Genomic DNA, 72,089 nt, shown 5'->3' on the forward strand with positions numbered 1-72,089 from the left:
ATCTACCACACTTGGGTGATAGAAAGGTTATACCATTTTTCTCTTTTTATCGTTTAAGATAATGTTAGATTTATATTTATGCTAGATTATATTTAGGTTTATTTAAGTTAGATTACATTAGATTTAGGTTTATTTTGAGTATACCAAAGGATTATACTGCCTACGTGTTTGAGAGTGACCGGTGTCTCGATTACTGCTTCGGAGATTCTTAGGAGTGACTCGAACACTGCGTCGATGTCACCTAGAGGCCTGGATGATGATTCATCAGATAGGGTTGCTATAGTTCACGGGAGGGACATGCCAAAGTGATACGCCTACCTCATCAATCGTATGTCCGATGAGACCATTATGACCCCTGAGGGGAAACAAGAGTTGTGTAGATGTGAATGGGCCTCACATATACAAATTCTTCAATGCAAGAGTTTAATACTCTCACCTCTCCACCCCGTCGATCCATGACGCAGGTGATGGGACAAAATCCTCCTCGAAGCTGGCCCAGCCGCCACTCCCAGGGAGGAGAGGACGGCCAATCCAGACAGGCGATGGTAGCAAAGTGACGCAACAAGAGTTTTCATCAAGACGGGGAGTGGCGGCTGGAGTGGCGGTTGGACAAGCTTCAAGGAGGATTTTGTCCCATCAAAGCTAGTATTAAACTCTTGCATTGAAGTATTTGTATATGTGAGGCCCATTCATGCACTATCATGTAGACGTGGGTGTGTAGATTTCTTGTATCCACAAATATAGGCATTGAACAATAAAGACGAGAGTATAACCCGGTGGTTCTGATCTCGATGCACCTCTAGACCAAGGTGTACGGGGATTGGACATGACTAGAGAATGTGAGGTAGTTTACAGTGTGAACAAAGAGAGAGAGAGAGAGAGAGAGAGAGAGAGAGAGAAAAGGCGAAGAATGCCAATAGAAGATTTCGCGCATGAAGGCAAGAAGGTGATTTCGCGCATGCGCGGTCTTTGCTCTCAGGTGTTTAGACACTACATACTAAACACCTAGAGTGAAGTACCGAATGATTTTAAAGACAAAGTCATCAGCATTCTTCATGACGAGTTTCCCGTTCCAACACGGGATGAGCGCTTCAATGAAGATGTGATGAAGGTTCGAATGCGCGAATATTGCAAGCACAAGCGTTCCGAAGTGCAAAAAGCAATCAAGCATGGCTGGAACAAACCAGATTGGCTGGCCAAAGAAGATTGGAAGAATGTGAAGAAAGTAGCGCGCGAGAATCCCGACAAGTGAAAGCAACAAAAGGAGGCAGCCATAGTGTGAGTAGAGGCAGGGAGCTCGCACCACTTGGGGAGCGGCGGGTGGGCATCATTTGAGCCGATTTTGTAAGTTTTTTTGCATTGCTCTCTATGTTTGATAGTTTAGGGTTTATGGGTTTTTAAATTCTAACATAATGGATTCTTTGTATGTTTTGACAGTGGTCGATGACAGGACGTGATCCCACACCCTACGAGCGCGAGTACGCAGGCAGGAAGGGCTTAAACGCCCTGATGGACATTCTGAGTTCTCGCGGCGGCATGGTTAATATTAGGGTTTACTCTTTTCTATTTGTTGTATTGTTTTATAAACGTCGCTATATGTTTATACTTAAAAAAAGCTGTCTTATTGTTTTTTTTTTTGCAGAATTCGACAGATACACCGCTTGGACGCGATGAGACATTTGATTAGACGACGACCGTTTAGCCGTAGCTAGTTATCATTAGTTTCTTTTTGTCATAGCTTATGTATCATGAGACGACTTTTATACGTCTTTTTGAAAACCATGTATATTTTTTCAATAATGACAATGGTTTGTAACTATTACGTTTGCAAAGTTTAACAATCAAGTGATTTTGCCTATGTGTACAATTGTCATTGATTTACTTTCATCAATTCAAAAGTTCTTTGAAGAAATGCTTTCAAAAAATGGTAAGGCTTTTTCCTTTAAGCCACATGATATAGTTGTGTTGATCCATGTTGTTGCACCTATGGTAATCTTCACTATACCTCATTTGGAATTTGCATCCCATGCCGGTTCCAAAAGCTTGTTTGCCAAAGTTGATAGAGCTACGAAATGAGAAGATTATCATGGGTATTTTGGAGCCTTCTTGTGCATGGCATTCAAGCAGATGGTGAATAATGCCCCATAAGAATGGATCTTTAAGGTTCATCCAAGATTATACATCTTGTAACCAATATTTCCATCTTGAATTTGGGTACAGGACTGAGTTGTGGATGAATTTACAAAGATGTTTGTAGGAATGCAAAAATACTCAATGGGAGGATTCTAATCAAGGTGTTCAACTAGCTATTGAGAGTAGAGATTTGACAACCATGAATACTCCTTTGGGATTGGTAAGGATATGTAGCTTACCTCAAGAAGCAACTAATTCAATTCACATATGATAATGTCAAAGTTTATTCATCTCAAGTGAATGCTTAATGTGATCCTAGTTATTAATTTGTCTTTTAGGTATTTATTTTACTTATGTGACAAGATTCAAAGTAGGGAAAACTCCTTTATGTAGTATATAAGAAAGCTTGTGCCCCTATTGTATAATCTCATCTATTTCCTTGCCCAATTGGCTGGTTCAAAAAGCTCTCTCTCTCTCTCTCTCTCTCTCTCTCTCTCTCTCTCTCTCTCTCTGTGTGTGTGTGTGTGTGTGTGTGTGTGTGTGTGTGTGTGTGTGTGTGTGTGTGTGTGTGTGGAGCTAGAAGAGAGCGACATGAGACGCTCACATACACAAGGGCTTGAAACTTGATCGTAATCTTAAACTTTCTTATGATACTTAATACTTGATCAAGAGAAATTAATACAAGACTTGATACTTGATTAACGAAATTTGATACAAAACTTGGATTGCAAGAGTCGAGCACAAGGGAAGACTTGGTTACAAGAACAAGACTTGAAAATAAGAAAAGCACTGGAAGAGGACGTACCTTGCAGAGTCTTACAATTGGTGTTGAGAAGACTAAGGGGCTTGTAGCCCAAGGCCTCTTTTTATACTAAATATTAAGGAGGTTGAGAGCCTTTTAGGTTCTCCCTCAAGCTTAATGAGGTTAAGAAGCTTCTAGGTTCTTCCTCAAGCTTAAAGAGGTTAAGAACCTTCTACGTGCTTCTTCAAGCTTAAGGAGGTTAAGAACCTTCTAGGTTCTTCCTCAAGCTTCTAGAACTTTCTAGGAATTTCTAAATTCTTCTTTCAAACTTTTAGAACCTTCTAGAATCTAGTAGATGCTTGTAGATTCTTTTAAAACCTTCTAGAAATTTCTTCAATCTTCTAGAATCTTCCACAACTTTCTACCAGCGTCTTTCAAGACATTCTAGAATTTTTTTACTGCTTTCTTGTAGGAAACTCAAGAAGACTGACTCTCAAGCATCCGTGACATTACCCCCTTCTCTAGCGACAAGTTCCACGAGGATAAATTTTGCTTCTTGGCATGGAAGCAAGGCTTGATGGATGTTGTTGATGGTACTCGTGAAGTTTGGACCAATGACAAGGCTCCATCACTGAAACATGGAAGATTATATGAATGTGCATAGACTGTGGAAACTGGAAAAGATGTCTGACTGAATTCACTTGGCCAATTATCTTCAATGGCCCAATTATTTGATAGTCTAGCTTGTGCAAAGGGCGAGATGAATGTAGGTTGTTGTAGAGAAGCAACACTTGGTCCCCAATCTTGTATGGTGGATGGTGTTTGTCTCTGCAATAATGATGTACCTCTAATGAGTCTCTTTGATGTTCTTTGTCAATTCTTTATGAATGCTCTATCCATGTGTGGAAAAGTCTATGGTAGCCGGATTCTTTACTTGGTGATTCATGTGGACATCCATTTTTGGGTCCTGGTCATGATTGGCAAAGAATGGGGTATGTCGAGTAGAAATATGAATAGTGTTGATGTGGGTAAACTCAGCTAGGGCCAACAATTTTACCCAATTGGCTCGATGGATAAAGAGAGGTTAATCTTTACCACTTGAAGCTTGAACAAGCCTTTGGTGTTTGTCTACAATAATGGGATACCTCTAATGAGTCTCTTTGATGTTCTTTGTCAATTCTTTATGAATGCTCTATCCATGTGTAAAAAAGTCTACGGTAGCCGGATTCTTTACTTGGTGATTCATGTGGACATCCATTTTTGGGTCCTGGTCATGATTGTCAAAGAATGGGGTATGTCGAGTAGAAATATGAATAGTGTTGATGTGGGTAAACTCAGCTAGGGCCATCAATTTTACCCAATTTTCTTGATGGATAAAGAGATTTTAATCTTTATCACTTGAAGCTTGAACAAGCCTTTCCAAAGCTTGATGTGAATTGTGGTCCTAGATTTGAAACAACGTCATTTGGAAGCCCATGATAGTGGTAAATACCCCCAAACAAAAGCTTTTCCATTCCTTCCCCAATGAATGAAGAAGGGTGATAGCGTTGTCGTAGCTTGTGAAGCTTGGTTTCGACAACTACTTCTCCAAACTGTGTTGAGAGAACTGTGCCAATGACACTAACTTGAGAAGCACCATCTGGGTAAAGCTTTGGTTGCATGCATATAAACAACTCTACTTGTTGAAATAAGCCTCTAGACTTTGATCTTGTCCTATCATGCTTTTCAAGTGGGTTGAATTTGGGCTCCCTCCTTTGTTGTGGTGGACTAGCTAAAACCACGGATTGATTTTTTCACATATTGGCTAGGTGTTGAGGCTCTTGCACCTCTAGACTTGGCAAGCGTGGTTGTTCTACTTGCCCCATTGGACTAGCTAAAATCATGGGTGGATTTTGGAATATATTTGCCTTATGTAGTTCTTGCATTGGGGGTTGAAGCTCTTGCACCATTGGATGTAGCAAGTGTGGTTGCTCTACCTGCCCGACTAGACTAGCTGAATTCATGGGTGGATTTTGTCACATAGTGGCTTTGCATAGTTCTTGGACTCGGCATTGAAGGTCTTACACCACTAGACTTGGCAAATGTGGTTCCACTTCTTTCCATCGTACATGTAGCTCCCGAATTTTTTGTTGTAACTTTTGCAAGTTGGATGCTACACGTTCCAATATAGACTCCCTGTCTTGGCGAAATCAAGAAGTTGAGACTTGCCAAACTGTTGTGAACACATCTCGAGCTAGAGGAGAGCAAGATGAGGCGTTCACAATATATGAGAGCTTGGAACTTGATTGCAATACTTAATTTGATTACAATACTTAATACTTGATTAAGAGAACTTGACAAGAACAAGACTTGAAAACAAGACAAGAACTGGAAGAGGACGTACCTCGCAGAAGTCTCACGACTGTCACTTGAGAAGACTAAGGGGCTTGTAGCACAAGACCTCTATTTATACTAAATCTTAAGGAGGTTAAGAACCTTCTACGTGCCTCCTCATGCTTAAGGAGGCTGAGAAGCTTCTAGGTTATTCCTCAAGCTTAAGGAGGTTAAGAACCTTCCAAGTGTTTCTTCAAGCTTAAGGAGGTTAAGAATTCTAGCTTTTTCCTCAAGCTTCTAGAACTTTCTAGGAACTTCTAGATTCTTCTTCAAACTTATAGAACATTCTAGAACCTTCTAGAATCCAGCATATGCGTGTAAAATCTTTTTGAACCTTCTAGAACTTTCTTAAATCTTCTACAATCTTCCACAACTTTTTACCAGAATTTTCTAGGACTTTCTAGAATCTTCTTAGTGCTTTATTGTAGGAAAATCGAGAAGACTGTCTCTCAAGCATCCGTGAAACTCTCCATTGCTCTACTCTTCCACATCCTCCACTTTGGAAGGGTATCAGAGATTAATGCTCTTTGATCAATGGAGAGAAGATACACACATTGAAGGAGGAGCAGTCATTTCTCTAGTGTTTGTGTGTTTTGGTGCAACATTTTAAAACGCTGGGAGCAAAGCTTGTTGATCATAGGACATCTTACCACCATCAGGTGGAGAATTTTAGAATGCTATCAAAAGAAGAACTCCAAAACATTGCCAAGCACAAGGTTTTGAAACCCTAGGTGCTTATGGGGGCAATTCTTACAGGCACTAGGGGTCTCAAGCAGCAGTGCATTTTGATACGCAATGGGCAACACTAAGGATGGAGTCAGCAGTAGGAGGTGTCAAGTGACACTGCATTTTGAGATGCACATGACAGAGAGGGGCCCCAAGTCTGCGTCCAATGCAGTGTTCCAAAACAATATGGACAAATGACATGTGCATCCAGTAGTTAGCTATTGCTTGGGTGTCCATGGTAGCTTCCTCATTGGCTTCCTCACCCTACATATGTCCTTTATGATCTACAAAGAGGGTGTTAAAGTTTATGCATCTCAAGTGAATGCCCAATGTGATCATAGTTATCAATTTGTCTTTTAGGTATTTATTTTACTTATTTGACAAGATTCTAGGTAGTGAAAATTCCTTTAGGTAGTATATAAGCAACCCCATGTCCCCACTGTAAAATCTCATATATTTCATTGCCCACTTGGTGGGCTCAGCATGCTCTCTCTCTCTCTCTCTCTCTCTCTCTCTCTCTCTCTCTCTCTCTCTCTCTCTCTCTCTCTCTCTCTCTCTCTCTCTCTCTCTCTCTCTCTCTCTCTCTCTCATACATTCTCTCCATTACTCTATGTTTTCGCATTGTCAATTTTGACAGATGAATGGGATGAATAGATTCTACCACGAGATTAAGAATTCTGAGAATGTTTTGACAAGATTGAAGTCAATCTTACCCTATCAAGGAAAAAGTCTATATTTGGAGTCAAAGAACTGCTTATTGTGGGGTATGTATGTAGTAGAAAGAAGTCAAACACAAATATGGATGCAAAGAATTGAAGCTCGGAGACTTTTAGGAGCATGTGTCTTCTATCTTATTTGGATACCACATTATACACATGTAGTAGATCCTTGTTTGATAAAAGGACACCAAAAGCTATTGAAGAAGGATATTGAGTGTTGGTGTGTGATAGGAGCCTTGATATAACCAACACATTACAATAAGAAAGCTTGCAAAGAGATGGTTTGGTTCTGATGTTGTTAAGCATGTGCATGGAAATCCAACGTACACGTTGTGTGAGTTGGATGGGACAGAATGAAGATTCACGTTGCTGGATTAGATTGCTTAAAAGAAGAGGGGATGTTGATGCTTTGGGCATGGCACCGTTGGTTGTTTCTCACATTAGAGCATTTCTATTTTGAATAAAGGATATTAATACGTCAAGTATACCATGGTGGCATACTCACCTTGCCTAGAAAGCTCGATGTAGGTGATCACCTGGGTTGCATGATTCATTATTCGACATTCGTTTTATTCGTGCGTATTATTCGCTACCATGTCAGCTTTTTTCATAAAAACGTTTTATTGCTTACATATCGATCGATAAACTATCGATAGATATTTAATCAATCGATAGGCTTTCGATCGATAATATAAATCGATCTATATGTTTTCGATCGATATAGTAGTAGTATATAAAGATCAAATTTGCGTGTTTTAGCTACAATTCCCTTCACCAAAGTGTGAGGTTACCTCCATCATAGAAAGGTTGAGTTGTCAACTTAAAAAATCTTTGATTTATAAGAAAATATTATTTTTAATGTTTATAGATTAAAAATAAAATAATGATATAAATTTGAGTCACTTATAATTCTTAACAACAGAAGTTACTTTTTAACTCTATTGATAAGATTAAATAAATTACTCTAAGCAATAGAGACTATACTTTAGCTCTACTTGTTTAAGAATAGATAAATAAATAATTGTATGCTTTAGATGCTACTTTTCTAGCTATAGTGCGAATGTATAATTCTAAACATTAGAAGCTATGTTGTTAGCTCTATTTGTTTTAGAATAGATACTAAAAGTGATATTTGATGATTAAAATCTATCATAGCTATAATATGTGCACAAATAATAGTGTTAGTTCATACATTTTGGGACATATACACATACATGTAGGGTCTTTTGGTTGTCATGACAAATGTTCTTACCTCCATATGGACATAAAATAGGTCCACTTAGTGCCTCTTAGTTGTTATGAGATGATTCTCTTACTTCCAAATGAGGTTTAAGGTATGAAGTAGGATTCACTTGGTTGCATAGAATAGGTCCACTTAGTGCCTCTTGGTTATTATGAGATGATTCTCTTACTTCCAAGTGAGGTTTAAGGTATGAAGTAGGATTCACTTGGTTGTTATCGAGCTTATGCTCTTATCTCTAAGTGAATATGGTGGATTACCTATAGAATTCACTACGTTGTGATCGAGCAAAAGCTCTTGCCTCCTAGTGAATATTAGTCATGCATAGTACTTGGGAGTCACATGGATGTTATCAAGCTCATGCTCTTACCTCTATGTTGATCTAGAAATTAGAGACCTCAGTTATTTTAGGGTCGATTGGTTGTGTTTGAGCAATAGCTCCTACCTCCAAGAGACATAGATAGTGGAATGATGACTCCATCGCTCATCTAGGTTGTCTTGAGCAAACGCTTTTTACCACTTAGTAGCCAAGAATGATATATCCATTGGTGATCTTCCCTAAAATATTATCTTAACACTATTCATTCATCATTTTAATTTAGAAAATCATATCTATAACCTTTTATCTTTCTCACTGCGCTATTATGGTGAAAATTTATAATCATAGTGTATCTATTGATTGTAGGATATATTTTGTTGAAGTCTGAAAGCATGGTGCGAGGAAAAGATTGGTCGTATGTGGAGGAAAAAGAGAGAGGCAAAACAGTTTCGTTTTTGGAATGCAAACATTGTGGGCATAAGTGGCACGGCAATGCAACTCGCATCAAAGAACATTTATTTGGCACTAGTCCCAATGTGAAAGAATGTGGAGCAGCACCTAACGACATATGGGTCCATTTTGCAGGGTATGTAAAGAAATGCAAACAGACAGGACTTCTTCCTAAGAGACAGAAGGGCATGGCAGGTGTGTCATCTGTCAACATAGAAGAAGTGGGTGTGGATCAAGAAGACATACGAGCTAACCAAGGACCTTCAATGGGAACAACCCAAACACCTCAAAGTCCTTACATTTTTCCAAATGGTGCCATGGGAGGGATAGATGCTAGTTTCGGGACATCCAGCAGAGCCGGTACGTCTCGGACTCTACAGGCAACATTCACTCAACAGGACATGCTCGAATTGCATCTAAAGTGGACACAAGCCTTCATGGATTATGGAATCCCATAAAATGTCATAAGAAATCCTATTTTCAAAGATGCCCTAATGTCAACTGCAAATAAAGGATTCATCTATCCTGATTATAATAAAATGCGAACAGAGTATGTTGACAAAGTCAAGAGCAATACAGAAGCGATTCTCAGGCAAACAATGCTTGACTTTGTTCTGGCGTTTGGCTGTACCATAGCCCTCGATAGATGGACCAGCTGTCAGAAAAAAGCATTGATTAATGTCATGGTAATTTGTCCCAAAGGTGCAATGTTTTTGGAGGCCATTGATACCTCATTGAAAGAGAAGACATCTCTCTACTTTACAAAGGTATATGAGCGAGCTATTGCTCGACTGGATGGACCGAAGAATGTGACAGCTATTGTTACAGATAATGCTTCAAACTACAAAGGAGTGGATTTAGCCATTATAAAAAAGTACTCAGAAATTACATGGATTGGATGTGCAGGTCACACCCTGAATTTACTTCTAAAGTATATGGGCAGATTATCATTTATAAAACAGGTTCTTCATCACATAGTCAAGTTTATATGGGAACATCAGTTTACATATGCTTTATTTCGCTCCAAGTCTCCGAAAAAAGCACTTCAAATCTTCTATGCCACACGGTTCGCTACATCATATTATGTTTTTAATAATCTCATTGAAGTGCGAGCAGCTCTTACAGAAACTGTTGTAGATCCTCGTTGGGAGGCTTGGCTCAGCAAGTATCCAAGCCATCGCGAAGTAGCTCAAAAATGTGTGTCCTTGGTGCAATCTCCTCTCTTTTTGCGGAACATTGACAAACTTGTTGGGATTAGTAAGCCCTATGTGGAACTACTAAGGGTTGTCGACACAAATAATTTTGTCATTGGTAAGGTTTATTGAATCATGTCTGAGGCGTTGTGTCAAACCAAAGAATACAACCACTACAGTGCAAGAGAGAGATCACAAATCGTGCATCTTGTGGAAAAACGATGGACTCAAATGCACATACCATTGCATGGTGCTGCATTTGTCTTGGATCCAAAGTTTCAGGTGAACGGACAAGCCTCCAACAAAGAAGTGATGAGAGACTTTAGAAACATCTGCTCGCAGTTGTTGCTAGGCGACGATGGCATGGATGCATTCCAGCAGAGGGTGGATTATGCCAATAGGAAAGGAACTTTCGGAGATCCTTGGGTTCTTAATAGCGTTAAAAAGATTTCAGGCCCAATATGGTGGAAAGAATATGGAGGAAATGTAGTTGAGTTACAACATGTGGCGACCAGGGTGCTTTTGGTTGCGGCATCCCTGGTAGTTATGAGCGCACTTGGTCTTCTTATTACTTTGTGCACTCAAAGTGCAGAAATCGCTTAAGTCCTGCTCATGCAGTAGACCTTGTGTACGTCTTTTGTAACATGCCTCTCTTTCATGCACCCACAAAGATAGCCACACGTGCGACCAAAGTACAATTGGAGTGCTTCAAACTCATGAAACTATGGCGGAACAGAGATGTAGCAACGATGAGATGGAGTGGGAAGTGGCTACAGAATGTTCAGACAATGAAGAGGTTGATGACCTAGTGCCTGTGATAGATGGCGAAATGTAAACATCTTTTCATGATAATGTATCTCACTTTTTCTCATTGTAGCTCCCTATTGAGCTATATATCTCACTTTTTTTATTTAGTAGCAACAAAGTAAAGTATTGAAGAGAATTCGCTTAAACATAAGTATTGAGAACATTGCTTGGCAATCAAATAAAAAGACATTGCTTGACTCTCAACAAAGTCATCAATTAGCAACTCCATAACAAATTCATTACCATAAACATAGAGAGAATACAATGCGTCTCGAGAGTATGAGGTAGAGAGTGTGAACTGAGTGATAACTAGAAAGCTCCAAAATCGAAATCGATCAAAAATGTATCGAACAATGACGCGCTTTTTTCTATATAAATCTAGCGTATCGATCGATACTATACCAATCGATAGTTTATAAATTATTCGAAAATACCACGTATTTTACGATAATACGCGAATAACGACGAGTTATTTAATATAGATTGCATTATTCGATCGAATAAATGCAACACAGGTGATCACTATCCAAAGACAGTAACTAGCATGCACAATCGTGTCGAAAGACAAGTGAAAAATGGTGTTTCGTATCAAATTTGTGATCAAGAGAATTCTCCACAACTTAGTGATTTTTTCTGTGCTCAAAGTTAGTCTTTTTTATGAACATTGGCCAACCATGAAATGATGGAAAACTACTTGTTGTCATGGCTCAAAATGCAACAATCACTAGGATGCCCTGTGTGTAAGCAAAGGGGGTGCTTGCTTATGACTATATATTAACACATTCACCCTCTATAAGAAGGATACCTAAGGTTTCCCTATGGTGTACTAGTGCAATCCCACCTTGCTGCTCCTTGTTTCCGAATGTTTTACAAGTGCCAATTGAAGTTTTATCTCTTCAAATAAGAGTGAGATTTCTTACATGATATTTCTTGTGTTTGTGTAACTAGAGGCGAGGCTACATGAAATCAAGGAACACACGTGAGTTTTGAGTTGTTTTTGTGCATGTGCAAACTTCTTGACAACATCAAGGACAAAAATTTTGGGTTATGGTTAGCACAATAATCATAAGAGAAGCTCTAATGCCAATGTCAAGCACAACTTATGACAAACATGAAACAGTCCGAAAATCACACAAACCCTCATGCATCCTCATCTTCAACTGTTTGGCATCTCTTTGGTTGGTAGACACGGGCATTTTGCCATTTGCTATACAAGCTGCTCTCTCTCTCTCTCTGTCTCTCTCTCTCTCTCTCTCTCTCTCTCTCTGGGGTAACCTCACAGTCTCGATGCCATTTCTTAATATGTAGCTCATGCTTATGGGAGAGAGGTTCTCTTTGTTTTTGTGTATCTTTCTATGCGCAATCCATGGTATTCTCAAAGTGGAATTTATTGGCCAAAATACCAAAAGAGTGTGCAAAATCGCCAATGCTTACAAGTTGAAGAAGAAGAAGAAGAGATTTTTAACGTCGTAGGAAACTATCCCGAGAGACCTTAAAGATCTAGCCAATGAGGAGTTGAACTCAAGACCTGTTATTCAAGAGGGAATGGCATAACCAATCTACCACACTTGGGTGATAGAAAGGTTATACCATTTTCCTCTTTTTATTAGCACACACACACACACCCACTCACACACCCCTGAAGAAGAGAGTTGAGAAAGTTGAGTAGCACCTCAAAAGGAATAAGAAGAGGAGAAAATTTAATGTTGTAGGAACAATTCCAAGAGAGCTCAACTATCTATCTGACAAGTCTCGAACTAGAGACAAAATTTTGCTAACATAGGCAAAAGTCGACCTATAGGACCAAACAGAAACATCATTGGATACATTCCACTTTGGAAATCATGGTAGAAAATCACCATGTGCATAAATTTGTCTACATGTATAAGAGACCCATGAAGAAAGATTTTATCCTCATAGGAACAATCCCACAAGACCTCAAAGATCCATCCGACGAGTCTTGAACTGAAGTCCTGAACTCGAGAGAGAACTGGGATAGCTCACACACACGCGCGCGGGGGGGGGGGGGGGGGGGGGCTAGAGAGAGAGAGAGAGAGAGAGAGAGAGAGAGAGAGAGAGAATCAAAGACGTTGCCACATAAGCCATCAAAGCTGCACTACAGAACACAAACCCACACAAATTTATCACCTTACAATCTTTCAAAATACAAAAGAGTAGACTGAATCATGGATCAATATGACCCATACAAAGGGTACAAAGTAGCATGGTAAAAACACCAAGAACATTTGTACGTCTTCCACTATTAGAGATGTACCAACCGAGTTCTGTACAGCAGACTTTGTTAGAACATTGATGTGCTTTCATACATTTCGTCTTGAATATGGAGATTTGTTACCCAAGTCGTCTCTCTCCTATCTCTATTCCAAAAATGTGAATTGCAAACTATCAGATGCTTACATCAAGATGCGAAGCAGGCCAAGACCGACAGCAGTTAGAGAAACAATAGTCCCTGCCAAAAGCCCAAATCATGCACACAAAAACAGTCAAAGGATCATCCTTCGAAATAATAACACAAAATAAAAACTGCCCACTTCTGGGTTTTCATTTGTACCTATGCCATACTTGATCACTTCATACTTCGCAGCCTCAACTTGTGTTTTCAAAGTGTGAATTTCCTGAAAATATTGTCAAAAAAAATCATACGTACTCATCTCCTAAGCAAACCAGACCTAAGCACTCTGTCACGCAGATAAGCCTACTCTGTCAAGCTTATTGGTCAACTCAGATGTCTCCACACTTTGCTTCGCCAAATCATCTCTCGTTCGTCTGGACAGGAAACAAAACCCTTCAATCAAACATTTACTAAAATCAGCATCTCATCAAATTCAAATCTACTTCGGTTATTAGTTACCCTCTTTCTAGGTTGATATCCAGTCTCTGTGCTGCAGTAACCTTATCAATCTCATATCTGCAGCCGTAAAAAAAGGCCTTCTCAGTGAACAGCCCAAAAGCAATCCCAAATAAAGAACTTACTGCATAGCATAGCACAGACCTCAGATCACTTCGCATCTTCTCCACATCCGTCCTTATTCTTTCAACCTCACGCTGCGTCAAAGAAATCTTGTATTCCTGTTCATAAGGCATGTAAATATAATTCATGTAAGCAAGGACCTGTTTTTACCACTAAGCAGGTCAATTAACAAACTTTTCTTTTCTTTTCTTTTTGGCAGAAGGACGGGAGCCTTCCTTCTAGCTTACACCTAGAAGAGCTCTTGACACCTAGGCAGAGGCTTTTGTCACTAGCTTCACCTACTCCTTTTGGCATCCCTAACTACCTTGGGAGATAGGTCATCATCTTGGAAGACCCCAACGCTACGTGCGACTAGGGCGTGACAGTGACCAAGAATTTCTTTGAGGGACCCAGGTACTGCGGACTTTCTTTCAATCAATTAACAAACTCCAATCAAAAATTCAAGGTCAATATCAAGAAATTGCACTACATTACAGAACTGCCAAACTTCTCTCAGGGCTTTTTTTGACTTTTCAGTCTTTAATTGCATTTTGAGGGCAAAATCATACGGGTTACCTATGATTGGGCTTTCGCGTGAAAACTTTTGACGTAAACACGATTGGGGTGTATTGCTACATGAGCAATTTGCAAAGGGCTTGCTCGAAGTCCCCCCCCCCCCCCCGCTCTCATCAATGTTAACAATTACTAGTACTCTTTTTGTTGAAATCACCCAGATGCACGTGGATGGTGCAAGTGTAATACGCTTTGAGCTTTGATGTGACTTGTGATAGTTCGGTGTTGTGGACACAGCCAAGCAAGGCAAATAGGATGATATTTAGTTTTCTTAAGGCTTTGGATAGTCCATTGTATAAAATGGTTTGAGAATGTGTTAATGTTTTACATAATTTTTTAATAGCATTACTTAAATTTTCATTTTGCATTTTGCATTTTGCATTTCTTCCCAGGATCGAAATGCCGTTTCTCCTGTTTCCCGATTGTTTCCATTTCTCCATTTCCAAAACTCCTAGCAACTATACTCCTTAGTCCTACTTGAGTCGGGCCTACGACGAACCCTGCAAGCAAAGCGCCCTACATCGAGTCACGTTTTCTGGTCCTCTTGGAGGTGCAAATGTCACCAGGAGGTGTATTTTTCCTGTTGCCTTCCATAAATAAGTACTAGATATTTTTATTTTTACTTGTTTCTCCGGGACCCTTGAAAAGGTGCAAGTGAACATTGCATGGCCAGTGTGAAACGCCTGCGGCCAAATAGGTTTCTCGCATGGGGAGTCTAGGTCGGTCAGTCTGGGACTGATCGGGCCAGTTAGCATTGAATTATGATGAGTATGGAAGCCTGTGCGCGCCAAATGAAGTCTGGGCCACTCCGCAAGTCACTTATAACTTTATAAGTCAGTGGGAACTAGAGAATTAACTCAAAAGGGGCAAACTGGACACATGGCAACTCCTGGCAGTTTTGCTACTTCCAGCTGAAGAGGGGGCGCCCAATTTGAGAGAGGAGGCTGATTTTTGACTGGAAGTGACCTACAGTGTGTGTGTGAGTAGTGGGTGCAGGTCTACAGCTTTAATGGAAAGCTTGCCTTCTCCTTTGTCTCATGTAGCGCGATGATTTGCTCTCGTGCATCTCTCTCCCCCCTTTGGCACATATGGTAATGCCCCACTAGTTGGGCTACTCAGATGAACATGTACAGTTCTGGGGGTTTATGCGCGTTTGCCAAGGCAAGAGCCTTCTGAACAAGAACTGGATTAGCTAATTGCTAATCCCCCACAAGTACGCACAGTTCCATCGCGAAAGATTGCGAGTTTGGAGAGTTTTCTCGCGTGAAAACTCGTCCAATTCACAGAGGAACTGTCCCATTGTGTGCGGGAGCCCTTGGGACACGCGTAGGCGTGTTCGCTCCGCTAAAAACGATCCAAAACAGGGAATTACAGCCTGCTGTGTTTTTCTGCAGGTTTAGGGTTTCGCACCTTAACTGCAAGGGAACACTGGGGGAGCCTCATGAGAGCCTTGGCGTGCGTGTACAGGCTTTTAGGCACCCGGCAATGAAAAACAGAGAATTACAGCCCGCTGAATTTCTGTGACAGCTCACCAGAAAGCTTCCAGATAGCGAGGGAATCCGCCCTAGACAAGGTGCTTTTGACCTACAGGGGTTTTTGTGCCGTTATGCTGCCGAAATCAGGTCGAAAACCTGCGTTTCCAGCCCTCGCCAGGTTTGGACAGCTTTGTGAAAGCTTGTGCTAAGTGGTCGGATCGTCTACCTTAATTTCAATAAAGAAATACCGAAAGGAGCGCCAGTCTTTGGGGCCTACAGGGTGTCGGTCTCGTGTGCGCAGTGACATTCTAGTCGCTGGACGCAACTGTGTTCTTTTCCCTTCTCAGTGCTCTATGTAAAGTTAACAGGTAATTGAAATAGTACCGCTCTCTACGTTGTATAGGCCGGTTCTATGGTTCCATCGACGGGATAGTCACTTTTTCTTCAAAAAGTGCAGCGTGGATTGTTGTGGGTGAAAGCAACACAGAGCTTGTCGTTATGGCAGAGAAGAGAGACCAAGTACCTAAAGAGGGATCTTCCTCACGTGGCACAGAGAAAATTCCTTCAACTCTTCAAGAAGAGGACAGGTTGTTTAGAACTCAACTACGTTGCTGCATGGACGTGTTTCAGCAGTTGGCTAACAACCCAAGGATGCAGGAGTTCTTACAAGCTCCGACACAGGGTTTTCAGCCTCCTACACAGGGCATGACTGAGCCGTTGCAAGAAAAGGAGATTTCCAATGCGCAGAGGACTCATGATGCTCGAGGGAAAGCCCATGTGGTTGAGCAACTAGCGGTGTCCAATGATCCAAAGCAACTTGCTTTAGCTGGACAGGAACCGTTTGTGAATGGTCAAGGGAGTAATGAACAAGCTATGCGTCAGACCCTTCCATTACCTATTACTTATCCTGGTTATTTTGGAGGTGGTTCAGTGTTTCAAGCTATGGCTAGACCTTCCACAGGTTATATGCTAGGGAATGTGTTCAAGACAATGCAAGCAGGCATGGGTAACCCTATGTACGCGAACATGGGTGTCCAACCAGGTTTTCAGGGTGCCTATGGCCAGTTTCGAGTGTCTGGAACACAATTTGGTATGGCTGGTTTTTCGCAGCCATACATACAAAATGCAGATATGACAGGTAAAACGGTTGATGCGAGTGCTAGAATGAACAATCATGGAGCACCACTGTTACAGGCACCTGTTTATGATAATTTGGCTCCTTTGAGTCAGCTTAAGGATTACAAGGAAGGTGGGCAGGGAGTGAAGTTTGAAACTTTCAGAGGAACTGAGGACCAATTGAAGGCTTTGACCTTCATACAACAGTTCGATGCAGCTTATGCTGTAGGAAACTTCACGGAATCTTCAAAGATACGCAAGGCTGCCACTTTCTTGAAAGGGAATGCGCTTCAATGGTGGACCGCATTGTTGAACCAGGGTCAAGCCCCAACAACGTGGGTCCAATTCAAACAGCTTTTTGCGCTTGCATGGCTGACAAACACTTTTGAAGTGGATGTGATGACAGAATGGCATGAGTTGAATGCTAAACAGTGTGCAAATCTGGAAGAGTACAATAAACAGTTTGAAGACACAATATGCTGAAGATTCAGATTTTGTAAGGATTTATCGCCAGCTTGTTGATGGGCAACATCATGAGCACTATATGCTTAAGAATGACTTTCTCATGATGCATGGAAAGTTATGCGTTACTAAACAGTTACGGTCAAAGATTTTGATGGAAAGTCACGCTCAACCTTATGCTGGACATCGTGGAATTGATGCGACAGTGAAAGGGGTTGAGGCATTCTTCTATTGGCCAACTTTGCGTCAAGATGTTGACACATTTGTAAGATCATGCTTAGTTTGCCAAAATGTCAAATTTGACAGGCAAAAGCAACTAGGATTGTTGCAGCCATTGCCGATCCCTGATAGGCCATGGGAAAGCATAGCAATGGACTTTATCTTTGATCTTCCAAGGATGCAAACAGGCAATGATGGGATTTGGACTATCATTTGTAGATTCAGTAAGCAGGCCCATTTCATTCCTGTGAGGAAGAAAATAAAGCCAGAACACATGGTCAAGATATTCATGAGCAATATCTTTAAATACCACGGGATGCCTCAGTCAATTGTTAGTGACAGGGATCCACGTATGACGAGTCTTTTCTGGAAGGCATTGTTTGAGAACATGGGCACTACGCTAAAGTTCTCTTCTTCGTTTCATCCGCAAACTGATGGACAGTCAGAAGAGGCAAATTCTACTGTCCTAGATCTACTCAAATGTTATGTGTCAGAGCACAAGGCAACTTGGGAACACCATCTCCCATTGGTTGAATAAGCTTACAATAACACTGTGCATATGTCAACACATAAGGCACCATTTGAGATAGTGGAAGGAGGGAAGAACCGCCCATTTTGTAGACTAAGGACAAGATATTTGAGGCAGACAAGTATGTGCAAGATATGGATGAAACATACAGGAAGATAAAGATTGCTCTTGAGAAGACTCGGGCTAAGTAAAAGAAAGCTGTTGATCGTCACCGTCGTGAACTTGTATTTTCACTTGGTGATTGGGTGCTTTTGCGCTTTGAAAAGGCCAGGTTAAGGAAAAGGAAAGGCAAGGAACGTTTGTTTCCTAAGCTCAGTATGTGATATTATGGTCCTTTTCAGATTTCGGAAAAGATCAGCGATGTAGCTTACAGGTTGAAGCTACCAGAAGGCTGGAAAATACATAATGCTTTTCATGTCAGCCTTCTAAGGCCCTTTGTTGGTGATGTGCCAGAGAATATGCTTGATGAGGAACAACCCGAAGTGGAAGAATTGGATGAGCTCCTTATTCCTGAACAGATAGTGGCACATAAGGAAAGAAAGGTTAGAGGAAAGGCTGCAAGACGCTATTTGGTGAAGTTCAAGGACTATCCATCATTGGATGCCAAATGGATGGAAGAGTCTCAATTGGTTGATTCACCTTAGCTATTGCAATTGTATCTTGAAGCCTTTCAGATGGAACCCACAGTGACTTGATGTAGCCTTTTTGGAGCAAGGCAAGAGCATAGTTCATGATGCTCAAGAGAGTAGTTAAGCAATTGTATCTACTCTTTCCATACAGAATTTAGCTAGAGAAGTTTGTGCTTGAGAGTACACTAGAAGACTTCTATGCTTGATATATGTGTCGTAGCCAAGTTGGTGGGATTGTTTAATCGTCCAACGCTACATTTCCGGAAGCATGTATATCTTGGATTCCCATCATAGAATATGTGTGATATCAAGAGATATCGCATGTATTATTGGCATGCAAGCGAGGTCGCTTGCAGTATTTCAAGGGTTGGGTGTGTCACCAGGAGGTGTCCTGTTGCCTTCCATAAATAAGTACTAGATATTTTTATTTTTACTTGTTTCCCCGGGACCCTTGAAAAGGTGCAAGTGGACATTGCATGGCCAGTGTGAAACGGCTGCGGCCGAATAGGTTTCTCACATCGGGAGTCTAGGTCGGTCAGTCTGGGACTGATCGGGCCAGTTAGCACTGAATTCTGATAAGTATGGAAGCCTGTGCGTGCCAAATGAAGTCTGGGCCACTCGGCAAGTCACTTATAACTTTATAAGTCAGTGAGAACTAGAGAATGAACTCAAAAGGGGCAAACTGGACACATAGCGGCTCCTGGCAGTTTTGCTACTTCCAACTGAAGAGGGGCGCCCAATTTGAGAGAGGAGGCTGATTTTTGACTGGAAGTGACCTACAGTGTGTGTGTGTGAGTAGTGGGTGCAGGTCTACAGCTTTAATGGAAAGCTTGCCTTCTCCTTTGTCTCATGTAGCGCGATGATCGTGCATCTCTCTCCCCCCTTTGGCACATATGGTAATGCCCCACTAGTTGGGCTACTCAGATGAACATGTACAGTTCTGGGGGTTTATGCACGTTTGCCAAGGCAAGAGCCTTCTGAATAGGAACCGGATTAGCTCATTGCTAATCCCCCACAGGTACGCACAGTTCCATCGCGAACAATTGCGAGTTTGGAGAGTTTTCTCACGTGAAAACTCGTCCAATTCATAGGGGAACTGTCCCATTGTGTGTGGGAGCCCTTGGGACACGCGCAGGCGTGTTCGCTCCGCTAAAAACGATCCGAAACAGGGAATTACAGCCTGCTGTGTTTTTCTGCAGGTTTAGGGTTTCGCACCTAAACTGCAAGGGAACACCGGGGGAGCCTCGTGAGAGCCTTGGCATGCGTGTACAGGCTTTTGGGCACCCGGCAATGAAAAACAGAGGATTACAACCCGCTGAATTTCTGTGGCAGCTCACCAGAAAGCTTCCAGATAGCGAGGGAATCCCACCTAGACAGGTGCTTTTGACCTACAGAGGTTTTTGTGCCGTTATGCTGCCGAAATCAGGTCGAAAACCTGCGTTTCCAGCCCTCGCCAGGTTTGGACAGCTTTGTGAAAGCTTGTGCTAAGTGGTCGGATCGTCTACCTTAATCTCAATAAAGAAATACCGAAAGGGGCGCCAGTCGTTGGGGCCTACAGGGTGTCGGTCTCGTCTGCGCAGTCACATTCTAGTCGCTGGACACAACTGTGTTCTTTTCCCTTCTCAGTGCTCTGTGTAAAGTTAATAGGTAATTGAAATAGTACCGCCCTCTACGTTGTATAGGCCGTTGTATAGGCCGGTTATAGCAAAAGTTGCTCAACCGAGCGAATCTCCGATGCACGCTGATGTGCAAATCTGTTTTTCTTTTTGTTTCTTTATTTGCCTTCTGGGCTTTGGTTTGTAGGGCCTATGTGCTGTAGTTTTTTCATTTTTGCATGTTTCCACCATTGTTTTGCCCCCCCTGTACAGCTGGAAGTGTCATATAATTTGCCTCTTGGTGTCCCACACCTAGGGTATTTTTCCTAGATCCCCATCTCACTTGTTTCCACCTACAAGCTCTGTTTTTGTTTTTTCCAAAAAAAAAAAAAGGAGGTCAGGTAACCTCGCAAATCTCCTATATAGATAGGGGGCTTATCGACCCCTTAGCCATCTGTTGTATCATCAGTTTAGTGCCCAGAGGGCCACGTCTCAGAGAGCATCTAGACACGCAGTCTCGGAGAGAATTGGACCCTCAGAAGTTGTACCTCGGTGAAGTAATAATAAAGAAATACCAACAGGGGAGCCGGTCTTTGGGGCTAGTGCGTCAGGGGACAGAACTCCCCCATTGCGTGTCGACCCCCCCCCCCCCTCTCTCTCTCTCTCTCTCTCTCTCTCTCTCTCTCTCTCTCTCTCTCTCTCTCTCTCTCTCTCTCTCTCTCTCTCTCTCTCTCTCTCTCTCTCAGGAGAGTCTCCCTATGTCTAAATCTCTAGTAAGAAGCGGAGACGTGTGTGTGTGTGTGTGTGTGTGTGTGTGTGTGTGTGTGTGTTTTGTGGTGGTGGTGGTGGCTTTTGAGAGAGAGAGAGAGAGAGAGAGAGAGAGAGAGAGAGAGAGAAGAAGATACTTGTGCATTTTGGATGTCAGCCGTGATCTTTTGCAAGGCAGCTTCTTGCATCATTTCATTCTGCAAAACCCAGAGATAACCTAAAAGGTCCATAAAATTGTAATGGAGTGGAGATTGGCAGTTACGAAAACAATTGTCCTGTTCAAAATCCTCTATATCTCAGAGACACATAAGGGACCATTACTGTTTAATAATCTGCACCTTAACTACATACAACTTATATAAGTACTGCCCAAATACTAGTGCACACATATAGAAGACTAGCACTTAAATGGATACAGGAGACTATTTTCAACATAAGGAAAAGCTCCTTTACACAAAACCAATGCTGATTATACCTTCTGCATGTCAGGCTTGGATACAAAGGTTTGTGAGACATTATCCATGCTGTCATTAAGCACTTCAATAATAGCTGCCGTTACAGCTTCTGCTTGCTTTGGAGTCAAACCCTGAGACTCGAGCCTACGGACCTAATCAAGAAAGCACGGATTCTCTTAGAAAATGAAGTGAATCACAGGAATACTTGCAGAAACATATTGTTGTAACATGGAAGGACTAGCTTGAAAAGACAGTTAAAGAAATGAAATGCAATAAAATGTTTCTTTACGTTTGCAAAAGGCCTGAAGATCTAGACCAGAAAATTGCATTGTCGTTATATGATCAAAATTCAAATGTCTAGTAAAAAAAATAGAAAAGACTATTGTAACAAATACTAACATGTAAAAAAGCAAGTGAACCAGAAAGCCAGCTGCCAAAGCCTGACCTTCTCAGCTAACTGCCACAATAAGCACCATAATGTAAACTCCCTCATAGATCACTGTCTCATGGCATCAATTTTCTCCGTTTAAAAAAAACTCATGGGAGCTGCTGTATCCTCTCAATAACGGCCTGGATACGGAGATGGTAAATATATCGGGATCGAGATCTACAAATGTCTGTAGCTCTATCAAGAAAAGTCCCATGAGCTGAAAGGTGACAAGTCATGGGTTCATCTTCTAGCTCTTCCTCTTCCGACTCGAGCGAGGAGGACAGAAAGGGTAAGAAGCGAAGCAAGAATCAAAGTTAAGAGCAAGAAAAAGGCAAAGAAGATCAGATTCCGACCCGTTTCTGACAGTTCTACCAAGGAGTCATTCTCTGGCAGTTCGGACTCCGATGATCACATGTTTTATACAAAGAAGAAATACTTTTACAAAGCCAACCAGTATGATTTTCTCAAAGGCAAGAGTGAAAAGACTAAGGAATTTAAAGAGGGTGGACAGTTAGTGAAATTTGAATCCTTTTCCGGATTCCAAGATGCTCCCAAGGCTTTGGCTTTCATTCAGTAGTTTGATATAGCATTCTATGGAGGGCACTACTCAGAGCACTCCAAGATTAGGAGGGTAGCATCGTTCTTGAAGGGAAATGCACAAACATGGTGGTCCACTCTTTTTCTGTGGAGACAAGCCCCGACCAAGTGGTTGAAGTCCAAAAGGCTCTTTATTTCTTCTTGGTTGACCCAGGAGTACCAACGAGATGTGAGAATTGCTTGGAACCATCTTCGGATGTCACATGCACATGGCTCCGTGTGCCACGTGGACATACTTCATCGACTTCCAGAGCCAGTTTTCCCCTTCTTCCTAGATAGGGATGTTTAGAATCCTAGGAGGATTAATACCGATAATTTTCCGAGCATGTTCACAGGACCTACATGTCCGGACACGTCCATTAGACTAGGCTTTCCAATTTGGAACCCTCTTGCATAAATGGTTTGTATACGCGTTTTGACGGATGTTATTACACTACAGTGGGCATCTGGCATGACAAGCATGTGGTTCTAAGTTAGAGGAATCCGACGTGCCAGACCACGCGTCAATCGGATTCCCAGGTGGGCGGATGTGCGACAGTTGCACCCACATTTGGACCCCCCTAGACCTATTTTTAAAATAAATCATTTTATGATTTATTTGTTGGAAAATCCGGTGGACACTTGCCCTACCTGAAACCTAAGAATTATTTAACCAGTGATATGCACCCATAAAGGGATCCATCCGAAGACAAGTTGCCGAAGACTTTTGCTAGCGCCTGAAGCAAGAAGAAGCCAACGTTTTCAGCAGCCAGAGGCCAGCGTTTTCAGCAGCAGTAGCAACCAGCATTTTTTTTGGGAATTCAGCCAGCCCTAGCGTTAGCAGTTTTCCCAGCTTGGCGTTTCCTTTCAGCAAAACAGCAGATCAGCCCAAGCGTTTTCAGTTTTCAGCCCTTCCCCTCGCCGGATAGTGGCTCGACTCTGCCTCCGCGAGTTTCCCGTTGTGATCCAGTACTTCGACAGCCCATTGAGCCTCCCCTCGGCCATTCCCTCGCCGGCATCGAGTGCTCCATTGCTGTCCATCACCGACCTCGTCAAGATCGCGTTTTCAGCCCATCATACTTCTCACATCGGGAGTGCAAATCAGCCCATGGTGGTCATCCGCAATTCCCACATCGAGAAGGATCCAAGGTGCATCAAATCAGCCCTGGAGGTGCCTCTTCCCGAGGAGTTACCGCGGTGATTTGTCGTCGTCAATTCAGTAGAGTCTGCATTGAGGTATTGCATTGTTTATACAATCCATTTACGCAATCTAAAGCAAATACCACATCGGTAACGGTGTGGGGGGCCCTTGAGAGGGTTGGTTGGGACCCCATCGGGTGTCGCTCTTCTCTCTCTCTTTTTCTCTCCCCCTCTACACATCTCTATTGCATTCTCTTAGCCCCTCTCTTCAGGGGAACATAAAAGCAACGTCCATTGAAGCACAAAGCATTCACTAACGCAAGGAAAGAAGGAAAGGATTTTGTTTAAGTGTAAAACTAGATCTTCACCATTTCAATTCTGCTGCACGTGACATTGGTATCAGAGCTTTGAAGATTTTGCACTAATCCGCTAATCCCCAAAAAGTTTTTTTTTTTTTTTTCCTCTTGTGTTTTTGGTTGTGTTGGCAACCCTTCGGTGTATACTCCTCCCATACTTTGAACAGCAGGCCTACCATTGCGCGTAGAGCCGTGCGCCTTGAGCGTCGAAAAATAGCAACCAGTTGTATACTGGGTGCATGCGAGGTGCGCCGACGAGGGGGTAGATAGTCGCCCAAAATTAGTCTGCGACCTTCCTTGAACCAAGAGGAGAAATCCTTGCATGGTCAAGACTCGTAGCGGTATGCATACCTCCACCAATCAAGAAGGCGAGCAAGTGCCACCTATGGATCCTCCAAGCCCTCCCCCAACCCCTCCTCCTTTGCCACCAAATCCCATGGATGCTATGATGCGGATGATGATGGAGATGATGATGCGGCAAGAGGAGGCACGTCGTGTCAAACGTGTGGAAGCAGCGAAGCGTGAGGAGTGCCTATTGGCGGCCGAAGCCAAGGCTTGTATACGGGAACGCGAGGCATACACCGAGGCCCGAAGGCAAGAAAGGCAAACCATGCGTGATCTCATCACCACCTTGGCAGTGCGATCCGATACCTCTTCTTCAAAGCCCGATCATAAAAAGCTTGCCAACACCATTGCGGAGGCAACCATTGCTACACGGATGACCAATGATCCAATTCCCGAGAAGATCACGTTTAGTAAGTATGACGGTAAGATGGATGCTATTGTCATTTACTCTTGGTTAAATCAATTTACATCCTATTTTGCGGTTGTGAAAAAGTATGAAAATAACAAGGTTCTCTGGGCTTCCATGCATCTCACGGGTGATGCCATCACTTGGAAGGATGAATGGTGGAGTACAGCTACCCATGCCGCTACCTCGTTCCCCCTCTCGAGCTTAGTTGGAAGGAGTTCGCGGAGAATCTCAAGACTCGCTTCCTCCCTCCACAGTACTTGAAGCGATTGAAGGAGGATTTCGGGCTTTGTCTCAACAAGGTAAACCGGTGATGTCATATGCTAACCGTGTGTCACAGCTAGGTGGACAATTGCGGAAATCGGATGATGAGAGGTTAGAGGCTTTTCTCTTTGGATTGGACCACTTGATCAAGTTTGATGTGGAGGCCGGTGATCCAAAGACATTGCAAGAAGCGATACGCTTGGCTCAACTACAAGAGATAAAGCACAACAAGGTAAGCTTAAGACTGCCTCAGGTAATGGTAATTCTTCCTCTCATGACTCGTCTAAGGAAAAGGACAAGAATTCTAATGGGAATGGCAACAATAAAAAGAACTCTCCAAATTCTTCTCAATCTACTTCTACCTCTCAATCTCAATCTAAGGGCGATGACTCTGAGGATAAGGGTAAAGGAAAATCTAATAAGCCTCAACTCACACTTGATGAAAAGATTGCCCATGGAGTTTTAGGTGGTTCATTAAGTAGAGAGAAACAAGCATTGTATGCAAAAAAACGTAGGTGCTTCTATTGTTCAATCGTAGGTCACATGAAAACAGTGTCCTAAGAAGGAATCTAGCAAGGAAACTCTACTACGTCCACTTCTGACTCTACCCCTCAGGTGAATGCCGTGAGTGTGGTAGAGCAAGAAGCTAAGCAGGAGGGGACTTTCGGAGAGGATGAACTCATAAAATGTTATGGACATGTTAATGGTCAAAGGGTCATTGTGTTGTTTGATTCTGGAAGTTCTCACGATGTCATAAGTGAATCTCTTGTGAAACATGCACGTCTTCAGACAGATCCGATCCCCACCATCCCGATGCAAGGATTTTTAGACGGCATGTACGCTTCTCTCTCTCACGAAGTTAATGATGTCAATTTGATTGTTCAACAAACTCAATTTACTCGTCAATTTGTAGTCTCTAAACTTGCAAGATGTGATATCATTTTGGACATTAAGTGGTTTCGCATGTTTAAGCCCATTGTTGATTGGGAGAAGTACACGCTTCTCATCAATCACAATGTGTCGCAGCCAATCCTCATTCTAGGCAAGAGCGGCATTCCCTCTCTCCCTCTCATTTCTCATGTCCAGGCTAAAAGAGAGCTACGTCGAGGAGCCTAAGCGGCCGTCATCTATGTCAACCCCACATCCAGGAACTTAGGTATTCCTAACAGTTATGGTGAGTTATTTGAAAAGTTTGAGCATTTGTTTCTCCAGGATGATCTCCCTCCTACACTCTCTTCCGAGCGACCCGAGGATCATGTCATCGACCTAGTGGACGGAGGACAACCTGTAAGTAAGTTTCCATATCGTATGAACAAGGCTAATGAAGAGGAGCTAGAGCGCCAACTAGGTGAGTTGTTGGTTAGGGGTTTTATACGTCCCAGTGCAAGTCCTTTTGCTGCTCCTATTCTTTTTGTCCGTAAGAAAGATGGCTCATCGCGGTTATGTGTGAATTACAGGGCTCCTATTCTTTTTGTTCGTAAGAAAGATGGCTCATCGCGGTTATGTGTGAATTACAGGGCCCTCAACAAGATGACGGTCAAGAACAATTCCTATGCCTCGCATCAAGTACATTTTGGAGCGTCTGAATGGGGCGGTGGTGTTTTCGAAAATCGATTTGAAGAGTGGCTACCACAAGGTAAGAATCGCAAAGCGAGACATCTACCAGACCGCCTTTCAGACCGAACGCGGGTACTACGAGTTCATTGTTATGTTGTTTGGTCTAGTGGGCACACCTAGGGTACGTTAATCGCATGATGATGCGTACCTTCATTGATTTGGTCGATAAGTGCGTGTTCATCTTTTTGGATGACATTCTCATTTTCTCCTCTTCTTGGGAACAACATGCTATTGATGTGGAGAAAGTTTTAGCCCGCTTGGATGCTAACCATCTTTATATTGCAGCAAAGAAGTCGGAATTTTTTCAGACTACTGTGTGCTATTTGGGCTACATTATCTCTCCCGAGGGCATTCGACTTGATCCCGCAAAGGTAAGTGAGGTAAGAGAGTGACCTATGCTTGAGACAACATATGATGTTCGCTCATTTTTGGATTTGTGTCAAGCATACAATCCTCACATTAGGCACTTTGTACATATTGCCGCACCATTATCTCACTTGTTAAAGGGTGTAATACACACCGTCAGCGCGTTGTCATGACCGATGCTGCTAAGAGTGCTTTTGAATCACTCAAAGTAGCAGTCACCGAGGCGCCATGCCTCGCCCTCGCCTCTTGGGATGAGCCTTTTGAGGTGTGGACTGACGCTAGTAACATTGCCCTTGGAGCAATGTTACAGCAAAACAACCATCCAGTGGCATTCCTCTCTCGTAAACTCATTAGTGCTGAGAAGAATTACTTTGTTTATGATAAGGAATTTCTCTTTGTCATTCATGCATTAAAGCATTGGAAGCATTTCATTTATGGGCGTGAGTTTGTTGTTCGCACAGATCACCAAGCACTTAAATGGCTTCAATCTATGCCTAGTGCACATTGGAGTGATAGGCAAGCACGATGGTCTCAGGTTTTGAACACTTTGGTAGTATGATTGTCTTTTTTGGCAAAGCTAACCTTGTTGCAGATGCAGTTAGTAGGAAAGGTCAAGTTCTCTCTCTCGAGTCTCATTCTTTTCTTTCTATTCAAGGTGTTAGCTTTGATGATCTAAAAGACAATTACATGAGTTCTGAGTTTGAAAAGCATTGGTTACAAGCACTGAATGCACAAGGTCCGTGCAATTATCTCATTCATGATGGGTGGCTTTTCTTCACGAACCGCTTGTGTGTGTTGTCTTCTCATCGAGCACCCATTTTGCATGACGTACATGATGCTTTGACGGGTGGGCAAAGGGATATTAATGCTACATTAGAAAAGGTTGAACATTTTTTCTATTGGCCAAAGATGTGTAAGGATGTGTATGATTATGTTACTAAGCGTGTTGTGTGTCAAAAGGTTAAAGTCCCTCGTGGTAAGCACCAAGGGCTACTGATGTCGTTACCCATCCTCATTTGAGGACATAAGTATGGACTTCGTAACTAATTTGCCCCTTGCCCGTCTGCACGGAACACGCAATGTCCAACCATTGATCGGTTTAGCAAAGTTTGCATGTTAATCCCTTGCAAGGCTAATGTTACTCCAAAAGATGTTGCACGGTTGTTTATCAAGCATTGGTATCCATTGTGTGGTCTACCCAAGTCTATTGTGTAGGATTGTGATACTAAGTTCACATCCAATTTTTGGCGTGCTTTGTTTGAAAATTTTGGCACTCGGTTGAACTTTTTGTCTGCATTTCATCCACAGTCTGATGGACAAGCTGAAATTTACAATCAATTGGCATTTGATGTTCTCAAATCGTATGTGCATGATAAGCAATCTAAGTGGGAGCAATATTTTCCATTAGTTCAGGCTGTCCTCAATGAATCTTTTTCTAGTCAAACCTACGTGGAGGTACTCGAGAGTGTTAACCTTCGGCTTAGCAAGGCTCAAGAGTCCTATTCTAGGCATGCTAATAAGCATCGATAGAATGTCTCATTTAAGGAAGGTGACTGGGTGTATTTAAGGATCATAAAGCAACGTCTCAAGCAAGTTGGTAAGAGGTGTCCTGAACTCTCTTTTCGTATGTATGGTCCGTTTCCAATCATCAAAAAGGTAAACGATGTTTCCATGCAATTACGTTTGGCATCTTCTTGGACAATGCATAATGTTTTCCATGTTTCTTGGCTTAAATTGTTTCAGGATGATCCTCCAAGGAACGTTCCTGACTAGGATTGTTGATGAAGCCGAGGTGATGGAACCGAGCAGATCCTTTTGCATCGATTCAAGCACGAAACGAAGAAGCAAGCACGACAATATTTCCTCAAATTCAAGGATCTAGGGACACATGAAGCGGCGTGGGTGGACGAGGAATTCTTCACCGATTACCCGGATCTGCTAGCCTTGAACAAGGAGGCCATGCAAATCGGTACCCGTACCTCACCTTAAGCAGGAGGGGATGTCACGTACACATGGCTCGGTGTGCCACGTAGATGTACTTCATCGACTTCCAGAGCTAGTTTTCCCCTTCTTCCTAGATAGGGATGTATAGAATCGTAGGAGAATTAGTACCGGCAATTTTGTGAGCTTGTTCACACGACCTACATGTCCGGACAAGTCCATTAGATTAGGTTTTCCAGTTTGGAACCCTCTTGCATAAATGGTTTGTATACGCGTTTTGACAGATGTTATTACAATACGGTGGGCATCTGGCATGACAAGCATGTAGTTCTAGGTTAGAGGAATCCTACGTGCCAGACCGCGCGTTGATTGGATCCCCAGGTGGGCGGATGTGCGACAGTTGCACCCAGATTTGGAACCCCCTAGACCTATTTTTAAAATAAATCATGTCATGATTTATTTGTCGGATAAGCTGGTGGACAATTGCCCTACATGAAGCCTAATAAGTATTTAACCAGTGATATGCACCCATAAAGGGATCCATCTGAAGACAAGTCGTAGAAGACTTTTGCTAGTGCCTGAAGCAAGAAGAAGCCAGTGTTTTCAACAGCAGAAGCAGCCAACGTGTTTTTTGGGAATTCAGTATGCACCCATAAAGAGATCCATCTAAAGACAAGTTGCAGAAGACTTTTGCCAATGTTTTCAGCAGCCATAGGCCCGCATTTTCAGCAGCAGAAGCAGCCAGCATTTTTTTTTGGGAATTCAACCAGCCCTAGCGTTAGCAGTTTTCCCAGCTTGGCGTTTCCAGTTTTCAGAAAAACAGCAGATCAGCCCCAGCCTTTTCAGTTTTCAGCCCTTCCCCTCGGCAGAAAGTGGCTCAACTCTGCATACGCGAGTTTCCCGTTGCGGTTCAGTACTTTGGCAACCCATCGAGCCTCCCCTCAGCCATTCCCTCACTGGCATCAAGTGCTCCATTGTTGTCCATCATCGACCTCGTCGAGATCTGCGTTTTCAGCCCATCATACTTCTCACATCAGGAGTGCAAATCGGCCCATGGTGGTCATCTGCAATTCCCACATTGAGAAGGATCCAAGGTGCATCAAATCAGCCCCGGAGGTGCGTCTTTCCGAGGAGTTACCGCGGTGATTTGTCGTTGTCAAGTCGGTAGAGTCTGCATTGAGGTATTGCATCGTGTATACATTCCATTTACACAATCTAAAGCAAATACCACATCGGTAACGGTGTGGGGGGCCCTTGAGAGGGTTGGTTGGGACCCCATCCGATGTTGCTCTTCTCCTCTCTTTTTCTCTCTCCCTCTACACATCTCTATTGCATTCTCTCAGCCCCTCTCTTCAGGGGAAGATAAAAGGAACATTCATTGAAGCACAAAGCATTCACTAAGGCAAGGAAAGAAGGAAAGGATTTTGTGGAGGTGTAAAACTAGATCTTCCCATTTCAATTCGGCTACACCTGACATCGGATGACCAAGGGTGACACTTTGGATGCTTACTGTGAAAGATTTTGGGATTCTTTTCTACCGACCTCTTTACGGACTCCCAAAGAAATCCAAGATTACTGCCTTGAGCAGAAGTCCGAGTCCATACAACAACTGATGGGACATGCTAAGCGATGTGAAGAATTGTGCTATTACTTCATATATGTTTACTATATTTTTGAACAGGATTAGAAAGACAACTCTGACAAGAGACTTAAGAGACTGTGTTTGATTGATTGATTGAAACTGAGTACAATGGGCTACTTCTATAGGAGACAAAGAGTCACAAATAAAAAGACACGTCTCATGGTGAATAGACATGACTCTAGGCGTAGAGACACATCCTTTGGACGAAGAGCTACAACCATTGGGCGAAGAGTCGCAACCGTAGAGCAAAGGGGTGTCACCAGTCCTCGAAGGAGTGTGGCTTTTGACCAAGTGGCATGTCTCTTGAGCGACGACCATCCAAGCGTAGGGGTTCTCCTTGGCATGGCACTTCGCGTATCTGCATCCATGAGTAAGTGTGTATGATGTAACTTAATCACAATCGTGACATTCCCTCCTATTTAAAATAAAACCCAAGGGTAGTTGTAGAAACTCCGGGAGAATGAAAAATGTATTTCTCCTTACTTCTGCATCCAAAGTGCTTACTGTTAAGTCCCATGTCATGGCACTGTTATTGACCATAACTATTTTTCCAAGCTGAAAATTGATCATATCTGGAACTTGATTAGTGCTTTTGTCAAAGTCATTTGTAACTTCGAGCTTTGTCCAAGAAAAGATTGAATCTTTATCTGTTTCAAGTGAAACTATTCGTAAACTGACTTGAGTTTTCTCTTGAGTAATGACCATTGGTTGGAAATCTGCAAGGTATTCCATTGGTTTGTCTGGAATAGTAAAATCCTCCTGAAGGGATGTCATAGACTGAGACAAAATAGTGTTTGGAGGTATATCCATCTGTAAAGGTTTATCACTGAAACAAGTTGTGTCCAAAGATTCAATTACAGCAACTAAAGTCGTGCTGCAAGAGTCTATATCTGTTTAATCCTTTGCATCCTTGAAGGTAAGGATTGGAATCTTCAAGTTTGTAGAATTATCTTTCATCGGTGCATTAAATATCTGTTTAGAAACAAACACTTTATTCTGCAAGGGCGGTGATGAGGCGAATTTTTCTACCTGGAACACGGCCAAAGAAGGAATTGTGTTGGTTGGTTGTCACACAAGAAACAGAATCTTCTCAATCTTCAGCTTTCTCAGCGGGTATTAAGGCTTCCAATTGAGAAGGAGGAGGTTGAGGGAGTTGTTGCCTCTTAAACCTCTAAAGAATCCTCTTGCACAAGGAAAGGATAAAAAAATCTTCAACTTCACCACCATCAAACAAGGAAGACTTAAATGTAGGGCATGGCTCGTGAGGGAGAACTTGTCCAGCGTCGCAACATTCACAACCGAGTACTCAACTAGGGTCAGATATATGTGCCACTAAGTAAGCCCATCTTGATATTGTTGATTTCTTTTTAAGCTGAGATCCTTTGGAAGCTTCAAGTGGCTACTTTTGTTGCTCATGATTCCAATAAAAAGTAGGTTGCTTGTAACTGTAGTATTTCCAAGAATAGTCATGTTGAGACTATTGTTGCTCACATGAAGGTACTTTGTGTCTAGTTGTCTCTGAGAAACCATGCTTTGGATGAGAAAATTTGGGTTCAAAAACCTTCGGTTTGAGAGGTTCTTCTTGGTTGGCCACTGAAGCTTTGGAAGAAGATGGCAAAGAAGCAGTATTAGTCGTCCGAGAAGTTGTAGGACGACTCCGAGAAGTGTTTTGCGTCCGCATCTTCTCTAAGCGAGTGTGAATTGATGCGAGGCTCGTGAAAAGTGCTGCCATCTGCTCTTTGAGTCTTGAGAACTGCTATCGGGTCCTCGGGTTTAATAGAGTTGTTGCCATCTTGTGATTCGCCCATGCCGACTGCTTAGAGAAAGTGATTGTTTCTCCAGATAAGTTTAAGAATTGATACTTCGGGAGCGGGGAGCAGGAACTGTTTTTGGAGCGGCATGACGTTGGGTTACATAGACCAAGTAATCCTAGAAGGCGGGAACTGGAACCTGTGCGGGAATAGGTGCTCAGGAACAAGTTCTAGAACGGGTACTCCAGGAACACGAACGGTATCTGGAAAGGGTTCCGACTCCGGGGTATCGAAAATTACTTTGGATTCGGGAGTGTCGGGTATAATGATCACGTCGTGTTCCGACAGGACTTCTTTGGGAATCTCGTCTATGTACGAGAGAAATGGGACGGGTGCGTTGAATTCTCCATCGGCCATGTGGCATGCGTGCAGAGAAGGCCAAGAAATCCAGCGCTAGGAGGAAGAGCAGCGTGCAAATTTTGGGATCGCTGACTTGCAGGCATCTTTATGTAAGTTGAGGGAAGTTTTGAAGAGGAGTTTACATGAAGTTTAAAAAATCTGGAGCTGGTCGGCCATTGTTAAAAAAAAACCGCTGAGTTTAATAAGATTATGCGCTGCTGGTTTCTTAGCGTAAAAACTCCAGCAATGCCTTTATTGGTTGACGAAGGGGCAGCCCAACGCTTCTCTTCAGCCCGCCAGCACGGTACCCATTCGCGTGAAGGGATGCAAGACTGAACTCGAAGAGGCACATCCCCTCGAAAAGCCTCGCGAAGAGTCACCAGCATCATAGGTACGCCCCCACATAGCTGTAGCACTGTCCCTTTATTTATATATTTGGAACAGAAACAAATTTAAATTACCTCATCTGACAACCTGTCTACATGTGTACCACCGAACGTCCGCTTCCATACAACTCTACGAGAGGGGGGGAGAGGGTAGCGGCGATGGTGAGAGGCTCACAACCTTCGGGTCCCGGAAAAATAATTGCTCTGATACCACTATGAAGAATTGTGCTATTACTTCGTATGTGTTTACTTTATTTCTGAGCAGAACTAGAAAGAAAACTCTGAAAAGAGACTTAAGAGTGAAGAGTACAATGGGCTCCTTTTATAGGAGATGGAAGAGTCATAAATGAAAAGACACGTCTCATGGTGAATAGACATGACTCTAGGCGTAGACACATCCTTTGGAAGAAGAGCTGCAACCATTGGGCGAAGAGTCGCAACCGTAGAGCAACCAATCGTCGAAGGAGTGTTGCTTTTGACGAAGAGGCATGTCTCTTGAGCGTAGGGTCGTGACCATATAAGCGTAAGGGTCCTCCTTGGCATGGCATTTCGCGCATCTGCATCCATGAGTAAGTGTGTATAGATGTAACTTAATCACAATCGTGACAAGCGGGGATTCTCGATACATTCGAGTAACTTGACCTACCCCACTGATGAAGTTTTGACACAAAGGACCGGACAAAACTCGACAAATGACAATACAAAGAAGAAGAAGTTCCAGAAAAAGAAGAATACACGACCCCGATTGACTGTGCTACCTCAAAGAGGGGAAGTGTTTTGGCTGCGGGAAACAAGGACACATCTCTGCCAAGTGCCCCAAAAAGGCACAGCAAGGACAATCAGAAGAAAGGCCAGACTGTTCCAGAGCATCAAAAGAACGTGGCAGAAAAGGCAATATGAAATCAGGACTGGTACCGGATTGCATGGGGACCGCCGACCCGAGTCAGATGGACGAAAGTACGGAACTTTATCGCGCATGGGGCAAAGTAAAGGATCAGGAAGCCCTCATTTTCTTTGATGGAGGAGCCAAGGCCAACTTCATTTCACCTGAATTGGCGGCTCGACTTCAAATTACACCCGACAGGATGGGGGCACCGGCAGAGGCAGTTCTACCGGCGCCCAGACAGGATGTTGCTATTACACTTGTCATTGGCAAACTTTGTTTGCATTTTCGGGGGTATTTAGGGCACGAGGACTTTTACATCATGCCTTTGGACGAAGAGTTGCAACCATTGGGCGAAGAGTCGCAACCATAGAGCAACAAATCGTCGAAGGAGTGTGGCTTTTGACGAAGAGGCATGTCTCTTGAGCGAAGGGTCGTGACCATCCAAGCGTAAGGGTCCTCCTTGGCATGGCACTTCGCGTATCTGCATCCATGAGTAAGTGTGTATGATGTAACTTAATCACAATCGTGACAAGGAGGGATTGTCGATACGTTCGAGTAACTTGACCTACCCCACTGATGAAGTTTTGACACAAAGGACCGGACAAAACTCGGCAAATGACAATACAAAGAAGAAGAAGAAGAAGAATGCACGACCCCAATTGACTACGAAACAGAGAGCTGACTATCTCAAAGAGGGGAAGTGTTTTGGCTGCGGGAAACAAGGACACATCTTTGCCAAGTGTCCCAAAAAGGCACAGTGAGGACAATCGGAAGAAAGGCCAGACTGTTCCAAAGCATCAAAAGAACGTGGCAGAAAAGGCAAGATGAAAGCAGGAGTGGTACCGGATTGCATGGGGACCGCCGGCCTGAGTCAAATGGACGAAAGTACGGAACTTTGTTGCGCATGGGGCAAAGTAAAGGATCAGGAAGCCCTCATTTTCTTTGATGGAGGAGCCAAGGCCAACTTCATTTCACCTGAATTGGCGGCTCGACTTGAAATTACGCCCGACAGGATGGGGCCACCGACAGAGGCAGTTCTAGCGGCGCCCAGACAAGATGTTGCTATTACACCTGTCATTGGCAAACTTTGTTTGCATTTTCGGGGGTATTTAGGGCACGAGGACTTTTACATCATGCCTTTGGAAGGGTTGTGACGTCCTCCTAGAAATCCCTTGGTACCACAAGAACAACGTCGTGGTCGACTATTGGGCCAAGAAAGCGACTTTGACGAATGAGAAGGACAGGAAAATTGAACTTTCTGTAAAATTGAAGGGCGAGTCCGTCCCTTTTGTATCGGCTTCGGCCATTTCGAAATTAATGAAATCCAGTCTTTTCATTCACTCAATCTACTTGAAAGAATTGAATGATGAACAAAGAACCAATATGTCTGAATTGGATAGAATTTATGCACACATGCTGACTGTTTCTCAAAAGGCCTACCAGGCAAGCTACCTCCACCTCGTCTTGAGGACCACACCATTGACTTGATTCCTGGAAGCACACCACCGAACCGGCCACCTTACCATGTTAGCCGAGCCCAGAATGAAGAAATCATGAACCAAGTGAAAGAGCTTCTCGAAAAGGGTCTCATCCAGCCTATTACATCACCTTACTGTTCTCCGGTTTTAGTAGTACTAAAGAAAGACGGATTTTGGAGAATGTGCATTGATTATAGGGCTCTCAATAAAATCACAATCGAGAACAGATTCCCGATTCCAAGAATCGATGATATTCTTGAGACTTCAAGGATCCTCTTGTTTCAACAGGATTGATGACTTACAAACGCTCCAACAACCTTCATTCAAATGATGGATAGGATTTTTCAAGAGTATCGATCTTTTGTTGGCACTTTCTTTGACGACATTATAGTTTTTTCCAAGAATGAAGCAGAGTACCGACAGCATCTGCTACAGGTCTTTCAGGCATTGCGCGAGCATAGATTGGTTATAAATACCAAAAAAAGCGAGTTTTTTTTTGCCGGAGATACATTTCTTGGGACAAATCGTCTTAGCAACAGAAGTACATATGGACCCGGCCAAAATTGAGACTATCCGCGATTGGCCTGACTTAAAGATGTTCATGAAGTTCGAAGCTTTTTTTGGGCTTGTGCTCTTCTTATCGGCAGTTCATTCGGAAGTTTGCAGAGATAGCTTCACCTTTACACTTATTAACTCAAAAAGGAGTCCCTTTCTCATGGGGACCGACAGAGGTGACTGCTTTTTAGACACTTCAAGGAAAAATTGATTACTGGACAAGTGTTGGCTTTGCCAGATTGCGTTGGCTTTGCCAGATTTGCAAAATTCGTTCGAAGTTTATTGTGATGCTTGTGGTCGTAGTTTGGGAGCGGTCTTGATGCAAGAAGGCCATGTGATTGCCTATGAAAGCAGAATGTTTTCAAGGCCAGAATTAGTAGCACAGACCTATGAGAAAGAGCTATTGGCAGTGATCCATGATCTGTGGAGACACTATTTACTCTGAGCCGATTTCACAATTTTTACAGATCATTAGAGTCTATGCTACTTCTTGTCACAGAAGCACCTTTTGGAAAAGCAGATGTGATGGGCTAACATCTTGTCACAGTTTCACTTCCAGATTTCCATATTCAGAAACAGAAAAATTTAGTGGCAGATGCATTGTCTTGGAAACCTAGGGTCTTGGCTATTTCCGTGATTCATCACAAAAGTTTTGAGGATATGGTTGACCAGTACACCACAGATTTTGACTTTGCGGACATTTTTACTCGAATACCAAATGGGGAGACGGTTCCAGGGTATTCCATACGGGATGGCTACTTGATGAAGAAAACGATGTTGTGTGTTACACAACCCTTTGAGGGAAAAAGTCTTGACCAAGTGTCATTGTCTACCTTTTACAACCTAAGCTAACCCCGAATGAAAAAGCCACCCAAGGAATTATAGGAGGATACATAACGGCAGAAGAACAAGTCATTTATGCTAAGGAAGGTCGATGTTATCAATGTCACGTCAAGGGTCACACTAAGAAGTGTCAGGTGTAGCGGAACAGAATAAGGATTTGCTCGGATCTAGTACTCCGCACACAAACACAAGGGACACTTTACTTCACTTGAAAGAACTGAACTGAATTGAAAGAAAGAGAGAGAAAAGAGACGACACATTGATGTCGGGTCCCAACCCTCAAGGGTCCCCTTGCTCTGTTGCCAGAGCAAGTACTTTCTTTATTCTTGCACAAATGCAACTACAATGATGCTGATGCTAAATGGTATTGATGCTACTGATGCTGAAGGTTACTATGTCGAAGACGATGATGTCGACAAGCGGTACTGCGGGTTCTATGTCGAAGACGGGGAGGTCGACGACGAGGTCTATGTCGAAGATGATGAAGTCGACGACAAGGTACTAAGGGTCTTTGTCGACGACAGTGAAGTCGACGATGGCTCTGTGTCAAAGACGGTGAAGTTGACGACAGTTCTGTGTCAAAGACAGTGAAGTCGAAGATGGTTCTGTGTCAAAGACAGTGATGTTGACAAGGGTTTTGTGTCGAAGACGGTGATATCGATGACGGGTACTGCTTATCTATGTCGACGATGACAACGATGGTGACTATGACGATGACGACGATGGTGTCGTCGTCAAGTCTGGGACTGCGATGACGATGACGAAGGTGTCCTCGTCAAGATAGGGATTTGTGATGACGATGACGAAGATGTCGCATCAAGATAGGGATCTGCAATGACGATGTCGACAACGACAACGATGCTGTCGAGGACGACGACGTCAAGGCAAAAAACTGAAAACCCTAGAAGCACTGTTGGGGATCTGCTACTGCGGCGATACTGCGGCGTAGATCTGCAACCGCTTCATCAAGCTAGGACTGAAGTAAAAACGCTGGCTGATCTGGCTGAAATCTGAAAACGCTGGTTGATCTGCTGAATTCTAAAAACGCTAGGCTGATCTGGTGCTAGATGGGGAATCTGACAAGGATCTGCAACCGGGTGGGAGCGGGTTCTCGTGAGGCAAAAGCTGAAAACTGAAACGCTGGTGGTAATGGCTGAAAACGCTGATCTTCTTCTTGAGAAAATGCTAGGGCTCCTGCTGAGGTGCTACCTGACTGCTGGGTGCCTGCCTCCTTGTGTCCCTGCTTCTACTGCTTCTATTGAGTGCCCAATGGGTTTCTTTTATAGATCTTTAGCAATTTGCCCTACCTACTTTTCCAACAAACTTACAAAAAGAATTCCAAAAGTCACTTTAAATAAATGACTTATAAGAGGTGGTTCAAGCGATAAAATGCCTGCATGATGAAATGATTGTTCTTGTGCAAGAGAGGGTATGCAAGTGTGACCGGCTTGGGCATGCACGTCTTGCTAGAGGCTCGCAAAGTGCCAGGCTCAGTCCTACGCTAAGACTGACGCTAGACTATGGAAGAAGCCTTTCCACGTGGCACAAGTGAAGTGCGCACGTGACATCCCCCGCGTTAAAAGTGAGGCACAACTGCCGAACTTCTATCTGTACTTCTGATGTTGACTGATGAATGCTTCTGATGTTGTGGATGCACAAACCAATGCAGATTACTCCGAAACCAAGGACTGATGGTACTACGGGTGTTGTGGGTATTGCTAGCGATGCAAACACCGTGTAAGGGTCACTGTCCAGCCTTACTACGATTGCCGAATATCAGTCTAGCCTCTATACCACATAGTGCTGACTCTGCCTACTGTAGCAAGAGCTGTTCCCCGAACACTAACTGTAGTGAAAACATTACCGGTGCTCATGGACTGAGGTGTTGGTTCCAGAGTCCTTTCGAAAGGTTCAATAACGAGGAAAATGGATGCACGCTACATGCGAATGCGAATGCAAAAGAGGCTAGGGATCCTGTCTCCAACTCCTTCCATATCCGCATAAGAGGCTAGTAGATCCTCCTACTCAAGATCTGGGTTCTTGTGTATCCGATGTCGATCTTCCTTCAAAGACATGGCCATGAAGATGGGGTCTGGTAAGTCCATAGTCGAGACTCAAAGATTCTTCAAGGAAAAAAAGTTGGGTGAGGTTCTTTGGGTTCTTACTTCTTCTTGGTACTTGGGGTTCTTGATTCTTCTTTAGGTTCCTCCCTTGAGTTCACGAAGCTGAAGCACGCACGGAGCTATGATACCAATGTCAGGTGCAACGCACAAAAAGCTTTGATACCAATGTTAGGTGCACCCGAAGAGAATAAGGATTTGCTCGGATCTAGTACTCCGCACACAAACACAAGGGACACCTTACTTCACTTGAAAGAACTGAACTGAACTAAAAGAAAGAGAGAGAAAAGAGACGACACAAGGATGTTGGGTCCCAACCCTCAAGGGCCCCCTTGCTCTGTTGCCAGAGCAAGTACTTTCTTTATTCTTGCACAAATGCGACTACAATGATGCTGATTCTAAATGGTACTGATGCTACTGACGTTGAAGGTTACTATGTCGAAGACGATGATGTCGACGACATGTACTGCGGGTTCTATGTCGAAGACGGGGAGGTCGACGACGAGGTCTATGTCGAAGACGATGAAGTCGACGACGAGGTACTAAGGGTCTTTGTCGACAACAGTGAAGTCGGCGACGGTTCTGTGTCGAAAACGGCGAGGTCGACGACGGTTCAGTGTCGCATACGGTGATGTTGACGACAATTTTGTGTCGAAGACAGTGATGTCGACGATGGGTACTCCTGGTCTATGTCGACGTCGATGATGTCGACGACGACGACGATGTGACTGACTGTGACGATGACGACGATGGTGTCGTCGTCAAGTCTGGAATTGCGATGACGGTGACGAAGGTGTCGTCGTCAAGATAGGGATTTGCGATGACGAAGATGTCGTCGTCAAGATAGGGATCTGGGATGACGATGTCGACGACGACGACGATGTTGTCGAGGACGACGGCGTCAAGGTTGAAAATTGAAAACGCTAGAAGCACTGCTGGGGATCTAGAACTGCGGCGATACTGCGTCCTAGATCTGCAACCACTTCGTCAAGCTAGGACTGAAATGCAAAAACGTTGGCTGATCTGGCTGAAAACTGAAAACGCTGGTTGATCTGCTGAATTCTGAAAACGCTAGGCTGATCTGGTGCTAGATGGGGAATCTAGCGAGGATCTGCAACCGGGTGGGAGCGGGTTCTCGCGAGGCTAAAGCTGAAAAACTGAAACGCTGGTGGTAATGGCTGAAAACGCTGATCTTCTTCTTGAGAAAACGCTGGGGCTCGTGCTAAGGTGCTGCCTGACTGCTGGGTGCCTGCCTCCTTGTGTCCTTGCTTCTTCTGTTTCTACTAAGTGCCCAATGGGTTTCTTTTATAGACATTTGGCAATTTGCCCTATCTACTTTTCCAACAAACTTCCAAAAGTCACTTTAAATAAAATGACTTATAAGAGGTGGTTCACGCGGTAAAATGCATGCATGATGAAATGACTGTTCTTGTGCAAGAGAGGGTATGCAAGTGTTACCGGTCTGGGCATGCACGTCCTGCTAGAGGCTCACAAAGTACCAGGCTCAGTCCTACGCTAAGACTGATGCTAGACTATGGCAAAAGCCTCTCCATATGGCACAAGTGAAGTGCGCACGTGACAAGAAGGCTTGTCCTAAGACAGCACCACCTAAAGAACCCAAAGCACCGACAGCTACCACAAGCACTTTAATGAACCAATGTGAGTCTCCACATGTTTCTGACACACACATTAATGAGTCTCTCTTTAAATGTTACGGTCATGTGAAGGGTCAACGTTTTGTCATATTGTTTGAGAACCGTCTGGTGTTGTATTCCTCTCTCTCTCTCTCTCTCTCTCTCTCTCTCTCTCTCTCTCTCTCTCTCTCTCTCTCTCTCTCTCTCTCTCTCTCTCAGTATGCATGATGTGATAGGTAACTCTCTTGTCGAGAGAGCCCGCCTAGAGGTTAGCCAAACAACTCCTCTAGAGGTGTCAGGCTTCGCTCCCGGTATGGACTCTCTCATTACGCAAAGTGATTGGACGGACAATACTCACTCTAAATGCCAAAAGTGACTCTTCATGATCATTCATGGTCAGGAGGGTCTACATTCTTTACCTCTCATTTCTCATGCGCAGATGAGGCGTGAATTACGAAGAGGAGCACAAGCCGCATTCATCTATGCCTCTCCAGTTTCCCAGAGCATTAAGGCTCGAGACAGGTATTCACCTTTGTTTACCAAGTATAAGCACCTCTTTTTACAGGATGATCTTCCACCCCGTCTCCCTTCCAAGTGATCGGAGGACTATCGCATCGAACTCACGGAGAGGGTACAGCAAGTCAGTAAGGCTCCCTACCGTTTGAACAAGACTCAAGAAGAGCTGCAACTCACGGAGTTGGTGGCCAGAGGATTCATACGTCCTAGTGAAAGTCCTTTTGCTACTCCTATTTTATTTGTCCGCAAGAAGGATGGTTCGTCTCGTTTGTGTGTTGATTACAGGGCATTGAACAAGATGACTGTCAAAAACAAGTTCGCGATGCTTCGCATTGAGTATATCATTGATAGCCTCAATGGGGCAAAGGTTTTCAGTCAGGTCGATCTCAAAAGTGGATACCATCAGGTAAGGGTATTCAAAGGCGACATCTACAAAACCGCTTTTCACACAGCGCGAGGGCAATGGGAGTATGTGGTCATGCCTTTTGGATTGACAGGTGTCGTGGGTACATTTAATCGTCTCATGGTAGGCCGTTTTGACGATATGGTTTGCATGTGTGTGTTCATCTTTCTCGATGATATTCTCATTTTTTATGCATCGTGGGAACAACATGAAAAGGATGTAGAAAGGGTTTTAACCCGTTTAGATGAGTATCAGTTGTACATTGCAGCTAAGAAATCTGAGTTTTCTCTCACTGAAGTTACTTATCTAGGTTAAATCATTTCTGCAGAAGGCGTCAAGTTAGATCCGCAAAAGTGGAACAGGTTCGTAATTGGGATTTACCCAAAACTGCATATGATGTGCGTTCTTTTCTTGGTTATGTCAAGCATATAGTTCGCACATAGAGACATTTGTATGCATTGCCGCACCCATGACAAATGTTTTGAAAGGGGTAAAGACTCGCCGACAACGCATGGATTTGCCAGAAGCAACCATTGAGGCTTTTGCAACTCTCAAAGTTGCGGTGGATAGAAGCACCATGTCTTATCCTTGCCTCTTGGGATGACCCCTTTGAGGTATGGATGGATGCAAGCAATGTCGCCATAGGTGTTGTGCTTCAGCAACATGGCCGTCCAGTTGCATTTCTTAGTCGGAATTGATTAGTACAGAAAAGAATTATTCAGTTTATGACAAAGAACTTCTGTCTGTTAAACACTCTCTGAAGAATTGAAAGCATTTTCTGTATGGTAGAGAGTTCACAGTTCGCACAAACCACCAAGCCCTCAAGTGACTATGCCTAGTGCACATTGGAGTGATCGCTAAGCACGGTGGTCATAATTTTTTGAGCAATTTGGAAGTTTGATTGAGTATGTGCCTGGTAAAGCTAACCCTGTTGCTCGAGCGTGAGGCTCAACGAGAACTACGCACTCAAGAATTAATTCGACAAGTACTAGCCTCGAAGTCTGAACCACCCAAAGATCGTGGGAGTTCCTCAAGTGGCGCAAGCCACGATGCGGATTCCAACCATCCAGTCATAGAGAAGTTGACTTTTAGTAAGTATGATGGTAAGATGGATGCTACGGTTATTCATTCTTGGTTGCATCAATTTAATGCTTATTTTGCGACAACTAAGAAGACAAGAAATAGCAAGGTTTTGACGGCAGCTATGTACCTTGCCGGTGATGCCATCAATTGGTACCACGCATGGCAAGAGGCACAGCTAGCCGCGCACCTAGAGGAAGCCGACGAACTCACGCCCCTTTCCTTCAATTGGGCTGATTTCCAAGACAAGCTCAAGGCACAGTTTATGCCACCTCAGTACCTCGCACGATTGAAGGACGATTGGCGCGCTCTCAAGCAAAATGGTATGCCGGTTATGTCTTTCTCTAATCGTGTTTTGCAACTAAGTACCCAATTACGCAAGTCGGATGATGAACGAAAAGAGGCATTCCTTTATGGATTGGACGAGTATATCAAATACGATGTCGAGGTGCTCGATCCAATCGATCTCAACAAGGCGGTAGCGATTGCTCTCGCACAGGAGATGAAGCACAACAAGGGAAAGCCTAAGGAGAACAAGACTTCCACAAGTACCTCACAGACTTCTCAAAACCCTCAGAAGGGGAAGAATCTTCTAACCAATCTTCCAACAGTCTCTCAGAAAATAATTCTTCCAATGAATCTAAGGGTGAGACTAACACAATTGCTAAACCTAAGCTTACTCCAGATGAAAAGGTAGCACAAGGAATTGTAGGAGGATACATCACATCGGAAGAGCAAAGCACTTATTCTAAGGAAGGTCGTTGTTTTCATTGTCACATTAAGGGTCACATAAAAAGAACATATCCTAAGCTTGAATCGAATGAATCTAAAGAATCCATAGAATCCACTTCCTCTGTCAATGCAATTAATGATAACACGAGTGTGCCCCAAGTTTCTCATGACCCTCCCATTGATGATTCTCTCATTAAATGTTATGGTCGTACGTCGGGGCAGCGTTTTGTCATTGTTTGACCCAGGTAGTATGCATGATGTGATCAGTCCCTCACTTGTTGAGAGAGCCCGCCTCGAATTGTCAGAGATCTCCTATCGAGGTCTCTGGCTTTCTTCCCGGTATGGACGCTCTCATCACAGAGGAGTGCCTTGATGTGTTGTTTGCAATTCAAAAAGCCGCCTTCACTAGAAGATTTGTTGTCTCTCCTCTCTCAGGATGTGATATGATATTGGGCATTCGATGGTTTTGTGATGCTAACCCTCTCATTGATTGGGAGGCTAACACTTTCACTCTCAATGCCATAAGTGATTCTCCCATTGTCATTCATGGAGAGGACATTGTTCATTCTCCATCTCTCATCGCTAATATGCAGGACAAGATTGAAAGGATTCAGGAGAAGGAGACTCTCTCAATCTCTTTTTCTCCAAAGCATGACACACAGGATTTGCATGATTGTGAGCAGCATGATGATTTGATTAACAATAATCAGCATGATGATTTGGATGATAAAGACAAGCATGACGATTTGCATGATCAAGATGTGATTTCTCACAAGCATGATGATTTGCATGAAGAAGATCTGATTGTTCACAAGGATGATGTGTTAGTTGATGCTTTTTCTAGCGAAGCTAACCTCGTTGCAGATTCGATCAATCACGAAGGATCGATCTTGGCTCTCGAGCCTAGGTCCAAAGAACCCTCACAGGAAGTATTATGTGTTCGCATGATTGATACACACGCATTGTTCGAATGTTTCATTCGTGATCGTTTCCTGTATTTTAGTCAGCATCTTTATGTGATCCCTTTTCCTAGGCATGACATATTGTATGTTGAGCACGTTTCTCTCATGGATGAGCACGAATGTATGCAGATTTTTCATGAAAAGCTGAAAAGTATGTATGTAAGGAAGTCACATTCCATGTCTCTTCCTTGGCATGACACATTCGTAGAACGAGCATATGAAAGTATGAGCACCAAGCATGGGCATTTCCATTGTGAATTGCCACAGTTGATTGCTCTAGATCAAAAGAGAAAGATTCGATCTCATTGTTTGCGTGTGTTTGATGAACGGTTTGTCACTCCGTCTCTTTGTTCATCTACATTGCATACACAAGTCTTTAGAGAAGACAAGATTTTTTCCACTCACTTTACATGGAATGGGTATGTTCATGGTTTTGTGTTGGAAATGGTTTCAGGAATTTTCAACCATGGAGATTCTTGAAGAAAGAAGCATGACACTCGACGAAGTTGAAGCATCGAAGGAGCCACAAAAGATTTTGTCGCTTTCGGCGCGGTCCAAAGAAGAAGACTTTGCAGACCTTTATGAAGTTCAAGTACCGCACGACCCACACATCAGAGTGGGCCAGCGAAGAGTCCCTTGCAGAATTCCGAATGCTATTGGCGATCTCCCTCGATGCCATACAGTTCGGTACCAGTACCTCACTTTGAAAAGGAGGGGATGTCACGTGACACATCCAACCCTATGTGTCCGCGGAAAAGCTACACCATGATCAGGGTTCAGTCAGTCCAGTCAATCTAGATTAGAAGTGATCTGGCACTTTTCTATTCGTAGACCGTGCATTCCCAGTCACTTAGTGTAGATGCATATCCTCTGGTTGCACACAACATGATCATTAGTATTCCCATCAGAATCCATTAGAATCAGTTAGGGGAATTTTCCAGTGACTTTAGCCTATTTTTCCTATTTTTGACATTTCACTTATTAATTTAAGTGACTTCCCAACAAAAGTAGGTAGGCCAATTTGGGTAAGAAAATATATAAGCAAACCAAAGCTAGCACTCTTGGGCAGATGAGCAAGGAGCACAACAGGCCTTTGGCAGCAGATACTCCCCTCTCTCAGCAAGAACCCCTCAAGCACCCCATCAAGCCTAGCGTTTCCAACCAGGATCACCAGCAGCAGACCCAAGCCATCCAAGCGTTTTGCATCAGATTTGGCATTTTTGCATCAGCCTTCATCGCCAGCAGATTCAGCCAGCCATTTAGCGTTTTTAAAGACCAGCATCTCTAGCGTTTTTGGTTGCAGCTACCAGCGTTTTCAGCCTTCATCCACAGCAGAGCAACCAGCGTTTTGGCCATCAACAGGGGCTGTATTACCCAGCGTTTTCAGCCTTCATTTCGCAGCAGACCAAGCAGTGTTTTCAGCCCTAAATCCCTGCATACACCAGCGTTTTTATCAAGGAGTTTCAGCCCTAAAACGCAGCCAAATCTGCGTTTTCAGCCGCCCAAAACAGCCCCAAGTTCAGCAGATCTTCAGCAATTAGATTCACCCCCAATTCAGCCCCCATTGTCGTCCTCGCCCTCACGGTTGTCGTCGTCGACATACCCTAGATCTGCATCAGTTTTCCATGCATCATCATTGTACCACTTTGTGCAATCAATCGTAGACCACTCTCACCAACGAGAGTGGGGCCTTCGGAGGAGAGTTTTACAACGTCTCTAGTGTCGTATCTCTCTTCTCTCTCTATCTCTCAGTCTCATACACTTGCACGCATAGTGTCCACTCACTTTGTTTGTGATCATAGCATTCTCTCATTAAGAACGGAAGGCTCTCCCTTCCATAAGAACGAAAAGGAACCTTGAGCACAGTTCGGAGCACTCATCTTGAGCAAAGTTCAAACATTCATTCCGCTGCACCTTACACTGTGTCTTCTCTTTTCTCTCTCTTTCTGTCAATTTCTGTTCAGCTCTTTCAAGTAGAGCAAAGTGTTCCTTGTGTTTGTGTGCAAAGTACTAGATCCGAGCAAATCCTTTTTCTCTTCTGCTGCACCTGATACCAGGTAAGGGGTGTGATTGGGTGACGACGAGTAGAGAGACCAAGAGATTGAGAAGTGAATGGGAGAAACGAAAATACGGATAGGTTGTCAACGTGTCAGCGTGTTTTTCGTACAACTGCCATGTCATCATGCTCCATGCAATTCTTCTCTGTGTGAGAGAGAGTCAGCGTGTTTTGCGGGTTGTTCGTACAACTGCCATGTCATCATGCTCCATGCAATTCTTCTCTGTGTGCGTGTGTGTGTGTGTGTGTGTGTGTGTGTGTGTGTGTGTGTGTGTGTGTGTGTGTGTGTGTGTGTGTGTGTGTGAGAGAGAGAGAGAGAGAGAGAGAGAGAGAGAGAGAGAGAGAGAGTGGATCTTGCTTTATCTTTAGGTCACTTGGGCACCATCGGATGGGTTTCCATAAGTTGGTGGGAGCTTCTTCTACCTCTTCTTCTTAGGGTTTAGGCCCCTCTGCCAGGATGTGCAAGTTGGCTCCGTTCTGCGTAAGCAATTTGTGACATCCCCCCTTCTTGAAAGAAAGTAATCGTTCGCGGTTACCGTATATCAGCAAAACAACTCAAGTTAGCTCAAAAATCTCCGAGGGTCATTCCGAGGGACAATCAATTTTCTCAATCCAGATTGGAGCTCTTGATATCTTGGGTCGTTGGATTCCCATAAAAATCTCATCCATTAAGGAGTCTCATTCTAGATCGGAGCTCTTGATATCTCATCCAATAAGGAATATTCAGTGGTTGGTGTAGCATAATGCAACACAAATGCTCACATATGCATGTTACAAGACGTAGAAACATAAAGCCACAGATGAAACCGCCCCCCTCTCCCCCCCTCCCCCGCAAATAACCATCTTGGTCCAGGCCATGAGCTGTTCAACAACTCCCTCATCACTCCTGCAAATAACCTAAAAAGGTCCGGGCCATGAGATATAGAGGCCTTTTACAACCAAACGCCCCCCCAAAACGCACACACCCTGCATCATTTGGAGGTGCTAAGAGTAACCACTGCTTGGACTTCTTAATACTTCCCCCATAAATAACCATCCAGGTCTAGGCCATAGTCCCCCAGCAAATAACCACAAGGGTCTGGGCCATATGGAAGCAGTCTTTAACATCATTTCTCACTACTCCATTCGGGAGTAAATCACCAAGCATTGAAACCAGTATTCAAACCAGAGTCAATCAGTTCAATTTGGCACCAAGGCAGGTTTAAAACATATACCATCCATTTCAAACAATACTTCCTCAAACACAGTTCAAAAGTATCTAACTATAAAACCATAGTTACCCGGAACGCGGAACGGGAACGGCGACGGGATCCCCGCGGAACGGGGGAACGGCTAGGGGTCCGGAACGGGAACGACGCGGAACGGGAGGTATAAAAAACACCCAAATAGTGCATTTTTTAGCTCCTTGTGTTTAAATACAAGGAGTATTAGAGTGCTTTGACTCTAATACTCACAAAAAACTCGTTTTGAAGACCATTCAACCTTGCTATGACTAGATGATGAGAGAGAGAGAGAGAGAGAGAGAGAGAGAGAGAGAGAGAGAGTGAAGAGGGAGAGACTCGAGAGAGTGAGAGGGAGAGGGAGAGATTTGAGAGGTGGGAGGGAGAGGAAGAGAGCTTGAAGGCTTGAAGCCTTGAGCCTTGAGAGAGTGAGTCTTGAGAGAGAGAGATCTTGAGAGTGTGAGAGGGAGAGAGCTTGAGCCTTGAGGATTAGCTTGTGGAGAGAAAGGGGGAGGGGGGTACATTTTATGAGTCCTTGAGGCCTTGCACACTTCAAACAGAAGCCCAAACATTTACTTCAATTTTTTCAATTTTTGCCAAATTTGTTTGTAGCCGTTGGCTGTTCCAGGGGCATTCCGGAACGTTCCGGAACAGCCGTTCCGGTTTGCACTGGCCACCCGAAACGTCAGATGTTCCGGGACGTTTCGGAACGTTCGGGAAGGGAACTGCCCCCCGGAACGCCGGAACGGAGGCTAGGGGGGCGTTCCCCGGTAACTCTGTATAAAACAACTAGAGATTCATTCAGGTTTTTGTTCGGACGGCCGAACTTTGAGGACGATTGGCTTGTCCTTTTGCATAAGGGTAATGGTTCGGTTTCGAATGTGGAGAGTTGCATCATTCTTGTCATGCCAAGGCATGCCCAAGAGAACGTCGCAATTGCCCACCTTCATAATGTGGAAATCGGCTTTTCCATGATAGCCTTGGATAGTGGAAGAGCACCAATGAGCAGTACCACTCTCTGAGTTTGCCCTGTGGCTAGCTCGGTTTCAATTTCTCCACCCTCTGCATCATAATCAAAGTACATCTGCTTCAAGAATTCTAGATGGATGAAGTTCTCTGTAGCTCCGAGGTCAAAGAAAATAAGGGCTTTCAAGCCGTTAACTTTGCCGTATGCTTGACACACTTCATTTGTACTTTCAAGGCGTATGCCATAGATATCAGGTACTAGTCCAATAGCCGCTTTAGCTCGTTTGGCCGGAGATGGTCCCAAGGTTCGATCGACCGTCGGTACGGGCGTCGGCTCTGCTGGTCTGTCAATGCATTGGGAACAACCAAAATAGTTATGCCCTGTTTGAAAGCATCCAAAGCATCAACCTTCTTGTAATAAGGTATCTTGTTGTTGAGGCATCAAATGAGGCCTTTGCGGTTGACTTTCATGAGATTCTCGAGAATTTTTTCGTTGTTCCAGTTATTAGTTACTTCTGTAGTAAACCCTAGCGTGCCTTTCATCAATTTGTAGCCGACCGCGGCATGGTCCATAAGCTCTTACATGGTTGAGACTTGCTTGGACAGGCAAGATTTCTTGCAATGGTGACGGTAGTCCAATGGTGTATCGCTCACACTGGTCCTCCAAGGAAATAAACTTAAAGGACACTCGAAGGTAGACATCGAGAAACCTTTGGATATAGTCGTCTATGGTCTCTGAGGCAAGCATTGATCCGGACTTCAAAGAGACAAGTCATATAACTGCGTGCAAATATTGTCTTGAAAGCTTGCCAAGTCCTTCGAGCATGCAGTCGCATCACGATTGAACTCCACCACTGCATGGCATTATCTTGAAGAAATTCCGCTGCTCAAAAAATCTTGGATTCTTCTGTATTATTCCCCAAAGCATAGATGTTGTCGAATTGTTGTAGGAACTACAATGCTTTCTTTTGATCTTTCATCTCGGAAAAGGTGAAAAATTTGACTGTCATGCCGCCATCCTTGAAATCTTTCGATTGGTTAGGCGTGTATCCCGAGTACAGATAATAAGGATATTTATATGGGCTTCAACCCTGGTGGCGGTGGTGGTGGGGGAGGTGAGGGCAATAGCGGTGGCAAAGGCAGTTGCACTGGATCAGGGTTATATGGTTGCACCATATTCCTAAAGACTCCCCCAATCGGAAAAAGGTACCACCTAGGGTATCAGAGGGGGCAACATGTAAGTCAGAAACCGTTGAAAACTTTGACGCATTGGAAGATTTTGTTGAGAATGTCGTGAAAGAATGTCGCGAAGCTCGTCGAGAAGAAACTACAAGTATTCTGTCGAATCCATGAACGCCATGTCTTGGGTTTCTTATGGCTTATGCCTTGTAAGACAGAGCGATGAAGACGAGAGCGCGCCCGATGCGCAATGGAGTAAGGGTGGGAGTGGCTAATAAGTCCGAGGTTGGGACACGAAGATTCTTTATATAAATTTAGAAGCGCCGGTTTGCTTTGTCTGCTCATTGGTAGGACCGGTATGCTTTCAAAAAAGCACACACCTGAAGCTCTAATACCACTGTCACGAGGACTAGCACCACGTGCCAACGGAAAAGAACAGACTGAATAACTTTAAGCACTTCAAATAACAACTGAGCTGAAAGAGATGCACAACAAACAAAATGGGGAGTGGCGGAGTTCCACCCCAAGAGAGCACTGGCCCCAAACCTTGGCACCCCTTTCGGTATTTCTTTATATTGCTTTAACACAGTACAAGTCGCTACTCCACGCTCTGCACCTTCACCCAGAAGCGTGCTAGAGAATGAGCCCATGGAGGCCCTTGGCCTATAAAAAGCAGTTACATGAAAAGCTTCAAACTCAAAAGCAATTGGTCCAAAAGCTGTCAGCGCGTTTTGCGGAAATCCGTACAGCTGCCACATCATCAGTGTAAAACATGAAAATCCGTACAGGTGCCACATCAGCATGTCAACGCGTTTTGCGGGCTGTTCGTACAATTGCCACATCATCATCCTCCACGCGATTCTTCTTTGTGTGTGTGTGTGAGTGGATCTTGCTTTATCTTTAGATCACTTGGGCCCCATCGCAAGGGGTCCCATAAGTTGGTGGGAACTTCTTCGGCTTCTTCTTCTGTTGTTGCTGCTATTCTTAGGGTTTAGGCACCTCGGTCAGGATGTGCAGGTTGCTCCATTCTTCAGTGGCTTGACACGTCAGTATTTTGTGACATTATGCTTTAGGGTTTTAGCTCAAGCCTCATGTAATAGCCTTGGACACTCCAAGGGAAAGATCTATTGCAACACACATGAGAAACTGCACAAAAAGGAACCGAAACTGCAAAGGGGGAGAGAGAGAGAGAGAGAGAGAGAGAGAGAGAGAGAGAGAGAGAAGAGGAGAGTCAAGTTTCAACACAGCACAGGGGAGTTCCGAGCCAAGATGCATCGGTCCCAAAGTTTGACACCCATTCCGCTATTTCTTTATTATTGCTTCACGAAAGTACAATGTCCAAGGGTCCTCTCTCTCGCAATGCTCCCATTGTCCCACGCAAATCCACCAAGAGTGAGGCCTTGGCTCTGTATTTTAAGGCCCTTGGCCAAAAGCATAAAACAAGAAAAGCAGTGTCCCAAGGGTGTTGCTATTGACTTCTCATTTGGGTGTCCAAACATGTTACAGTAAGGGCTCTGTTGTGGCTTTGCTCAGCCATATATGAGGTAGACGTACCTTTTCTAACTATACAAGCTATGTATTACCCACCTAGTAGGCTGGCATGAGACGTGCAGGACCCCTATTCCTAGGTCTTTGTGGGATCCGAGTCTCAATTGTATGCAATTTCTCGCTATATTCCCATTTATGGCTGACTTGGCATATTTTTCCAAGGGCCCCCCTTATTTTTGGATCATGGGGTTTTAATGAGGACGGTCAAGCAGATACTAGTGATCCCTATGTATAGATCACCCTCTCTTGTATTATTTCATCGTATAGAGAGATTGCAAGCATTTGGGTTCTATCAATCCGTCTAGCATTTTCCATCCTTCACGTTTTGCAAATTTGAATTGGCACACTCTCTATAGCATTTTTTTCTGCAACATTTTCTCCCTCTAAACTTGTGGTCTCTCTCTCTCTTCCGCACTTCCTTTCCCTCTTGTGGTGTGTTGCAATTGCAGGTTAGCACATTGCGAGGGTTGCCGAAGACCTTGCACTCGTGCTAAAGAGGGCTTCCGATTTTTGTGGTTGATTTGGAGGAGTTCCATCGCGGTAGTTCCGAGATTCAATGGCTGCCCTTGATCGAGATGAGTTTTCCTCACGGTTGCAAACTTAATCATCATCCGACTCACTCTTTCCGCTACACCTTCGCCACACGCACCGTGCACCATGGTGTTATACCATGGCTATGTCCCTTGTGCGGTTGGGGCTTGGTTGGAGCTTGGGACTAGTGGGGCTAGGGACTCGAAAACAAGTTGGCCACCCAAGTCACACCATCAGCAGGGAACACGACTTGTGCTGGCACCAAGACGAGCCCACAACTCGGTAGTTGATGGGACCTGGTATTTCAAGCACTTGCTAGATCTAGTCTCTAGACTGCCTACAGCTTTCCACATCATCCCCAAGAGTGTCTCTCCATCAGGAGTTGCTTGAAGCCATCAAGTAGAGCAGTTTGAACTCTCATAGGGAATGGACAGCCGATGCCAAGTCGCCATTCGGTTGGATCTACATCAGAGGTATCATCCTTGTTGCATGAGCATCAAGGTAACGCTTCTCGTACACATCATTTGTGCAAATGCCACTCTAGTAAACCTCTCTCTAAGTATATTAATGTGAAATCCGATCTCTGTCATGTTTATCATCGGTTATGCCTGACACCTCACTCTTAGCTCATTTTCTTAATGAGTGAAAGTTACGTGGAGTTATTTCTCTAGCATTGCACGCCCTCCCCCCTTTGTGTTTGTCGCCATAGGTAGGTGCTCCTCTCTCATCTCCCCACTAGGTCCTTTGTACAATAACTTTTACATAGCATGTAACAGCAGCCAGCCAACAGCTACATTGCTCCCTTTAAGTTCTCAACTAGTTGCTTTAAGTCTGTATTACACAAGGGGGTAGAATACCTTTGTGCACAACATGTGTGAACAAAAATTGTCAAGCGACATACATATCAATGTCTCAGTTTGAAAAAGGGCATTACATTTACAAAGATATAAACCATGAATGTCCCTTCCCCATTGCTGCGTAAACAGAAGTCCTTTCGACTTTGAAAAATGGCCAATGAAAGAAGAAGCTTACCAGGGCAAGGGTATCAACAAACATGACCTTCTTGCTTCCTTTCGAAGGAGAGACAAGCTGTGAGATGCGTCGAAGGAAAAGTCCTCTATCGGCAGCATCGTAAGAGGAGAAACCTCGCGCCGATGAGGAAGAGAGATTTGAGTATGGCGATGTTGAACAAATGAGAGTGGGGGCAGCGAAAGGGACAACGACGCGGCGACTGCAAAGCTTCCTCACAGCAATTTGACAAGCTTCCATGAAAGTTAAAACTACAACAACAATCGTCAACGCTACTTCTTTATTCTTCGTGCTTTGGTTGATTGTCAATTGCACATTCATGAATCGAATGGAAGTGTAATATTGTGTCCGTAGCTTGTGTCAACTACAGTGCTTGTTAGCCGCATTTGTATTGAATTGAAGTGAGACCTCAGGTAAGAGAAAACAAGAACCTAGAAGAGAAAAGGTTGGAGAGAGAGAGAGAGAGAGAGAGAGAGAGAGAGAGCGCTTGTGCTTTGTTTTCCACAAATCCTATTACCTTAAGTTGACACAGTCTTTTTCTTTCAATGCCATGATCTTCATGTTCCAATATGTCTAAATATGTCCTTAGCTTTTAGATCGTATTAATTATTTGATTCAATCTCGCTCTATTGTGTACATTCTTGTCATTTGTATAAGTGCGGTTGTGTCCTTTGAATTCAACAAGAGTATGCATCCCTAGAGAAGAAAATGGAGAGAGAGAGAGCTTGATACCTTTCACAAAGCAAGTTTTATTGTTTCTTAATTGGTACCGACTCTACTACATTATGATTGTGATGCCCCAAATCTGAGTCGTGCACCCCGCGCAAAAGAGCCATACGAAGAGTTAAAATTTATACACAATGATAGTATGGATCATTTGAAACATGTTCATTTTTAGATATTGTTCCCTTTTTATGTTTGCAAAAAAAAACATGTAAGTCTCCTTGCATGGGGGAGTTTGCACAAACCTCCCCAATTTTTTTAATACAAGGGAATGTGCCATTCCCATGGTAGCGTGCAAATCTCAGTGCGTTCATTTCATTGCGTTCATTTCATTCCCACGGTAGCGTGCAAATCTCAGTGCGTTCATTTCATTGCGTTCTTAGCGATCAAGAGTAAAATAACTCACCACACATTCAAATATCTTGTGTTTGTAAACATACAGAAGTTGTGTACAGGCTTCTTTATACATTGACTACAAATGAAACATAATAACATTAGAAAGGTTTGGAATTTAGGTAGGGTGCATGAAATATTTTCTAATTTTAAACATTACACAATTAAATAATAATCAAAACAATTTGTGAGTATTTGCACCAATCCAAGTACAATGTTATTTCACAACAAAGCTTGGTTGTTTTTCATAACGCCTAGAATCAACGTGCACAATTAGCAAGCTTATCGTGATTTCTCACTTGAGTCCAACACTAGTCATCTATAGTAGATCTGGGATCCTGAGTGGCCATTTGGCATATATTAGGTGCATCGTTTTCAACTCTGCAAATGACTTGTTTACTATGGGATCATATGAAAAACCCATCCAACCTAGAGAGCTCCCAATTGTTCAAAGTATCACATGCTTTCAAGATGCAAGCATAGGTGATTGCATCTAGAGAAATGCCCTCGATTTGTATTAGCTAGAAATAGCCTAGAGGTTTTTTTTTGTTATCATATCCAACAATCAGTTCATTCCAAGAGATGGTATTCCGATCAAAAAGCTACTCAAGCACCTTTTGTACTTTCTCAAGAGCACAACTTCTCGTATATGTGATTGTTTCTTTGATATAGTGCCACATGCTTTTAAGATGCATGCATAGGTGATTACATGAGGAGAAATGTATATGCTTTCTGAAGTACACCCCACATCTTCCTAGCCGTGCCCTTGTTCTGCATGTCCTACAATCAATGTGTTGCAAGAGGTGACATTTCGTGCAAGAAGCTCCACAAGAACTTTTTCTGTTTTCTGAAGACACCATATTTGGCATACATGGTGTCCCAAGAAATGCCAAGCACAAAAAAAATTTCCAACAACCCCTGACTAACAATATCATTGTGAATTTTGTTGCCCATATTAGCGTGCTGCATAGTCCCACATGACTTTGAGAGAAAAGTATAGGTGATTGCATCCGGAGCAATGTCCTTGCTTTGTATCTGTTGAATACATCCCAGGGCTTCCTGACCCTACCGCATTCGGCATATATATCGACCAAGGCACTATCAAGCATAAAGATTTTTTCGGCAGCCCTTGACTGACAGTATGATTTCTTTTGCCTATCCCAGCATCTTCTGAAATGCCACATTCCTTCAAGACGAAAGCATAGGTAATTGGATCTGAAGAGATGCCCTAGCTTTGCATCTGTTGAAAATAGCCGAGGGCTTTTGCCCATCTTAGCATCTTCCAAATTGCCACATGCCTTCAAGATGCAAGCATAGGTGATTGCATCTACAGAGATGCGCTCGCTTCATATAGAGAGATATGCTCGCTTCTAGCCTAGAGCTTCCTGGCCCGCCCTTGTTTGGCACATCCCACAATCAGTGTGTTTTAAGAGGCAACATTCCGTACAAGAAGCCCCTCAAACACTTTTTGTGCTTTCTGAAGAACACCATATTTGGCATACATCTTGTCCTAGTCAATGCCAAGTACAACTTCTTTCCTGGTTTTGTGAGCATGTTATGGGGGTGGATGTAAGTCGTATCGAGATGGAGAACAACTGAGGTTTGTGTAGATGCCCATTGAGCGGAGAGATACCCTTGATTTGCATTTGTTGAAAATAGCCTAGGGCTTTTGCCCATCCCATCATCTTTCGAATTGCGACATGCCTTCAACATGCAAGCATAATTGATTGCATTTAGAGAGATGCGCTCACTGCATATAGAGAGACGTGTTTACTCTGCATCAGCTAAAAATAGTCTAGAGCTTGATGGCCTCGCCAATGTTTGGCACATCCCGCAATCAGTGCGTTTCAAGAGCAGGGCTTTTGCCCATCTCAAAATCTTCCAAATTGCCACATGCCTCATATGCTTGCATCTATAGAGATGCACTCACTTCATATATTAGTTGAAAATAGTATAGATCTTTGTTGCCCCGTTGATGTTCGGCACATCCGGCTACCGCCACTTAGAGCTCTTGGCCATGTCCTTGTTGGCCATATCCTGCAGTCAATGTACTTGAAGAGACGACATCCTAGACAAAAGCATAGGTGATTGCATCTGGAGAGATGCCCTCGCTTTACATCTATAGAAAAGAGCTGAGGGCTTTTGCCTATCTCAGCATCTTCCAAATTGCAAGCATAGGTGATTGCATCTATAGAGATGAGCTTGCTTCATGCCCACAATGTTCGGCACATCTCACGTTTCAAGAGGCGACAATGCACTTGAAGAGATAACATATTGGACATCAAAGCATCTTCCAAATTACCACATTCCTTCTACCCATCTCAACGTCTTCCAAATTACAACATGCCTTCAAGATGCAAGCGTAGGTGATTTCATCTAGAGAGATGCGCTCGCTTCATATAGAGAGATGTGCTCGCTTCACATCAATTGAAAATAGTCTAGATCTTGCCATCGGTGTTTGGCACATTTTGAAAATCAGTATGTTTCAAGAGGCAACAGGGTTTTTGTCTATCTCAAAACTTCCAAACTACCACATGCCTCCTATGCTTGCATCTACAAAGATTCGCTTGCTTTATATACAAAGATGTGCTCACTTCGTATCAGTTGAAAATAGTATAGAGCTTCGTTGCCCAAACGATGTTTGGCACATCTTGCTACCACCAGCTAAAGCTTATTGGCCATGTCCTTGTTGGGAATATCCTACAGTCAATGCACGTGAAGAGATGAAACCCTAGACATATAAGCAGTGCCACATGCCTTCAAGGCGAAAGCATAGGTGATTGCATATGGAGAGATTCCCTCACTTTACATCTGTTGAAATAGCCGATTTCTTTTTCCCATCTCAGCATCTTCCAAATAGCCACATGCCTTCAAGATGCAAGTATACGTGATTGCATTTGGAGAGATGCCCTCACTTTGCATTTGTTGAAAACAGTTGAGGGCTTTTGCCCATCTCAACATCTTCCAAATTGCCACATGCCTTCAATATGCAAGCATAGGTGATTGCATCCACAAAGATGCGCTCGCTTCATATAGAGAGATGTACTCGCTTTGCATCAACAAAAAATAGCCTAGAGCTTCCTTGCCCCACCGATGGTCCATTTGTTCTCAAGGAATTGGAGTTGCATGCAAGGCATGCATGCCTCTTGGTTGAAGCACCTCTTGATTGGCTCAGCACATTGAGGATGTAGTCACCCAGGTACATTGTACTTTGTGTGTTTCCTTTGTGCTTTTGGGTTTTGCAAGTAAGGCAATAGCATGATAAATATTTCAAATCCTTTGAAGTTCAAGCACAAAAAGAAACACAAATTTTCTTACAGTATGTCTCTCACGGTTTGGCCTTAAGAGTTTTATCATGGATGGTTCTCACCGTTTGGCCTTGAGAGTTTTATCATGCATGGCATGTGAATGCCTAATGCAGAATCAAAATATTTGAGCAGATAAGCTCAACAAAATGTTATACATGTGATGCCACTATAGGAATCAGGGCATCCTATTTTATGACTATGGCATAGTTGCTCCCACAATTTGAGATATGCCATCAGCATACGGACTTGGAAGGGATTTGCAAGTGTATCTGATTGGTTATCCAATGGGTGACATCATGACCCAAGCCAAGGGGCTTACAAGGTACATAGGACGAGTCTATGTATATGAGAATCCATGGGTATGAGCCGCATTCAAATATGGATACTTTAGAAGCCACAGCTACAAGCCAGATACAAAACTTAGAAACTTGAACCAAGAGGCCTTCATTTGGGATTTTAAGCCTCAATACTATTTCAAGATTCTAGATTTTCATACAACTTGCACAACACGAACGACAAGGTTTACATGTTACATTTACAATGTCGAAGGTCAAATTGTACTTGAATGTATCAATGCCAATTTGGGATAGTATTTGCAAGGCACTTATACAAGTATCACTTTTATAGGTGATACTACATTATGGAAAAGGGGTTATTAATTTATTCTTTATAAGTTGCATGCAAGTCATGCCAATAAGGTGGACCTAATTCCACCGAAGCAATTTTTGTGCTTATACGCTACAACAAAGGATACTCTATCAAGGACAATATTTTTGCCATGTCATGGTGGCAAAATGGATTCAAACTAAGGTGCTATCCACATTCACTAGAGCTGCATGATTACTTCAAGAGAGGTACGGTCTTATTTTTATTGATGATTTTACTAATCAAGATATTATGGGAGTTACCCATAAATTTAACTTTCCACTCAATAACAATTGAGGATGGTATATTTTCTTTTTCTCATAATATATGATTACATTGATGGGAAAAAAATTATATATATATATATATATATATTGACTGTTTATATGCACAAGGTAGCAGACAAGCCTAGCATGGCTATCAAGCAACTTGTTCATATGATAATATGGCTCTTGTAAGAGAGCCTCAAGGAAGTCAAGCTCTTGTTCCGTTACAACTCTATGGACTTGCATCCACACATTCATGATTGAGTTATGGTCGTCAAATGTCTCTTTTGAATCTATGCAAAGCATATTTTAACCAAAAAACCAAAGAATACCTAGTATGACTACTTTCTTTTGGGTTTTGAGAATCTCTCTCTTCTTTCAATAGGGAAATATCATTGGTTTAATGATCTAGATTTTGTGAATAAGATTCCAGCTTCAGAGGATCTCCTGAGATCCTGCTTAGTTTATAGAACCAAATGTGTCTATAGGAGCACCATTTTTTTTAGGGTACAATCCAACTTGTCGCTAACAAATTACACAATAAGTGTTGATGTTCACTGCTTGGACTCCTCACATGTGCTTTCAAGGAAAGAAGTTCTCAACTACCAAGGGATAGTAAATTAGTTCATGATACCAATCTACTAACAATCACTATTGGTAGCAAGGTAGAGTACGATTGTACCCATCTATCTAGTGGTTTAAGTAGTATACTTTTGGAATTTGACCAACGGTTTCATGTTGTCAACACAAGACTAGGGGTCCATGGATAAAATAAAACCAAGGACTTTTTTCGATTGCGCATTAATTTTACACACCTTGTTTTGATGCAGTTGACATGGTCATGCATAGCGACATGGTAGCAATTACGGGAAGAGTTAGAGGTTAGTGTACCAGGTATGTCCTTTGCTATTTTTTTCCTTATCGTTGTTAATTTTCCTAATAATGGAATCGACAATCCACTCTAGGTATTATCTACTCTTTGAGTGGTTATCTCTCTTGAGATGGACGTAGGCTTACAAGATTGGGATTGTTTTTGGCACATGTTGTTAAGTCAAAATGTGTACAACATGGTCGAAGAACTCATGCAATTTCTTTTAGCCAGTGTGGACGTTTATGAGTGTCCCTCTCACTCCTGTCGCTAAGTGTTTCTAGTTACCTCCACACACAAGTACTTCTCGTACTTGATGGATGTCACATCTACTAACATCACTATATGACACATATTCCCCACTTGTAAAGAATATCAATCTCTCGGACTGACACTGGCACCTTTTTCTTAATTATGTATCGCAACAAAGTCCCGACATGCTGGTCAAATCTTTTTTTTTTACCACTCAAGCATGCAGTATCGGGACAATTTCAGTGGCTAGAAATTGTTGGATATCTAATAAGACTTTGTTAATGTTACAAGTACTATAAACAACATTGTGGATGGTTGTTTCAACTTTTTAAGGTTGCAATTTTATATACCTTTTGTTGTGGTTAGAACTATATACATAAAACACGCACTTGTTGTGACTAAAAATCTTAATAAGGTATTAGTTGCATAAGCTATCAATTGCATGAATTTGCATGCTATTGTAGATATGATTTTGCTAAACACTAAGGCTCATAACAACTAGTGTGTTGTGACTAAAAAATCTTAATAAGGTGTCAGTTGCATAAGCTATCAATTGCATGAATTTGAATGCTATTGTAGATATGATTTTGCTAAACACTAAGGCTCATAACAACTAGTGTGTATGCATTAGCAAGAAACCTATATGAGCCTGCATTTCCATTATTGGAGTGTTTTGTGCTTGCTAGTGCTGATGGATTAGGTTATACTCATAGCATACATGAAAGTTGACAGAATAGATTTGTAAGTAGACCTTTTGAAAGACACTAAACACTTTTCACCATGAACCGTAGCAATTCATAATAGGTTATATAGAACACTTACTAGGGAGCCCTACTAAATCATTTGAATCATAATTGAATTTGAACATAAACCACATCCAGGTACCAACAATGATATATTTTCATTATCATGAAATAGCCTTTCTAGGTGTGCTTATGCTCAAGTACAATTTAGATCTGAATTTCACTATAAAATCAATTAGATCCATGTCATAATTTACAAAAGATCTTAGTATTAATCAATTATACAAAGTTCAATGCACAAAGAAATAGCCTTCCCCCTTGCATATTCGAATGTTGCAAGACCTTGTGGGTATACGTTTCTAGAGATAACTCCAGTATTCCACGTTTCTTATCCCTCTTGTCTTTAGACTTTCCGACAATGAGAATATCATCAACATAAAGTATCAAGATGATAGTTGAACCATCGTTCAACCTCCAGGTATACATGCAGTGATCTTCTTGGTTCTATACACAACCTTGGGACTGCATGTACTTGTCAGATTTTTGGTACCACTCCCTCGAGCCTTGCCTTACATAGTCTACACACCACATCTACCCTCGTAAGCTTTTCAAGTTCAACTTCAAAACCGTTTGATTGTTTCATGTAGATGTCTTCCTCTAGATCCTCATGAAGGAAAGCTGTCTTCACATCCATTTGAATAAGTTTTATGTCCTCGATGTCTACTAGTCCAAGCACAAGACACAATGTAGTCATCTTGACTAGTGGAGAGAAAATATCATCAAAATCCATGCGTTTCTTTTGCTTGAATCCCGTAGCAGCCAATCTAGCCAATAATGTACATATTGTGATATATGCTAAAGCGGCTACTCCGGTCGCTATCATGTGCATACCTATCCGGGGAATCGTGGCCCTGGATGTGGCAGCTTTGTGTGCTTTCCCACTTGATAAGATTGCTAATTTGGTTTGACAATGTACATATTCCAAGTGTTTCATGGTGGCATACTCATCTCGCCTATAAAGACTGATGCGGGCAAAAACTGCCGAAAATAACAGCTAACAGGGGCCGTTGTAGAATTGCATGGAAAGTGACCCGAAATGGTATATTGATGAAAAATGATGCGTTCCTATTCCTTTTATGCTAATGCAATTGATCCCAGAAATTTAGGGATTTTTTTGACTCCGTTTGGGATTTTTCGCATTAAAAATGGCATTTTTTGGGTAAAAAATGAGCTGAAAATGGCCTAGCTTTGGTCCAAAGTGGAAAAATGGCCTAAAAATTGACACATCAGTTAAGAATTCCGTGGGGAAGCGAGAGAGGGCTTCTTTTCACAGAAAAAACCTGCAATTTATCACTACTAGGCAATAGCTTCCATGGTTGCCCAATCTATGTGTAGGGCAGTCTCGCTTCTTCATAATCTTGTATCTGAGCCTGTGAGGAAGTTATTTAGGATTTCTCCTTATGAAAATGGTGTGTGGGATTCACTTTAGAAGCTCTTAAATTTGTGCAAATTCAGAAAATGGTCGCAATGAAGGTGGAAGCTCGTGTTTTCCTTGGAGTTGTTGGATGCTACGACTATGTAATTGGGAGCGAGGCTACATGATACCATGAAAGAGGTTTGGGTTTTGATTGCAATTTGTGCTTCCATGAGAGTTTCATGGATGAAATTTTAGTGTTCTTAATTGCTCTTTTTAAGTAAAATTGGATGTGAATTGTTGAACCTTTCATCGGGAACTCGCCTACAAAAAAAAGCAAATTCCAAGCATAATAGGGGAGAGGGTTTGTGATTGTCCTGTCATGAACGCTCTTAGTATTTGTTTCATCTTTAGAAAGAGGTTTGGTGATTCTCCACAAACACTTTTTCACAAAGTGTTTGTGACTCTCATCACAAACTCTCATAGCCAGAGGTTTTGCACCTTCCCATCTAGACCGCACACATTCCGACAACGTACTCAAATCTAAGCTTTTGATACTTAACTTCTTTGACAAGATCTCTATGCATATTTGAGTCATTGAAGATAATTGTGAGCTGCAAATGATTTTTCTAGATTTTGGGTGCCGAAGACAATAGCTAATCTCTCCATCTGCGCCATATCCAATGAAGATGCATTTTCGTGATTTGGGATCTAGCTTTTTGCATAGCTCTTTAGGGACATGTGAGAATGTCTCACACGCAAATACACACAATCCATTATAGTTTTGCTTCTTTCTAGTCTACGTATCCTATGGAATCTTATAGTTCAACGGCATACTAGATGATGTAAGCTGCTATCATAATAATCTCTTCCCAAAACTTTAAAGGTAAGTTTTCCATAGAAAACATGGTTGTGAATTTCTCTTGAATTGTCCCATTCTAAGCAAGTGTATAAGGCATAGTAAACTGGTATCTAATGCCTCTTTTTCTACAAAAATTCTTGAACTCAATGGAGATACTCTCTTTATTGTCAATTTACGAAGTCTTTAGCTTCTTGCTCGATTGGTTCTCTACCATGGCGAGGAACTTTTGAAATGTAGCAAAAACTTTGTCTTTCCTCTTCAAGAGGTAGACCAACACCTTCCGAGTAGAGTCATCTATGAATGTTAGGAAATATAGCCCCCTAGAGATGTATGTGGCATAGGCCCACATAGATCACTATGTACCAAGTCTAGAGGATTTCGATCAGACCCACAACTTCTGAGTAGATTCATTTATAAATGTTAGGAAATATAGCCCCCTAGAGATGTATGCAGCATAGGCCCACATAGATTACTATGTACCAAGTCTAGAGGATTCCCTAACTCTCTATTCAATGGCAAAGTGGTAACCCTAGTCTTGTTCATCTCCAATGCCACAAATGTCAAGCTCATACGAGTCACCAAGCTTGACCGAACCATGCATATGAGCATAACTAGAGAACCATTCCCTAAGAGGAGTAACATGGAAACTCACAGCTAAGTCAATGACTCAATATTGCACATAACAATCATCGAGAGCCAATGATGCATCTGGACTCAAGTCATCAATGAATATCAAGATGCGTGACCTCTATGCCATGTAAGGAACAACCTTAATTGGTGGAGACTTGACTATATTGAGCTCCTTGATTTTCACACTGCTTTCAGGAGGATCAAACTCCACAATGGATTTACCCTTTTCACGTTGCAAAATGTGATAATCTTTTTTCAAATGGCCTTTCTTGTGGCAATGATAACATTCCACATTTTGTAGGCCATGTCCATGGCTCTTGTTATGGGCATTCTTGTGGCCTTGTAACTGATTACAACTACGACTATGACCTATTTTCCTTTGACGACCATCACTAGCTATATATGCATAGCCATGCCCACTAGTATCAAGAGCCTAATGTCTAATCTCTTCCATGAGCAAGCTCTAGTAACATCACTAAAAACAAGCTTTCCCTTTGAGGCGGAGTTACTAATGGTGGCAGTGTGAACGTGTCCTCGATGTAGGCAAAGAACATAACAATAAAATAGCTTTCATTTTATCTTAAAAATTTGGTCTCTTAGATATAAGTTACGTAAACAAGTTCCTGAACTCATTTAAGTGTCAACTGACACTTTTTCCCTCTTTCATGTTCAAATGCATGAGCTTTTTCACAAGAAAAACTTTTTTTTGAGGCACTTTTGCCATCCCAAGATATGCATAACGACTCCCATAATTCCTTTGCAGTGGTCTTGTCATAGTCATGAAGAAAATAGACTCAAAAGGTGTAGCTGAATGGTTTCCATAGCACAAGCATCAAGCTCCTCCCACTGATCATCGATGTAAACACTCTCTTTATGCTCTTTCAATGGCGTTGTAAGGCCCTTATTGACCAAAACATCAAGCGTACATTACTTCCATATTGTGACTTGGCAATAAAGCATGTATATCCTTCTATACATATCATATGGCAAGGCCACAAGTGGGAATCTCCTGCAACCTAATCCACCTCACACTGGGTAACTCGGGCTTCAATGCTTGACTTTAAAAAACCTTGTGCAATGATCCTCACAATAGGTTGTGTAGACATGACTAGCCACAGTCTCAAAAAGGGCTCTTCTTGATCGAGTCTCATAAATGATCGGGACTATCGAAACAAGCCAAAATCGGCTCCAAAATGGCGTACAGTGGTAGTATTTGCAACACAACATCCATGGGTCATAAAATCATTGCAAGATGTATGCATGCACTCAAACAAGCACCAACAAGTGTGCAAGCAAAAAATTGCAGAACTCAACTTTGTGTGGGGAGAAAAGGCTTTCAACAAAGCTCACAACACAAAATCCATGCCAACATATGCATAATCCATACGCCTAAAACTCCCACTAGAACCAAAATGCCTGTCAAGATGCTCGCATGTTTGTTGTGTCATAGAACCTGTGACTGTCCCTATGCGTGTAGTCCCCACATGTACACATCGGGCTACTTGTAATATGAACTTCATACCTCTAACGTTGCACTTGCTAAGAGGATGTTTCCACCATAAACTTTTCATGAATGTTTGTCTTGTCACATTTTATTGACTAGCCTGACACCAAATCTGGGTCCATTGACGACATTTTGAATACGTGACATCTTTTGTTAGACTCCGTGGATTGTCTTGGAAATAGTATGCCGTGGAAAAAAATTATACCCGCAACTGTTTTCCAGCCAGAGAAATTGAGACTCTCTCCCAAATCCAATCCGTGTAGTAGTTGCTTCTCTCATCTCGTGTTTGAACCTGAGAATAATCGAAGATATAAGGATGTGAGCCAAATTTTTTTAAAATACTCGTATGGATCAATGACCGCATCTCTTCCAAAATAGAGAGAAGCTCATTTATATTCAGCTGCTCCCCATTTTCTGAAACCACCACTCCCATTATCATGTGCTTTGCAAGATTTAATTGCAAATGCCTAAGTTCACTAATTGGAGATTTGGACACCACACGAGACATAAGTTCTCTCGTCTGTTGTATTGTTGATCACAAGACTCCCTTTGCAATGGGGTGGTTATGGCTTCCGATGTGGATGAACAACCGGCTCCAGTTGTTCTCTTCTAGCAAGTAATAGACAGTGCAAGAACACTTTTGAAGCAGAACTGGACTTTGAACACAATGAAAGCACCTTAGTGTTCCATTTTCTGAGCTCAACATACCAACTTACATAATTGATGCTAGCAACTTCCCTATCAGAAGTCTTGTTTGGCTGTCCTTTTATTGCATTGATTGAGCACGAACCATTTTTGCAGATAAGATGTCTGCCACATTTACTTCTCTTGATTAGTGTCGGATACCTCATTCTAAAATGAATAGGCTTAACCCAACAATGGCCATCATACTTTTGATCCAACCCTAATATTTTCGGAATAGCATCTGGCATAGGATCCAACTCATAAACACAATCCCCATTGTACACCTAGGGAACTTCAACAACCTTCTTCTTAACCAAACACCTAGAAATCATTTGGCTCAATCTGGCTATTCAATACAATGTGCTCTAGTGTACTTTGTGTTTTCTCTACCTGGTTTGAACCTGAAGACCCATTTTTGTCTTTCTTCTCTCTTCTATCTGTTGGGGTATAAAGCCCAATGTGGTTGCCCAGGTAAGTGGGAGGGCCGCCAGGTATGTACACATATTCTTTTGTAAAAACCTAATAAGAACTCACTATGCTCTACACATTACAGTAGAGAGAGTTCACCATATCGTCATGCTCTTCTTCTCGCACTCTCTCTCGCGTCTCACTTTCGCTCGTACTCCTTCAACTGGTATCAGAGCTCCGATCGAGGCTCGGGGCAGCACTGCAGGAGGCTAGAGTCACCAACTCAGATTGGAGTGAAATTCGACAGGCGAAGACACGGCCCCAAATCTCGTGGGAGAGCCCATCTTGGCCACCGTTCGGCTTCGAAAAAGGTCTGCGCATGCCATTTTCGACTACGTGGTCTCGACGGGTGCAGATCACTCTGCAAATTTGGGGTTTTCGGCCTACGACTGTAGGTGCTGAGGATATCGACACTCCTAGAGTGTTGATTTGTGGCTGTCTACACATCGAAGGACGGCTCACAATTCTTGGAGGTGTGTCACATACGACACGGGCGCATCTACACACAGACTGTAGGCGACATCCACTAGTTCATCAGGTAGCTTGTGTTTGCTCCTTGATATTCCAGATTTCATCCTGACATTGCACGTACTTCCATATGGGATGTATTGTCAGAGATGATGTATGTCTGTTGAGGGTTTGCTGGCTGTGAGTCACGCAGCAAACAACCGCCGCATCGGTTACAACATACAGTGGGAAATTTGTGGATGTATGACTTTGTGGGAAGTCTATGTACTGTCAGATTTATTGCAGCCTTTGTTGAGGGTCGAGTGAGGTTTTATTGAGCTGGGGGATTCTCGAATGTTGAGATCCTTTCGGTGATACAGGTCTTGGAGCGATCCCTCGAGCACCCTTAGATAGGCAGCTAGGATGTATTGACTGTGAGTTAGACAATTGGGATTGCATATTTGCTTTACTGCCGTTGAGGCATTGTCGCAGTCTATGCTTACAGGACAGTGACAGGACAGTGAGAGACAGTACAGGTGCAGGACAGGTTTACCCGCAGCTTACAGTGTCAGAGAGAGTGTTTTTTGAGCTGTTTTTTGGTCTGTTTTTAGTACACCAGAGCCATTTTACAAAGGAGACTCTGCCGAAATTTATGCAGAATCTGAAGCTTTCTTGGTTCATTTGACAGGTTGATATTGGTTCAGAGGTCAGTTTACAGCCGAATTTTTCCCAGAAAAGTAAACTACTGTGAAGCGTAGCTATGGCTGGATCACAGGACACTGCTCTTTACAATATCAAGAAGCTGGATGGAACCAATTTCCCATTGTGGAAGAAGCAGATTTGGCACGTGTTGGTACAAAAGAAGCAGATAAAACCTATAAAGCTCAAGGGGATAAAACCAGAAGATATGGACAAAGATGAATGGAGCGAAATGGATGAATTGGCACTTTCTACCATTATGCTGACTTTGGCAGAAAGCGTTTACTTCAATGTAGCAGACGAGATGTCGGCTTATCAATCATGGTTAAAGCTGAGTGATCTTTATGAGAAGCAGAGTGCAGCTTCACAGGTATACTGGCTTAAAAAGCTTGTTGACTTGAAGATGAAAGAAGGGACACCTATGTCCAATCATCTGAATGAATTCAACACAATCTACAGTCAGTTGTCAGCTCAAGGTGTCAAGTTTGATGAACCTGTTAGAGCTATGTTCCTGTTGATCACATTGCCGGAAAGTTGGGACACTTTTCGCACAGCTTTGAGTAATTCTGCACCTCCAGATGGTTTGAACATAGCAGGTGTAGAAGGAAGTCTGCTTACTAAAGAAACCAATAGAAAGACAATGGACAAAGGCAAAGGAACAGCCTTAGTTGTTAGGAGAAGGACCAAAGAAAAGTACAAAGGTGGAAAGAGGAATCAGTCTCGTAGCAAGTCCCGCAGTGCTAAAGGCAAGAGTGACATAGAATGCTACCACTGTGGCAAGAAGGGTCACATGAAAAGAGACTGCAGAGAATGGAAAGCAGAAAAAGGCAAAGAGAAAGATGAAGACCGTGGTGAGAAGAACAAGTCCTGAGTGAAGATTCAAGAAATAAATGTGACAAACACTGTTGCAGAGGATGACAGTCTAGTGTCAGGAGACATCTACTTCTTGAAGAATACAATGGACTCATCTCTTCGTACAACATCTGATGGAAATGCACTGAGTGACTGGATTATAGACTCAGGGGCATCACTTCATGTGTCTCCAAACAAGGAGTGGTTTACCTCTTATGTGACCACTAAAGATCATGTTCGGCTAGGCAATGGGCAGACATGTGAGATCTTAGGTGTTGGAGATGTTCAATTGAAGTTTCAGAATGGCTCTTCTTTCACGCTGAAGAATGTAAGACATGTTCCCGCAATTACAAAGAGCTTGATCAGCACAGGTTTACTTGATGATGTTGGTTACGTCACCACTTTTGGACAGAACATGTGGAAGATATCCAAGGGTTCTATGACAGTAGCACATGGAGTAAAGTCTGGAGGACTTTACATGATTTATGTATCAAATGTCTCTAAAAATGTAATCAATGTAACCGAGCAGTCGAACGTTTCTTTGTGGCATAGCCGGTTAGGACATATGTCCAAGAAGGGAATGGAAATCTTGTCTCGTTCTGGTAATTTGCCTGGATTTTCATTTAATGATTTTGAATTCTGTGAACATTGTCTGTATGGTAAGCAAACACAGCAGCCACATAAGCATAGAAGCAGTAGAAGAGATACACAGTTGGCACTTGTTCATAGTGATTTGTGTGGACCTATGCCTAACCTATCTCTAGGGGGAGCTTCTTACTTTATGACATTTATAGATGATTACTCGAGGAAAGTATGGGTTTACTTTCTCAAGCACAAGGATGAAGCGTTTAGTGTTTTCAAAACGTTTGTGACACTTGTGGAGAATCAGAGTGGCAAGAAGCTTAAATGCTTACGCACTGACAATGGTGGAGAGTATGTTTCAAAGGCCTTTCAGGACTTTTGTGAGTCAAAAGGTATAAAACGTGAACTTACTGCTCCTTACAATCCTCCTCAAAATGGTGTTGCTGAGAGGATGAATAGGACCATACAAGAGAAGGTCAGAATTATGTTGTCATGCACAACTGCCAAATGGGTTTTGGGCTGAAGCTGTATCAACAGCTGTTCATCTTGTAAATAGATCTCCTAGCAAGGTTTTGCAGAAGGATTCAGTGCCAGAGATGGTATGGTCAGGCAAAATGCCCTCATACAAGCATCTCAGAGTCTTTGGCTGTGAGGCATATACTCACGTTCCAAAGGAATTTAGGAACAAACTTGAGCCAAAGAGTAGAAAGTGCATCTTTCTAGGCTATGGTAATTCTGGTGAGATGGGGTACAGACTTTGGGATCCCGAATCTTGAAAGGTTGTCCGCAGCAATGATGTTCACTTTAATGAATCCAAATATCATTCTAAACCAGAGAGGGGTGAGGAGATTAGAAGAGTTGTCTTCCAAGAAGATGGACCTGCACATGCAAGACAAAATGTCAGGGCTCAAGAGGAGCAAGGACAGAATAGAGTGGAACCACAGGTTGTGGCTGAGCCTGAGCCACCTATTGTGCGTAGATCTGGACGTGTCACACGACCTCCTGATAGGTTTGTTCCATCTATGAACTATGTCATGTTGACTGATTGCAATGAGCCTTCATGTTACAAGGAAGAAGTGCAAATGAAGGACTCCGGGAATTGGCAATTGGCCATGCAGTCAGAGATGACAGCTCTGCATAAAAACAAGACATGGAAGCTAGTTAAATTACCACAAGGCAAAAAGGCTTTACCTTGTAAATGGGTTTACAGGTATAAGATCACCGCTCATGATAGTCAGCCAAAGTACAAAGCAAGGCTTGTTGCCAAGGGCTTTAAGCAAGAACAAGGCATTGACTTTGATGAAGTCTTCTCTCCGGTGGTCAAGATGACTACATTGAGATGCTTTCTTGCATTGGTTGCCATATTAGATTTGGTGTTGCACCAAATGGATGTCAAGACAGCGTTCTTGCATGGTGATTTAGATGTGGAAATTTACATGCAGCAGCCAGAAGGGTTTGTTGAGAAAGGCAAGGAAGATTGGGTATACTAGTTGTTAAAGAGTCTTTATGGCTTAAAACAATCACCGAGGGCATGGTACCATAAATTCCACAAGTTTATGCTTTCTCAAGGCTACAAACGTAGTGAGTTCGATCACTGTCTATATACAAAGAAGGCTAAGGATGGCAGTTGGCTGATCCTTATTTTGTATGTGGATGACATGTTGATTGCTAGCAAGCACTTGGAAGAAATTTCAGCTTTGAAGTCAAAGATGGAAAAATCGTTTGACATGAAAGACATGGGTGAGGCAAGTCATATACTTGGTATGCACATTGAGAGAGATAGATCAAAGAAGTTGATTTGGTTATCTCAAACAGAGTATATTGACAAGGTTTTGCAACGTTTCAATATGGAGAAGGGAAAGGCATTGAGTGTTCCATTGCCACCATATGTGAAACTTAGCAAACAAGATTGTCCTGTGTCTGAGGAAGAACAGGCTGAAATGGATAAGATTCCATATGCGTCTGCAGTGGGTAGTTTGATGTATGCAATGATTGCTACTCGCCAAGACATTGCATTTGCAGTGGGAGTAGTAAGTCGATACATGTCAAACCCAGGCAAGAAACATTGGGAGGCAGTGAAAGGAATATTGAGATACCTGAAAGCTACAAAGAGTATGCGTATATGCTATGGGAGTCAGGAGCTAAGTGTAAAGGGTTTTACAGACTCAGATTATGCAGGTGACTTAGACAACCGAAGGTCTACGTCAGGGTATGTCTTTACATTGCAGCATCAGAGGCATGCAAAGAATCAATTTGGCTTAATCGACTAGTAACAGACTTGGGAATCAAAGAAGAGATGCCTGTGTTATATTGTGATAGTCAAAGTGCTATACAATTGGCTCGCAATCCAGTTTATCACTCAAAGACAAAGCATGTGGATGTGAAGTATCATTTCATCAGGGAAATGCTCGAGGATAAGAAACTTCAGCTTGTCAAAGTTCACACCACAGAAAATCCTGTTGATCTACTTACAAAAGGACTTCCCTCAGAGAGCTTTGCGCATTTTCGCAAGCAGTTAGGTGTAGGGTAGTACATCACTTCTCTACATCTCTTGTATATTAGCTTGTATAGTAGCTTCTCTCACACTTAAAGTACCACATTGGACTTTAAGTGGGAGGTTGTTGGGGTATAAAGCCCAATGTGGTCGCCCAGGTAAGTGGGAGGGCCGCCAGGTATGTACACATATTCTTTTGTAAAAACCTAATAAGAACTCACTATGCTCTACACATTACAGTAGAGAGAGTTCACCATATCGTCGTGCTCTTCTTCTCGCACTCTCTCTCGCGTCGCACTTCCGCTCGTACTCCTTCACTATCCAAACATCTTTGCGCAAAGTTTGAAGTTTTTTGGTTGAGGTTCCAACAACAAAACCTTCTTCTGCATCAAAGGAGCTGTGGGACAACTCCAGCATTGCTACATTTGATCTTGAGGATATAACCACATCCATGTTGGCGACCAAAAGAAATTTAGTAGTCAAAGTTGAATCCAATATAAATTGAATTTGGTCTCCTAATGTTACACCATCTTTCACCTGAGTCTGAATGTTGCCATCAAAAGTGGAAATGATGGCAAATATCTCGCTCTTGCTACTGCCCCCATAATCTCTAGGATTGACCATGGAAAATCTTGTAGGGCAATCAATTAACAAAGGCTCCCCACAAATAGTGTTCAAGAACAAACTCGCCTTGCAGCATGAGGAGAAAGCCATTGCCAAGAGAAACTTCTCAATGTTGATGGCTAGATATAATGTAGCTGCCACCCAGGTCTGTATTTATCGACAAGCAACACTCTCAAATCCAAACATTAAAGCTCTCTCTCCCTCTCTTTCTCTCTCTATCTATACCACTATCTATATCTCTTTTTATCTCTCTCTATAACTCTCTCTCTCTCTCTCTCTCTCTCTCTCTCTCTCTCTCTCTCTCTATTTGTACTTCTCTTTCTCGAGTCCTACCATACACCGAGCGACATTTTTCGAACCAAAATCCGAGCGAATATTTATATGGGATGGGCCTAGTTGTTGAGCCCTCTTTTCCATGAGAGAGAGAGAGAGAGAGAGAGAGAGAGAGAGAGAGAGAGAGAGAGAGAGAACAACACTCTTGAATGAGAAGAGCTATTTCTCTTATATCTATGTCACACTAGGACATGGAAGCAAAGGCCACACGAAGGTGGTAGCCAATCATTTGCAGATAGAAAGGAAAAAGTTAGCCTCCATCCCTTGTCAAAGCGATGGCCTTGCACCCTTGTCCAAGTTTTCAAAGTAGTGGCCAACAACAAAAATTACACGTGGGAGTTCATTTCAGAGGCGTTGAACCTTGGCAGATAGCGTCTAAACTGGAGGTTTAACCACTTGGGATACTCCCTTGAGAAAAATGTACAGCTTTTGTTTTCAACTCCAATG

The 72,089-nt window shown here is 42.9% G+C and overlaps 2 protein-coding genes across 2 annotated transcripts; one reads left to right on the plus strand and one right to left on the minus strand.

Moving 5' to 3' along the window:
* The first annotated feature begins 9,241 nt into the window (after window positions 1-9,241).
* On the plus strand, window positions 9,242-10,730 carry LOC147451310 (uncharacterized). The gene is made up of 3 exons (XM_086520600.1): window positions 9,242-9,869; window positions 10,149-10,435; window positions 10,632-10,730. The coding sequence occupies exons 1-3, from the start codon at window positions 9,242-9,244 to the stop codon at window positions 10,728-10,730; spliced, it is 1,014 nt and encodes a 337-aa protein (XP_086376726.1).
* A 2,204-nt stretch (window positions 10,731-12,934) lies between these two features.
* Window positions 12,935-53,214, minus strand: LOC147451311 (protein FMP32, mitochondrial-like). Its single transcript, XM_086520286.1, has 8 exons — window positions 52,855-53,214; window positions 21,515-21,646; window positions 21,177-21,236; window positions 13,716-13,792; window positions 13,575-13,631; window positions 13,423-13,489; window positions 13,275-13,338; window positions 12,935-13,172 (listed from the first exon to the last, which is right to left on the minus strand). Exons 1-8 carry the CDS (start codon window positions 53,170-53,172, stop codon window positions 13,117-13,119), a joined length of 831 nt encoding a protein of 276 aa, XP_086376412.1. The 5' UTR covers window positions 53,173-53,214; the 3' UTR covers window positions 12,935-13,116.
* Window positions 53,215-72,089: the final 18,875 nt, after the last annotated feature.

Source organism: Adiantum capillus-veneris, chromosome 9 (assembly GCF_014529385.1).
Source record: "Adiantum capillus-veneris isolate H3 chromosome 9, ASM1452938v2, whole genome shotgun sequence".
Classification (NCBI taxonomy): Eukaryota; Viridiplantae; Streptophyta; class Polypodiopsida; order Polypodiales; family Pteridaceae; genus Adiantum; species Adiantum capillus-veneris.

Coding starts and splice junctions, on each gene's coding strand:
- LOC147451311 (XM_086520286.1), bottom strand. CDS start 53,172: ATGAATGTGCAATTGACAATCAACCAAAGCACGAAGAATAAAGAAGTA. Junction 13,793..21,176: donor CTGACATCCAAAATGCACAA/GTATCTTCTTCT, acceptor CCTTATGAACAG/GAATACAAGATTTCTTTGAC. Junction 13,339..13,422: donor TGACCAATAAGCTTGACAGA/GTAGGCTTATCT, acceptor CAATATTTTCAG/GAAATTCACACTTTGAAAAC.
- LOC147451310 (XM_086520600.1), top strand. CDS start 9,242: ATGCGAACAGAGTATGTTGACAAAGTCAAGAGCAATACAGAAGCGATT. Junction 9,870..10,148: donor GGAGGCTTGGCTCAGCAAGT/ATCCAAGCCATC, acceptor CATTGCATGGTG/CTGCATTTGTCTTGGATCCA. Junction 10,436..10,631: donor TTTTGGTTGCGGCATCCCTG/GTAGTTATGAGC, acceptor ATGGCGGAACAG/AGATGTAGCAACGATGAGAT.